This window comes from Diadema antillarum, unplaced genomic scaffold (assembly GCF_040938485.1).
Source record: "Diadema antillarum isolate AM-2024a unplaced genomic scaffold, OU_Dant_1.0 seq00000626_RagTag, whole genome shotgun sequence".
In the NCBI taxonomy this organism is placed as follows: Eukaryota; Metazoa; Echinodermata; class Echinoidea; order Diadematoida; family Diadematidae; genus Diadema; species Diadema antillarum.
Genome location: NW_027271547.1, coordinates 57,332 through 129,420, shown reverse-complemented (window position 1 = coordinate 129,420; position 72,089 = coordinate 57,332). Strand labels below are relative to the sequence as shown.

Sequence of the window (72,089 nt, the reverse complement as noted above, 5' to 3'; positions counted from 1 at the left end):
ATGAAAAAAAAGAATAGATAAGATGATAGATGAGAGAGAAAAAAAAAATCATGAAAAGACCGATTGATCTTTGAAGCCACGTTATGATACGCTCATCGGACTTTCTTTTAGCGATTTCAAATCGAAAATAATCCTTACGCCTGTGTCATCACAGTTCCAGCTGTTGCCGAAGGGAAGGTTGTGGCCGACAAAGTCGAAGCCGTGGTTATATGGGAGATGGGCTCCGTCGCTGGAAGTGTTGGCGTTGATACCTGCAAGTAAAGAAAAGAAAAACAAAGCAAAAAAAAAAAGATGTAGGTTTTCAATTTCTAAAAGTGTATGTATTTAAATCCACGTATGAAAATCCATACATGTACTTGCTTGTTCAACATATTTATATGTACGCAACTTAAAACCAATTTCATCATCAGTTGTCAATTATTTCGTTTACATAGGCGTTGGTGTGAAGACGATAAAAAATAAAATAATGATTTAAAGAAACTAAGTGGGGTCTTACCAAGATGCCACTTCCCGACCATGCCGGTGGCATAGCCAGCCTCCTTGAGAACCTCTGCGATTGTGACCTCATACTCCGGCAGTCCAGACCTGGTCCACGGCAGGAACACACGGGTCTCTTCTCCGTACACACCAATTCGGACTGGAAGTCTCCCTGAAGTCATTAAAAAAAATGGAAACCCAGTGAAGATAGTGAACATGAAAACATTTTCATTTCAGCAAAATTCAGATTATACATTTGGTAATCTGTCGTACATTTTGTTTACTATCATCATTATCATGGGGGAGGGGGGCTGCGATATAGTGGATAAGACTCTTGACTTTGTTTCGGAGGTGCCGAGTTCGAATCCTATCAAATGCCTGCGTCTATGGACAGCCACGATGCCCGGCCCTCCTGACACAGGTGTGTAATTGGGTATACCCTGAGAGTGCTAGGGTAAATGATGATGACGACAGGGCCCTCTGTTAGAGCAGTGCCAACAACGAAAAGGCTACCCTAGATAAATAAGACCAGAATGTTTCATATACTTTGTTTGCATGTTCTATATCATTATTGGAATTATGTATGTTTCCAGATAAGTATCAAAGAACACATAAACTGTACTGAAAACAACAAAACCGAATGATATGCGCCCACCATCAATCACGCAATACACATTTGTATTTCAGAGCACATAGTCTTACGGTCTCAACAAAGAGCATGCTATAACTCAGATGTTGTTTTGTGAGACTACCACTGTTAGTTCCATCGAAATCGACAGACAAATTTCAGGGATGGGTTCGGGATGAGGACTATAATTTTCAAATAAAACTTCTTGTTCTTCTGAAGTCTTACTATTTTATAAAAAAAAAAACAACAACAGAGAAACTGAAACAGACACATTGTCTGTAATGGAATTTGGAATCTGCTCATTAACATTCCTCATTGGCTGAAATTAAAGGAGTGACAAGACGACATAAGGCAAATGTAGACGTGCACTCTTTTAAATCGAGAAGAAAATGAGCAATACACCAGTGAATACAAGAAGAACTGCCATCATTACAATGGAAATGGAAATCCCGAACGATAATAAAAACGCCCGTACTTTCTAAAAGATTCAAAGTAACAATATTAGATAGTGAAAGACAACGCCGTCAATGGCCGATTAAAACAAATAAACATACAAACAAAGAGCTCAGAATCTGTAACTGCCTCCCCCAGCCTCATTTAGAATATCGCAAACCCTATGAAAGGAATCCATAGGCTCAATAGAGTGGGATATTACGTAAAGCAGACCCAATAAAACAATCTTATTGTAAGTGTGCACACGTTTTTGGCGCCTGTGATCCTCATTGAATTAAAGTGCGCCATCTAGGCTCTTGGATTTTAATTTTGCAGTCATGTCGCCTCCAGTGCTAAAGAAGGAGTGGAGGAGAAGAAGATTAAGAAGAAGATTAAGAAGAAAACGAAGAAAAAGAAAGAAAAAGCAGAAGAAAGTTATTTCCACGGTAGAATGGCTGCTAGTCGCCCTTTGAATGAGCCAATCCACACATGATCCCACTGAAATAAGCCAGCAGATTATATCAGACATTCAAGCGTTAAATCTCATGGAGGACGCGCTCCCAGACGACTAAAGGTAAAGCCATCTTTGATATCGAACCATAAAAGATTGAGCGCAGTGAATCGTAGCCGAACCCACCGGGATCATCTTGGAGGGTTGGGGGATAGGCAATGTTGAGCAAGATTTTACAATGGATTAATTGGAGGTATTAGACCAATAGAAACCGAGGACTTCGTTAGCGGCTTTTGGCGAGAATGGCCAGGCACCACAAGCCCATTACCTTACCTTTTTTGTTCGTAGAGTATTAATCCTCTTTTTAATAGGTTGCTTTATGGCTCTAAGCGTTAAGCGTTGCCCCTCCAACTCCACCCAGGAGAGGCCTATGGAGGTTTACTTTAGAGACAGGGTGCGAGCGATTCAAGAGCTGAATGTTAAAGATATTGAGCACCACATAAGGAGCTGGTGATTTTGGGAAATCAAGGAAGAAAACGACGTGAGTTTGCGTGAGACATGAGAAACATATCATCGTAAGTACTTCAGATGTGAAGTCAGGAATATATACACGTACATGTACATCCATATTTGCCACTTTGCCAAAGCATCAAAGGCACAGGTGTAAACTCACGCACCCACACACACACACGCACACACACACACACACGCAATCAATTTCCTATAGTTTTCCTATAGTAATATATGTATATATATATCATCAGTCATGGTGGCATATATAAGAATAATATGATGAATGCTCGCATAATGGGAAGGCGAAAATGAATACGGCCCTGGCACGGTTGAAAGAGTAGGCAAGCAATACTCAGTTGCGACCTTCTGTTTGAATAATATTGCTCTCAGGCAGAGTTTAATTTGACTGATGGTACGATGTTTTCCCCTCCAGATGAGCCTTGCAAGGTCGATAATGATCCTATTCTAATAATTGTCTGTGCAGAGGAGGAGGGAATGATACTGTCATCTGGCAATGCCGCGTGACACGATATCATTGACTTGGTCTCTAGTCTCCCTTGCTATTGTTAAAAGCCCCACCCAACGCGCAACTTCCCTCTCCCTCGCCCTAAAACTCACACCCCTTCATGTTCAGGACCAATCGCTTCGTAGCCAGGCACGTCCGAAACCCCTTATGTGTGCGTGTAAATGCAGAGTGGTACATCGGCTCTAAAACCGGGCAAAATATCAGACTACCATTCGGAGCAACTTCAGTCTTCTAAATTCAAGTTTAGATGGTTATATTATTGAATAAAGAGAGACATGAAGTAGAGAGCTCGCCCACCAACTTCTCAGCCCCAGCCCCTTTGTAGAACACTCTCTTTCGCCATAATTCCCAGCCCCTCCCCCTCCCCCCCCCCCCAAAAAAAAGAAAACTAACCCCCCAAAATATCACAAACCTACTAACACCAATTATTTTCCTCCTCAGCTTCTTTCCAAATTTAAACTATTTATTACATCAGTAGAAAACCTTCGCGATTAGAGGGAGAACGCCAGTCGATTTTGTCCTTTAGTGTCCCTTTGTGTCCTTTATGTCACAAAAGCTGGAAAAGGGATTGCCTATAATTGCAAAATGTGCACTAAAAGTCCGTCACTACTACATGAAATGCCACCAAACGTAAACATGTCGACCGGATGACACGAGACTAGTTAAAAAAGAAACAACGGAAAGCTATTCAAACAAAGTGACCTTAGGTACGTGCCACAATTTCTTTAACATTTTATTAGTCTGTCCTCAGCAATCTCATAAAGTTCAGAGAGAACTGATTTCTTATCGCTCCCGTGATATTATTCTAGACAATGATCAGAGTACCATGATAACTGGAGCCAAAAGACACTCAAAGTAACCAGGAAATTAAAAGAGTTACAACGAGGAAATAAAAGCATATTGTTTCAGTTGATTTTTATCAGATTCAACTCTCAAACTATCTCGAAGGGGGTTGATGCCTCCGTATTCTGGGCAGTGGGCAGGGTCCACGGAAAAAGCACGTGTTCTAGATAGAAAGATACGTTGATATTCATTCATGGAATATTGCTTTATTGTGTTTAAATTCTGCCGGGGATCAAGGACAAAAAAAAAAGAGGAATGAAAGAAAAAAGGAGAAGAGGGGCAAGAAAAAAACTATGAAAAGAGAGGAACAAGATGTAGGCCTGAAAGAGACCGGAAAAAAAAAAACCCTAAAAGGTGCAAGCGAGAGAGAAAGAGGGAAGGAAGAGAGAAGAGATAAAATAGATTGACAAAACAGAGGGAGAACCATTCATGTAACAATATTGGTAACTCCTTCTAATCTCGCCGCATAGACATCCAACGTCCAAAGTAAACAAATTTTAAATTAAAAACAAAGCAGAACTGCCCAGGGTTGCATAGCAGAAGCAGAATCGACAGTCCCAAAGACAGGTCAGCCTCTTCCTTATAATACTGGATACGTAACCTAAGTTCAAGGAAGATATGATACATTGATGAAAATAAAAACGTTCTTAAAAGTAGGAAAAAGATTAACCAAAAACAACCCCCCCCCCCCAAAAAAAAAAAAAAATCCTATACGGAAACTTAATACCGATCGGAAGCACTTCATGTGAACTCACTAAAGCAAAAATGTTATTGCACTGGCCGAGTTAATACGATTCAAGAACTTAGATGTCGGCGTGGTTATGAATTAATCAAGCATTATACTGATATGAAAAAAAAGGTATCGCTCAGGTAAAAAAAGAAATCAAACAGGTTTAGTCGGAGAAAGCTTTTGTTATCAAAAATGCAGTCGGGTTTACTGTGTGTTTGTACATTTGGATTCATTTAACACTGCCAGTGAGCAAGCAATATATTTTAAGATGCTGATAGTTATGGGCGAGCTACCAAAGGCTTTGGGCCTCCTCTAGAGGACCAGACAGCGAAGACATAAGAGTCCGATTCGTAAGACTCGATTGCTGTTGCAAGCTGATTCATGACAGAACTTACAAACAGATCTCCACCCAACCCTCTGTTCGTGTTTCAATCAAGTCTTGAATGGCCAAACTCTTGTATGGTTTCGGGAGCATGCGCAACGCCATCAGCCAGTCTTCAGAGAAAGCTCTTATCTGGTATGATGGCCAATGCAAAGCGCATGCGCGCAAGCTCGTTATCGATTGGTGGTGCGTTCTCCCAAGAGAACCGCATCCAAAGGACTTGAAGCGGAACAGAGGCTCGGTCTGATAAGCCGATAACTTTAAATGACAAGGGAAGAACCCTGACTAGGCAGATGACATCATTTCCGGAACCCTGTCCCCTTCCTTCCGATGTATATATATCATTGTAAATATAAAAATAAATGTAATTTGGTTTTTTGTAAATAATTTAAAGTATTTTAGGTTTTTATAATTAAATTTCAGGCATATCTGAATAATTATATTTTTGGAGCAAATTGCCCACCCGGCAGAGAGCTCCACAATCTAAAACAACAACAACAACAACAACTGACTAGTGAAGGATTACAGAGGCGAGCACGGTTTCTCTGGCGTCTTCCGGCAAGCTATAAAAAGTAATCAATGCCATATTCGCCATTATAATCTTACCCAGATATTGAAACGACTTTCATAATTTGTGTAACGACACAGACTCATGACGGATAGCCAAGGGGCAGTACGAGGAGAACCAGGATCGAGGTTACCTATAATACTTTACGAAGTATTGATTGTCAGATTTTACGAAAAAAACCCACACATTATCGTAACGTGGTTGCTTACTGCTTGTCAGACATCTTTAACTTTATTTACAAACATAAAAACTTTATTCAGGAGCTCACCATAAGCGTGTTCATTTCCAAATTGGCAGCTAAATAGAGCAATACTGGGTTGATGAGTTTTCTACAATTATTTTGACCTATATCAGCTAAAAGAAAGTCAAGAACAACTTGATAGTATGCGCACCTAAACGAATTTGGCGGGTAATGTTCAGACGACAAGAGAAATAAGCTAAGATTGTCGATCACCTTGGGGCAGGTGGCATGGAGTATCCCAAGTTAAGGGCAAATGGGAGATAGGGAAAGCAGTAAGATTTGATTAACAAAGATTATAACGTAGATAACTTGGTGAAAAGAAAGAGATTAAAAGTTTCCGAGAGAAGGAGAGAAATGTGAATTAATAGACAAGAAAAGTAGGTACACAAGGAGAGATTGAAACTTTGCCATACCTCTCCTGGAGAGAGAGATCTTTCATAAGTAGATAAATGGCTTAAAGATTAGAAAGAAAGAAAGAAAGTAAGTAAGTAAGTAAAAGAAAAGCAAATAGATAAAGAGAGAGAAAAAGAGAGATAGAGAGATAGAAAGCCGAAAGAGGGATTGGAGGGACGGTTGAAAGGGCGTCATGGACACTCTTTGTTGCTCATTACGCTTCACTGACAGTGACGAATTTAGTCGTTTTTAGTTCCGCATTCGGCACTTTCTTGCGTAAAATCTGAAAGCGCCGAAAACTTTTGCCGCCCCCCCCCCCCCACCCAAAAAAAAAATACTGCGCCCGATGTCACCTTATGTACGCGATTCATTGTCTAACTTATTATCCGTTGATTGCAGAAAGATGCTACAATGATAACATGTGTCTTGGTCTCATATCGGATTAAAATGTCTGTAACTTCGAAAAAAACCCTCAAACGAAGTTACTATTATTGCGCGAGTTTCTTTCCCTTCCTGTCATCGTAATCATCGTGATACTCGGGGTGGTTTTCGTAACCAAATTTTACGCATACCTTTCAAACAAAGGTTGTTATTAGGCGTTTTCACATCAGCCCGATGTTTCGAAATGTTTCGCTATTTTCTGACTTGGGAAGTTAAAAAATATCTCGAGCTTGGATTTTTATCTGGCTGATGTGAAAACGCCTAATGACACCCTGAAATCCTAGTTCGAGGCTTGACCGACATAGCAACGAGTAATATATGAAGACTGGATCCCATCAATTGAATTTCATTGAAGAAGAGCAGGTTAATGGAATAGCCTTGCTCGTCACTTTGTTCCCTGGAATGAAGCACATTACGTTTGTCCCATATACCTGTCCGATAAACTTGAATACATTACGAAAACGGTTTATTCATTAGCTTTCTGATATCTTAGTGTATCTTACTGTATCTGTCGAAGTATAAACCCTCCTGTCTATCTTATAATCTACTGATATCTTCATTTGTGTTTCCATCTTTATCTATTAACCCTCTGTCTATAAGTTTGTCTACTTAACTCTCTGCCGTTCTTTATCCACCAATTATTCTATGATTTTTTTCCTGTATTCTCCTGATCTTGTAATAAAGCATTTTTTTTTCTTCCTACCTGTCATGAAAGCAGATCGGCTTGGTGTGCAAACGGAGTCCCCGACATATGCGTTGGTAAACCTCATGCTCTCCCCTGCAAACTGGTCGATGTAGCCGGGCTCCTGAGTCGGATGACCGTAAACCGACAGGTCGCCGACGCCCATGTCGTCGGCGACGAGCAGAACAATGTTGGGCTTTTCGCGAGTGTCACGGTAGCGGCCATTTTGGAGCAGGAGCGCCAGGAGCTCGGGGTTGTCCTGGTGATTGGCGAGCGCCTCGATGATGCTGGGCGGCAGGTCGCCCGAGTTGTCCTGGGCCGAGACCAGGGACGACAAAAAGAGGATACTGGCTAGGAGGGCATACATTCTGTTTGAGTGCGGAGGAGCGCTCAAGGACAATAAGAGGACCGAGAGGGGGTTGCTTGTATTTATACCACCACACCCATGGCTCTCGACTTACTCTTGGATTTTGGTAAACACCAGCCCCTTTCATTCTGCAGCTCAGGAGGATGAAGCCCCCCGAGACCCGAATCACAGAACACCCTCCTTTGTGTGCCCGAGAGTTTTGTCTGCGGTAAATTCCTAGTTAAGAAGATTCGTTAAGAGGTATAATAGGTCCTTGAAGTCATTGAATTTGACTGTCATAAAAGTTTTTTTTTTTTTTTTTTTTTGTAAGGAGGCGAAGATTACAGCGATTAGGACGCTTCTGAATTGTAGCATATACTGTTAACGAGGGAACCAAATCGTGTCACTAAATCTGCTATTAGTCCCAAAGATTACAGAGTAGTAGTCACTTTTCCGTACACCACCCAAAAGCAGAATTATAAAGGGATGAGTTATAGAAAATAATCATATTAGTCTCGGTGCCATGAATGAACCTTGATTTCCGTCCGTCCAATGTTTTTGTTTTTGTTTTGCTTTGCTTTGTTTTGTTTTAATAGGCAACCCTCTTCCTAGGGTGCTGTATCTGAATCTGGATTGTGCATTTTCTTTTTTTTTCTTTTTTTTACTTTTTGAGGATTTTTAGACATTGAACATGGCCGGAAGAATAGGAAATTCCCATGCATTTCCTTATAATATTGAGAATTGGAAAAAAAATGATGGTTTTAGCTTATTTCGAAGGTGATCACTCCGAGTTTGTGTGAGGCAACTCTTTCATCCTTGAGAGTAAATTGAATATAATATTATATAGATTAAAAATGAATTAATAATTCTTTTTTTTTCGAGGTTGCTGAATCCGAACATGGATGATGCTACTCTTGCATCTATTTATTTTTTAATTTGTTCATTCCCTTTTATTTTCACAGGGTAGCCCTTTCAGTTTAAAACCTGACTTACAAAGTGGCACAACAGTAAATTAAACAAAGATACATGCGGCTAACGATTTGAATAGAAAATCAAGATAAGAAAAAATAAATAGATAACAGATCTCCGCCAAAATGACCACCAAAAATCTTGAAAATCTCAAAACCCTCAAGGACGTAAATTTTGCATCAACCACTTTCAGATTCAGCTCCCTCGAAGTATGGTGAGACTTCCTATGAAGTTTCCTAAAGGAAATGGTTTTGCTGTTGTTTTTCAACACCATACCCTTTCAACCCTCAAGTTGAAAAAAAAATAACTACATGTATATTATATGTATATGCACTCAGAAAAAAGTAAATACTTTTTTCGAGTTCATATTTTCTAAAAAAAAAATGGGTGAAATTCAATGCAGTCAGTCCGCAGCGTGTGCGATAATGAGGCACGAACGACAATTTTATTCAGAATCACGTTTACGCAGTTTGTGTCCTTGAGACTGACGAGATTTCGCGATACTTTGCGAGAGTTTTTGCAGAGGTCGCAATAACAACTTTCATAGCTTTCACAGTGCATTGTTTGACAGTCAGTCCGCAGCGTGTGCGATAATGAGGCACGAACGACAATTTTATTCAGAATCACGTTTACGCAGTTTGTGCCCTTGAGACTGACGAGATTTCGCGATACTTTGCGAGAGTTTTTGCAGAGGTCGCAACAACAGCTTTCATAGCTTTCGCAGTGCATTGTTTGATCCAGAATGGTTAGGTAAGTTATAGAGCTGATTATGCACATTAATTTGATACCTAATTTCCCTATTTTTGATGTCAATATAGTAGTCCATTTTAGCATCAAAGTAAACGATTATTTTGCCAATGTTCAAGAAGCTTTTAGATCATAGTTCGATGTTTTGCTAGTTCCTGACTGGTATTGAAAATAGATCTCCGTAATTTCTTCGATTTCACAATCGTGAAACTTGAGCGAGTATGATCAATTAAAAAACGAAGAGGGGCACCATTTTTAAGGTTATGAATTTTCCTGTTGAAAACAAGGCAAATTACGTTTTCTTACTGGAAGTGGGGTAGTGAATGAACACTCGTGGAATGTGTTGTTGATACCCAGACAATGGTCGTGGACAATGGCCAGGATTGGAGTGTTTCATGAGGAATTCCACTATCGCAGCTAGTCTTTGTTCATTCTGAAATGTGGTGTGTGCAAGCACATGGAAACATGTGCTTACTTCTTTCATGTGCATGCATTTCACCCTGTGTCAAGAATTCAGACTAGCAGTGCTCGGGGCAATCCACATGAATAATTGATTAAGCATTCATGTGCCTTGCAGCAGAGCTCGGGACAGGTGGCAGCCAGGTCCATTGTTCAGGGTCATTGTAAGTGCACACTCACATACACATCAATGGTTCCTGTGTAAAGTTCAAGTTTTGTATAGAGAGTGAAAATTCGATCACAATCTGGAACCTAACATTTAAAACTCACAGCATTGAGTCAACAGCCAATGGATACTACGCAATGCGACACGCCGCGTCTTGCGACAGATTTCGACCAATCACAGACCCGGAATTCTGGTGCGAATGCGAGGATAATCTTTTTAAACTCAACGCCAGACATGTCTCTGAATTTTGCTAGTTCCTGACCCGTATTGAAATGAAGATGGGAAAACGTGCCCTTATTGTGATACTATATACTTTAGCGGACATAGTCTTCACCATATTTTAGAGGGGCATGAACGATTTCAGGTTATTTTTTTGGCGTCAAACGTGCAGGAATATTTTTGAATACAATACCGAACTTCGAGAGGGATTTTGACATTCTATATTCTTCTTTTCTGTTTATTTTGATCATGAGCATATTTGCTTATGTTTTCTTTTTCAGTCGATACTAAAAGTGTCGAAAACTGACGAGAAATACTCGTTCTACACGGATTTATTCATGACCATGTATCTGCTCATTACGTATGCAAGCACCGCTCAGCCGTGCATACGACTTGAATAAATACGTGCGTTTTCGCTCGCGCTGCGGACTGACTGCTTACCCAACCATCCTGGGTCAACAGTCAGTCCGCAGCGTGAGCGAAAACGCATGTATTTATTCAAGTCGTATGCACGGCTGAGCGGTGCTTGCATACGTAATGAGCAGATACATGATCATGAATAAATCCGTGTAGAACGAGTATTTCTCGTCAGTTTTCGACACTTTTAGTATCGACTGAAAGAGAAAACATAAGCAAATATGCTCATGATCAAAATAAACGGAAAAGAAGAATAAAGAATATCAAAATCCCTCTCGAAGTTCGGTATTGTATTCAAAAAATATTCCTTCACGTTTGACGCCAAAAAATTAACCTGAAATTTTTCATGCCCCTCTAAAATATGGTGAAGACTATGTCCGCTAAGGTATATAGTATCACAATAAGGGCACGTTTTCCCATCTTCATTTCAATACGGGTCAGGAACTAGCAAAATTCAGAGACATGTCTGGCGTTGAGTTTAAAAAGATTATCCTCGCATTCGCACCAGAATTCCGGGTCTGTGATTGGTCGAAATCTGTCGCAAGACGCGGCGTGTCGCATTGCGTAGTATCCATTGGCTGTTGACTCAATGCTGTGAGTTTTAAATGTTAGGTTCCAGATTGTGATCGAATTTTCACTCTCTATACAAAACTTGAACTTTACACAGGAACCATTGATGTGTATGTGAGTGTGCACTTACAATGACCCTGAACAATGGACCTGGCTGCCACCTGTCCCGAGCTCTGCTGCAAGGCACATGAATGCTTAATCAATTATTCATGTGGATTGCCCCGAGCACTGCTAGTCTGAATTCTTGACACAGGGTGAAATGCATGCACATGAAAGAAGTAAGCACATGTTTCCATGTGCTTGCACACACCACATTTCAGAATGAACAAAGACTAGCTGCGATAGTGGAATTCCTCATGAAACACTCCAATCCTGGCCATTGTCCACGACCATTGTCTGGGTATCAACAACACATTCCACGAGTGTTCATTCACTACCCCACTTCCAGTAAGAAAACGTAATTTGCCTTGTTTTCAACAGGAAAATTCATAACCTTAAAAATGGTGCCCCTCTTCGTTTTTTAATTGATCATACTCGCTCAAGTTTCACGATTGTGAAATCGAAGAAATTACGGAGATCTATTTTCAATACCAGTCAGGAACTAGCAAAACATCGAACTATGATCTAAAAGCTTCTTGAACATTGGCAAAATAATCGTTTACTTTGATGCTAAAATGGACTACTATATTGACATCAAAAATAGGGAAATTAGGTATCAAATTAATGTGCATAATCAGCTCTATAACTTACCTAACCATTCTGGATCAAACAATGCACTGCGAAAGCTATGAAAGCTGTTGTTGCGACCTCTGCAAAAACTCTCGCAAAGTATCGCGAAATCTCGTCAGTCTCAAGGGCACAAACTGCGTAAACGTGATTCTGAATAAAATTGTCGTTCGTGCCTCATTATCGCACACGCTGCGGACTGACTGTAAGTTATAGAGCTGATTATGCTCATTAATTTGATACCTAATTTCCCTATTTTTGATGTCAATATAGTAGTCCATTTTAGCATCAAAGTAAACGATTATTTTGCCAATGTTCAAGAAGCTTTTAGATCATAGTTTGATGTTTTGCTAGTTCCTGACTGGTATTGAAAATAGATCTCCGTAATTTCTTCGATTTCACAATCGTGAAACTTGAGCGAGTATGATCAATTAAAAAACGAAGAGGGGCACCATTTTTAAGGTTGTGAATTTTCCTGTTGAAAACAAGGCAAATTATGTTTTCTTACTGGAAGTGGGGTAGTGAATGAACACGCGTGGAATGTGTTGTTGATACCCAGACAATGGTCGTGGACAATGGCCAGGATTGGAATGTTTCATGAGGAATTCCACTATCGCAGCTAGTCTTTGTTCATTCTGAAATGTGGTGTGTGCAAGCACATGGAAACATGTGCTTACTTCTTTCATGTGCATGCATTTCACCCTGTGTCAAGAATTCAGACTAGCAGTGCTCGGGGCAATCCACATGAATAATTGATTAAGCATTCATGTGCCTTGCAGCAGAGCTCGGGACAGGTGGCAGCCAGGTCCATTGTTCAGGGTCATTGTAAGTGCACACTCACATACACATCATTGGTTCCTGTGTAAAGTTCAAGTTTTGTACAGAGAGTGAAAATTCGATCACAATTTGGAACCTAACATTTAAAACTCACAGCATTGAGTCAGCAGCCAATGGATACTACGCAATGCGACACGCCGCGTCTTGCGACAGATTTCGACCAATCACAGACCCGGAATTCCGGTGCGAATGCGAGGATAATCTTTTTAAACTCGACGCTAGACATGTCTCTGAATTTTGCTAGTTCCTGACCCGTATTGAAATGAAGATGGGAAAACGTGCCCTTATTGTGATACTATATACCTTAGCGGACATAGTCTTCACCATATTTTAGAGGGGCATGAAAAATTTCAGGTTAATTTTTTGGCGTCAAACGTGAAGGAATATTTTTTGAATACAATACCGAACTTCGAGAGGGATTTTGATATTCTTTATTCTTCTTTTCCGTTTATTTTGATCATGAGCATATTTGCTTATGTTTTCTCTTTCAGTCGATACTAAAAGTGTCGAAAACTGACGAGAAATACTCGTTCTACACGGATTTATTCATGATCATGTATCTGCTCATTACGTATGCAAGCACCGCTCAGCCGTGCATACGACTTGAATAAATACATGCGTTTTCGCTCACGCTGCGGACTGACTGAATGCGTTATGTACCATATTAAAGTTAATGTTGGCTATCAAGCTAGGAACATAATACAAGGGGAAAGTTACGTATGAGAGAACACATCGGTTTTTTGCCCTCCAAGGCACAAAATTAAAAATTTGCAAATGTCCTTCAAGATAATAGTGACAGACAACAAAAGACCAGTTTAACACAATGAGAGACATGAATAAAATAGGAAATATATGTTTTACGTTCTCTTTATCTCTTCATAACCTCAAACAAAAGCAAAGTTGGAAACTAAAAGGGGAAATGAGAATTTTCTGTCAACTCAAACTTCAATGACATAGGACAATGTAGGTCATGTTTGGAGCAATGGCACAAAGATTACTCAATTAACAGAATTTCTTTATCTTATTTTTTGAACTTAGTAATTTTAGAATTAATTAGACAAATTCAACAACCAAATATCATTCACAATTTTCCTAATTAAAAAAAAAAGTGAAATCTTGAAATATCCAAGATTTGTTTTTGTTTTCTCCAAAATTGTTGTTGCTTTGCATTCCGGTTTTTACCTATATTTTTCAATGATTTTTTTGTTGTTTTTGTCATGAGGGGCCCACACTCTACAAGCATTGTCCTTTCAGTGCGTTTCTCCGTTTTTTGCACAGTGCATATTGATATTTCACTTTATTTCATACTACTTTAGTCTCATTACAATGTATGTTTGCTGTAAGTATACAATCATTGTTATTTACTCTGTTCAATCCATATTATTTTGTTTCCATGATTTTTGTAACTAAAGAAAGTGAGATGTACAAATCTTATGCTATTGTGGAAAAACGGAAATAAATTTGAATTGAATTCAAGTGAACTGAATTGTAACGCAATTATTCCCTATTTTGAAATCCTATAGTACAAATCTGACTGATCTTTATCTTTAAGTTATTCTTGTGGGAGATGCCTACTGAGTATTATTTCAATGATTGATAAGTGTATCACTTGTCTGACTTGATTCAATAATTCACTGTGCCCTTGTTCCAGTTCTTTGTTCCTATAGTAAGAAACATTTTCTCCCTAGTTTGAACCTCCCCTCCTGGTTGAGCTGCATAAAGTAGTCTTTGGCATAGACCGAGTTCTTTAGGATGTCAGAATGGGTCTCGGTTCAACTTTTCAGCGGTCATCGAATCCACTTGCCCCCACATCTTGACTTTTAGTGCATGGGATGCAGCTCATTATACCCACGGTGGAACAGGAAGACATCTATTCCAAATTTTAGCATTCTAAACTTTTTTATTTCACGTTGAATCTACTTAGACCGATATGGTTGAAAAAAAAATTGCACATTTGTTCCTTAATATGCATACGTAAATTCTGGTCTATGTACTACCATTGGCCATATATGATTAAATCTTAAATAGTGATTACCTGTGTCTATCTTACTATTTGTTTTTGTTGCTGTTGTTGAACATGTGCAAGTTTGGACTAACTTCACGCTATTACTATAGGGAATTTGAAGATATTTGTACAATTTAGCTACCACGGATATAGTTGCTTCATTTCCCATTCGAAGGAAGAGAAAATTCTATTCAATGTTATATCAGTTATGTAATTTGTAGTATTAAGTTTGGGGGCAGTGGATCTTCAAAGAGTTGCTTATTTTACATCCCTCTCCTTTTCAAGCATTGTCACATGTTCATAAAATAATTTCACCTTCCTTACTCAATGTATACTTGTATATTCTATATACTATGCACTTCAATGTTGATAAATGCACTCTTTCCGTAAAATTTTATATTTGTTTGTTTCTGTCAGAGATAGAAAAAAAATGAATGAATGAGTGAGTGAATGAATGAATAAGTAAATGAATGAAATAGGGATTAAATGCCTCGCCTGAGAACACAACAACTGCCGCCAGAGATCTCGAACCCGGGATCTGAAGACCAAGTGTCTGCGGAATTCTTCACTGAGTCACTTCCTACGATGGTATAGAGAGAAAAATATTACGTCAGTAGGCCCCTGTATCCAACTTTCCTTTTGTTGTGCACTGTACATTAAAGGCTCATGACCTTTGCGTCTCGCTTTTACTGTGTATCTATTTCTACAATTTCGTCATTCATTTTCATTCATTCATTTATTTATTTATTTTGTTAATTTCCAACAGAAACATATAAATATATTACAGGAATTGAATACACAGATTTCATCATAATACAAAATAAAAGATAAGTTTACAAAAAATGTAAGTATACGGAAATGTTGGAAGTGGGGACTAATGCTAAAAAGCTGGGTTTGTAGGGTGCATTCCCCCCACACGTAATACAAGAAATTGTTTGATTGATTGACAGATATACATAAAAAGTGGATGAAACAAAGAAACTAAGACAAAAAGACCTATAACTAACCTAACTAATCCGAAACAAAAAACCTGAACAAATCCCTACACTAAGTCGCTGTCATGCCGGAAGAGAGAGGAAAGAAAGAGAGAGAGAGAGGGGGGGGGGGGGGGGGGGGAGAGAGAGAGAGAGAGAGAGAGTGTGTGTGTGTGTGTGTGTGTGTGTGTGTGTGTGTGTGTGTGTGTGTGTGTGTTAGAGAGAGAGAGAGAGAGAGAGAGAAACTTATTACGTGGAGTGAAGATAAAAAACCAAAAAAAAAGATAGAAGAAGACTATAACAAGACGAGAGGTAGTGGATGGATGGAGCCGCACAGCCGTGATTTCAACAGAATATAAAGTTGGATTTTCAAACTTTATTTTTCATTATGATATGATAAAACATATCAGCTCTCTGTTAGTTGTATTCGGTTTGTCAGTGGTATTATGTCATTGTTTGTTTTAATTCGACATTGACCTCTGGACCTCTGCAGGCAATTACCGCGACTCACGTGGAAAAAGTTTTGGTCATGCTCAAAACTTGAATGCGGGTAAATCGGACTTGCGTGCGCACTTCCGGGGAACTACGGGCGAGATACGTGCTAGGTATTGTCAGATGCGGGCCAACTGCGGGTAATTCTGACGCGTTGTGACATTTGCGGGTAATTCTGGGATCAAACTTCATATAAACACAAAGTTTCATCCCAATAAACAGACAGACAGACGGACAAACAAACAAACAAACGTTGATCAACTTAATTAAAATCTGATTCGCTATTTTTTCATTATTATAATGCAAGCAATGAGTTTTGACATTTGTGGTTGACGCGTTATGACATTTGCAGTAAAAATGGAAATTTTGACATTTGTGGTCGACATGTTATGACATTTGTGGTAATTTTGCCATTATGTGGTTGACGTGTTATGAAATTTGTGGTAATTTTGACATTTGTGCGGGGCTCTACACGGGCTTTTCAAACTCCAAAAGTGCAATGGCCCTTGCATGCTAAAATATTGTGTATATGCCTTTCCAGTAATGCTTTCTAAGCTGGGCACTGGAAAATTGCATTCTGTGCCACATTTTCTTTCGAAAAATATCACAATTAGCGTAATTCGAAGTACATGTGTAATTCAACCTCTTCTTCAGTAGCAATGAATGCACTTATGACTTGTGTTTTAGCTGTGACTCGTCGTCTGCTGCTGTCTGCTGCGATTGGTCCACTTTATGACGTCTGTAAAACCTTCGACGAAATTTCCTCGAATTCATTCGAAGTGCTTGCATTACCCAAAACATCGTATGAATTCTCTCTTTGCTCTTGTTGCCTTACATTTTGCCCTTTTCAAGATTCTAGCATAAACACAGTATATAAATTTGTGCCGAATGGTGATTTTTTTGAATGGTCGGGGGTTGCAATGACTTGTATTATTTGTATTTGTATAAACCTGGAACTTTAATCATTGTAACAATAAACAACCATGTAACATTATGCGTGGACTAATGTCTTTACAAGACTTTCCTTTAGTCTCCTATTTCTCTATATCGTATTTTTCACATGGATAATAGTGATTGACCCATGTTCCTTTTATATGATTGTTTTATGAAGTGAACAGACTGAACTGTACGGAACTTAACTGTCAGAGAGATGGCGCCAGTAGAGGCCAATGCGAGCAAGAGACAGGCATCATTAATTTGTCATCTTTGAAATATGATCTTGTCTGCATAGTGCGTGATGGTGCTTGGTGGGGATTTCAGGAGCTGTTAATGCTATTAACGCTTCTTCTTTTCATTTCTGTTACCTGCCGCCCCTCACATAAATGTGATAATTTGCATCACCTCACGCCTCGTGAGTTGCAGTGCTAACTCACAATGCGTGGTTTGTGTATGGAGATGGAAAGCTCACTATCACAATAGTGTCACGTGACAGACACCTGATAGAGGCGCAGTGAGCTAAATCCTTGTAGGTCGTAGGTTTTTTGCTATGGGTGCTTTTTCACCATGTTGTGTGTTTACCAGGGCAGATGATTATATTCTTTGAAATGAAAGCGCACTTTCTTGAAGCCAGACTCAACGCACTAATCCCGTCGTCTGAGACCTATGGCAAGGTTTTAAGCCTCTCCCGTCTACAGACAATGAAAGAAGCAAAGTAAAAGCATTCAGAAGCGACCAATCTGCGCTGGGCACTTTATAACGCACAGACATGCCCAATCACGTCAGAACGCCAGCGGATTGTTACACTTCATTGTACTCATTCCCCGAAAGCCCGCCCCCAGAACATTTATTGTATAAAGTGGAAAATCAATAATCTTATACGCTCTAGTGAGATGTCATGCTTTTCAAAATGTCGACAGAATCTTGCGCGAAGCCGTCTATGTTACTTGTATCTTTCCCTAGACTATACCTCTTTTTCCCCGTCTACATTATCTTTTTTTTTTGTTTTATGTGGCGTTTAGGAGTTGAATGCAGGATATGATATATTGTTACTGCTGTAACTATAGGTCTGAATTCAAAGCAAAACTCAACGAATGTAGTAAATCCCCATGACACTTTTGTGAAATCCATAATATGATACTGTTGTCGATCGCAGCAACCAGTTCTCCTTTTGGTGGAATAGATACAACACGAAACTTGAACGTCCACACAAGCTTAAAAGTCCAATTGAATTGACATAATAATTAGAACATTCAAATGAGCATATATTTATATAGTCCAAACTTATTCACGGAAATATCAGGTTTAAAGCAGGAGGAAGTGAGGATAAAGACAAACACCAACCATTAACTAGTCGGGTCTACTATGTATTTTACGCTGCTAAGCACCGTCTCGGAAAAAAAAAGCTGCATTGTGGGCGTGACTTAAAACGTATGGCAATGTCACCTAGAAAGAACATTCAGTTTTGAGCAATACAGCTTTGTAGGACATCACTAGTCCAAAAAATTCGGATGACACCTCACGACTATAAGAACTCACACTGATACACAACGACAATTAATGATCAATTGAAGATTGATAATGAATGACTGATGTCAGTTCGAATGACTTCGATTTCTCTTTTTCACATCTTGCCAGAGCAGGGTTTAAGTAAGACTTTCAAAATTGTCAAGAGGATTTCCTTTAAGTAGTAGTTTTGTCAAGTTTCTTTTGATGTACGCGATGCCTTCCATGGCATCTGCTGAAAACCTCAAAACGCCTGATTGAAAGTACACGGTGTCATTTCATCTCCATGCAGTTGACAGATTCGTACTCGCTGTGTGTGATTCCTTCCTTTTATTCTTTTTTCCCCATTTCCAACAACAAAAAAATAATATGCAATCTTAAAAACAGTGTAATTGCATAGTTACAGAACATTTCAAACTAAGATTCTTTTGTTCGTTCGTTCTTTGATCAGTTTAGCAGACTGGATGTCTTTATCTTTCTCTGTAAAATACCGGCGCGCTGTGTTGTTGCTGGCTGAAGCAAAAACTAACAAAGACCTTGTACTTTTTCATGGTGCTTCCTTTTAGATGAACGTACATGTATGTGAACGGCTTGCATGGACATCCAGAGACAAGCTTGTTTGTGCTGTTTGAAGCAGTCCGGAGCTCGTCTGAAGGAGCCCAAATGACGTGATTCATACCGGCTCTGTATTGCTCTCATCTGACCACAAAGAAATAAAGGTTTCATTGTGGATTTAGTACGCGGAATTCAGAGAAAAAATGCCCATCAGATGTTGTTTCCTTCATCATTACACGATATCTTCTACGCAAACTTTTTTTGTTATACCTACTCGGGTTTATACTGACAGCACTTTAAGTTTTACATCCTTTTAAGACCAAATTGGCAATACTATACCCAAAACAAACTCAAAGTCCGCTTGACCATGTTTAAGCTCTCACGCTATAAACGTCAACATAAACAAAATATATCAAATCGAGACATTTCAAGAATTAGTTTTCCTTATTTTTTTTTCTACGATAAACGAAATCGATTTCTGTCGGCAATCCTTCTTTCCGAGTCACAGAGACAGAACCAGCATCTTTTTCGTCTTAGGCAGCTGCATCAGCTTTTGGCTCAAAATAATGTGGCGGGATGTCCCATTCTCTTGATGGTGATTCCTTTTATGTCTGACCCTCTCTGTCTGACAGTTCTCCAATGTCAGAATCCGTGTAAAAGTCACCCCTTCTATCGTTACTGTGTTGCTAGATAGACAACTGTTCATACTATCGCAACCCCCCCCCCCCGAAAACCACGAATTTTGAAGTCAGTCGACAAGCAAGCGAACAATTAGGCCTATGTACAGTGCACGCCATGGAAGCGTGACACTTGTTTATTGTCTTAAAACTCTTTCCCGAGATAACGTCACGGGATACTACGTAGTGGTTCGCCGATTTTAAGAATATTTCCAGAGTTGTTACCACTATCCTAACTCTCTTTCCTATTATCTCATTCTCGTTCAAAGTCTTTTTCTTAGAACTCTACATCTGTAAGACCTTATCGTTTGTTTCATTTTTGTGACTCATTTCAGGGTCACGTGTAATTCATCTTTATCTTTTAAAATATTACTTAGAATTTAACTTTAAGGGACCCTTGTACTATAACGTTTTCCTTGTCTCATTTCATCGTTACCGTATACGTCTATGTGATATTTTTGTTGTTTGAAACTTTTTCCTTCTATATAGTAACAAAAAAGCACAGCAGTTTGAAATGATTAATACATTTATAATGAAGGAAAATACGAGCTTATGAATACAACGTTCTTTGTGGCTCATTGCTTCGTTTGCTATTTTACAAAAATGCAAGTGAATGACGAGGAGAGTCATTCACCAAATCCATGGGCAGCTATCAAGTCATATTATAAGAGTAGTAAGTAGAAGAAACGTTTCTGTTGATTTTGGCAGCAAAATGTCTGGACTGTGCGTGCTAAATATAAGTACACAGTAAGCGACGCTGATTGACTTCGGTTTCATGCCCGCTCATAGTCCTTTTTCGCGCGTATGCATGCGTGAGTCTACGCAATGTGTGTGTGTGCTCGTGGCAGTCGGTAGCAGGCGAGAGATACACAGCTGTGTGTAGTGAGTGTATTTTGATAAAAAGCTGCATTTTTTCTTCAATCCCTCACCATTTCCATTCTTTTCATTAAGTCTGATTGCCTCTGTGCTCATGATCACGAATAGTAATTCCTTACCTCAGGTATTCTTTAAGATGACTGTCACATTTCAAATTTAAATTTGTTTTCGTATTTCGTAATTATAAATGTATAATATGTAAACACCAAAAAAAAAAAATGATGTTCAGCTTGGACTTACCGTAAGATATCACTTACATAGAACAAGATGGTAAATTTAGCAAAGTTTGAATCTAAGTAAAATGCCAGAGAAATATGTTTGAGCCTACAAAAAAGCAAGCTTGTTAAGCGTGAAGAATGCAGTGCGACTATTGTTTTCCATTCCCTTTATCATCTAACCAAATCTGATTGTAATGCCTTGAATAATTCTGAACTGGATAAGAAACATAGAATTTAGATTGTCAGCCAGTATAACTTGCATCTACAACTTCAAATTATATTCCATCTGCTACGTAACTCTACGATTACCACTTCGTAAGAAACTTGTAAACGCAAGCATGAACAATATAGCCTGGTGCGTTTGTAAATGATTTTAGTTGTTATTATTGAACACACATATACATGCCTACGAGATCTATACCTGAATATATCAATATCTTCACGCAATTCCGTCCTATCTTATAATCACAAAAGAAAACAAAACAGAACACTAAAATATAACTGGTGTATAGGGGGAAAGGGGGCTACTTATGCAGAGTGAATACACACGATTTCGAGATATCTTTGCCGCTGGTATAAAACGGACTACTAATTTTATCCAGGGCGTGACAGGCATGAAACACGCATTGATGCAGCTAGGAGTCGACCTGCCTATTAAACTTCCCATGTGATGATGTGGGCGTTGCATTAACATATATCGATGGCCAATGACGTAGAAGAATGGACAAGTTCTTTCCTTGTGACGTCTCGTTAATTGAACATACAACAGCCACCTTGTGGGCTTGATTGAACCCTGCGGTTGGTCGATACACAGCGAACCATGTTATAATCGCCTTAAACTCCGAGACATATCCGGTAATAAAGCGCACCGCAGGCCGTCAAAGTCGTGCAGCCAAAACTGGCGTCTTGATCACGAGATTCGTGTACAATGCAGGATTAGGTACTTGGCAAAATCAATATTATCTCGGATGAGAGAAAAGAAAGTTCTAGATCTGCCATCTTTTCAATAAACTTGACAAAAAAGTGCAGGAAGTATTTTATAGGGGGATATTTCAAGGCCTCTTGACAATAGATCAAAGGAGCAACATGTAAGAATTTGACTGACATTTTCTCAATGTTAGTGTCAAGCCAGAACTTTGTATATGCCAATGCTTAGAAATTCTGACATTGTGCATCATACGTAAGAGAATATAATTATTTAATGAGTATCAAACACAATAATATGAACTCAGATGTATCCCAGAATGTTTAAAGGCTGTTGGTTACAAAGATAAAGTTGACACCATGCATTTCATTCCTGAACAAGACTTTTTTTCAACTTTTGGTTGTTTATTCATATCTCCAGGTCAATGCCATATTCATCATTAACCCCGGGGTACTGATGTGCTCAAATTTTTGAAAGGTTTCTACGCAAGATAACATGGAAATGTCAATTGTTAGGAGCAGATCATGTGGTAGTTCAAACCGCCAGATGCGATGCAGGGATGTAATTTGTTCCATTATCATCCATCTGAGTACATGTTTACAAGAAATGAATACATTTTGTCTTTGAATGGCCTCCGCAGATATCAATGGCCTCTCACAATTGCTTGCCTCCCTTAAACATGCAGGCAAATGCATTTAATACGCCTATTTTCTGTTTCTCGAATTTAAAACTATCGTATAGTTTTGGTTGAGACCCAGCTTTAGGTTTTTAACAATTTCTGATGAGTCCTCTTATGAAACATGGATAATGAAAACATGTTTTTATTATGAAACATATTTAATGACAATTGGTTTGGAAATGGCTGAGATATAAAAAAAAACAAGCGCAATCCCAATAAAATTTAGGACCCACCTTTTAATAGCAGCACTTTGTTTTACTTTGTTTTTGGATATCTCGGCCATTCCAAAAACGATTTTCATTTAATAAAGTTTGAATTCCTCTTAGAATTTCATGTTCCATATCATTTCACAAGTGGTGTCTTGGTTTCTCGCAAAAAAAAAAAAAAATTAGGAGCCCAATCCTCATTTCCACCAACACTATAGCATCCCTTTAAGTTCTTCCAGTTAGAGCCAAACCACCTCATAACGCCCCTCCTTTAAGCATATGATGCTAGTAACACGTGATGGACTAGATAATCAAGTTGTTGCATCTAAAACGATCGGATAGAGAAGTAAAAACATAAAAAGAAACGCTTCGTGCTTTCGTAGATGCGTGACATCTCTTCTGAGATTCAATGACGACGATCTGTTTTAAAGTGAACAAAGAGACTTTTTCACACGGCCCATTCGTTTGGTACGCCTCCATGTCAAGTGGCAGTAATATTGAAGAGATTACATGATTATTGTTAAGAGGTAAAAAGAAGACGAATAACCATTGCATTCTTGGGTATCTGGGATAAAATTTGAATAAAAATAGAAAAGGGTATTGTTTTACGAGAAACGCAGATGAACGGAATCCTATATAATCTGCAGGAAATATTTGGGTAGGGCATCTTTCATCGTGCTTCTGGTGAAAGGAACTAAGGATGAAGTCTCTCGTCTGCTTTTGCTTGACGCTGCTCTTCGGGCTTATCAATGCCCAGGGCTCCCCGACTGCCCAGAGCCTCCCGCAGAGCGTCATCGACGCTGTCCATGAGCAGATCGGCGATGACTATCCGAACTGGCTGCAAATTCTCATGGGGACCGGCGGGGCGTCGGGCGCAGATCGGGATCCTTTGGACAAGCCCAACATCGTCCTCCTGATTGCCGACGACATGGGCTACGGAGACCTGACGTCATACGGTCATCCCACTCAGGAGGCCGGCTTCATCGACGAGCTGGCCGTAGCTGGTTTGAGGTTCACCAACGGATACGTCGGCGACTCCGTCTGCACCCCCAGTAGGTCAGCCATCATGACAGGTAAGTAAACGATACCGACTTAGTGTTTTCTTGCTCATTAAGGCTGGATGACACGGGTTTTTTTTTTCAGATGTAACCACTACAATGATAACATCTCGACTGTTGAGGTCTGTTTAGAACTGTTCATATTCTGATCAATAATAGAGAAATATGTCGATGTATCTGTACATCAATCTTTATCTTTTTTATACATCTATATCTTCAAATATCTATATGTTTGCTCTATTATAATGCACAATTTTTCTTTTGAATTTGATAAAAACGTGTACAAAATCAAATCTCTACCTATTAGTGCAGTGGGCGCCATGAAAGCCAATGATTCAAAGTTCAAAAAGTTCAAAGTTAAAAAAGTTCAAAGTTCAAATTAATTTCATTTCCACTATTCCATTCCACATGTTAAGATGGTGCAGTGTATCAATTATATCAAGCCTGATCAACCACTCTGTCTCTTCTCCTGAATTCTTACAACAGGCCGTCTCCCGATCAGGACTGGTGTGTACGGTAACACCCGTGTCTTCTTGCCATGGACCAAGACTGGTTTGCCGAAGAGCGAAGTCACCATCGCCGAGGCCGTCAAGGCAAGCGGCTACACCACCGGCATGATCGGCAAATGGCATCTCGGTGAGTTCACCGAAGCAGCATCATGTGGTCAAGTCCAGTCACCGAGTTTTGAAAACAGTTTGTCTCTTGTAAAGTTTAAGCAACGGTTTGAAAATCTCCATTGCCATTTGAAGTTTGATTCCAATGAGCCGATGAGCAGGTTGTGGGCATTGTCTACATTTGTTCCTAAGGACTTCAATAATGCCGCTAATGTGACCTACCTCTTTCTTAACTTCTAATCTCTATTTTCGACGATCAGTGATATTTTCTATTTTAATCATATTACAGGTCTATCTGAATGTATACAATACAAAATCAATTAAGTTTCTTGTCAAACCTGGCAGGTCCCTATTCATTATTTGCCGATAGCATGATTAGCATACAAAAACATGGCACCATTTCAAAAGCACCTAAGCTTTATTTCAGCTCACTGACCTGCATATTATTGTGATAGGTACATCAATGCGCGCCATTAACGGTGGTCCGGTGGCCCGGGACCACTAAAAATCAATGTCGGGCTGCCAAATTCCCAAAAAAGGCTATCTTCTTCTGGCTATCGATCGACCACTCAAAATTCAAAAATTGAATGTTATGTTTCTGTTTATTTCCGTACATAGGCCTATATTTCGGGCCATCGATTTTTTTTTTTTTTTCATTTTTGCACATTTTATTTGGCCGAACGGACCATCAGTGAAAAAAAGTTGATGTCGCGCCCTGGGCAAATGAACACACATACATTTTACGATGTGTCTGTCGTTCGTTGTCAAGCTTCAAAGAGCTTTCAATGAAATCGGAAATGATCGACGGTGACCCATTTACCTTTATAAGTACACATTTTGCTAAAGCTCCTTTCAATCAATTAGAAATCTTGGGCCTAAATCTTGCAGTGTGTTATCATTGTTGATAAAAACGGTCACTCGATTCAGACAAGATTGTGCTAATTTACTCAACAACAGAATACATGCGAAGAAAGGAAAATAATCAAAGGAAACAAAATAAACAGGACAAAACGTAAGATTTCTAGAACATGCAATGACAATCCCTGAACAGCACGTTGTTGTCTTTGAGAGCATGGATTGCTCACGGATAGACATTAGATTTGTTTATTATTTTTATTTTGATGACCACTCTGCAGCATTGTGTACTCAAAGAAGACACAAAAATCTAAAGCAAACGAATTCATCTCACTTTCTCTCTATATATTTTAGTTGTTATTATTGAACACACATATACATGCCTACGAGATCTATACCTGAATATATCAATATCTTCACGCAATTCCGTCCTATCTTATAATCACAAAAGAAAACAAAACAGAACACTAAAATATAACTGGTGTATAGGGGGAAAGGAGGCTACTTATGCAGAGTGAATACACACGATTTCGAGATATCTTTGCCGCTGGTATAAAACGGACTACTAATTTTATCCAGGGCGTGACAGGCATGAAACACGCATTGATGCAGCTAGGAGTCGACCTGCCTATTAAACTTCCCATGTGATGATGTGGGCGTTGCATTAACATATATCGATGGCCAATGACGTAGAAGAATGGACAAGTTCTTTCCTTGTGACGTCTCGTTAATTGAACATACAACAGCCACCTTGTGGGCTTGATTGAACCCTGCGGTTGGTCGATACACAGCGAACCATGTTATAATCGCCTTAAACTCCGAGACATATCCGGTAATAAAGCGCACCGCAGGCCGTCAAAGTCGTGCAGCCAAAACTGGCGTCTTGATCACGAGATTCGTGTACAATGCAGGATTAGGTACTTGGCAAAATCAATATTATCTCGGATGAGAGAAAAGAAAGTTCTAGATCTGCCATCTTTTCAATAAACTTGACAAAAAAGTGCAGGAAGTATTTTATAGGGGGATATTTCAAGGCCTCTTGACAATAGATCAAAGGAGCAACATGTAAGAATTTGACTGACATTTTCTCAATGTTAGTGTCAAGCCAGAACTTTGTATATGCCAATGCTTAGAAATTCTGACATTGTGCATCATACGTAAGAGAATATAATTATTTAATGAGTATCAAACACAATAATATGAACTCAGATGTATCCCAGAATGTTTAAAGGCTGTTGGTTACAAAGATAAAGTTGACACCATGCATTTCATTCCTGAACAAGACTTTTTTTCAACTTTTGGTTGTTTATTCATATCTCCAGGTCAATGCCATATTCATCATTAACCCCGGGGTACTGATGTGCTCAAATTTTTGAAAGGTTTCTACGCAAGATAACATGGAAATGTCAATTGTTAGGAGCAGATCATGTGGTAGTTCAAACCGCCAGATGCGATGCAGGGATGTAATTTGTTCCATTATCATCCATCTGAGTACATGTTTACAAGAAATGAATACATTTTGTCTTTGAATGGCCTCCGCAGATATCAATGGCCTCTCACAATTGCTTGCCTCCCTTAAACATGCAGGCAAATGCATTTAATACGCCTATTTTCTGTTTCTCGAATTTAAAACTATCGTATAGTTTTGGTTGAGACCCAGCTTTAGGTTTTTAACAATTTCTGATGAGTCCTCTTATGAAACATGGATAATGAAAACATGTTTTTATTATGAAACATATTTAATGACAATTGGTTTGGAAATGGCTGAGATATAAAAAAAAACAAGCGCAATCCCAATAAAATTTAGGACCCACCTTTTAATAGCAGCACTTTGTTTTACTTTGTTTTTGGATATCTCGGCCATTCCAAAAACGATTTTCATTTAATAAAGTTTGAATTCCTCTTAGAATTTCATGTTCCATATCATTTCACAAGTGGTGTCTTGGTTTCTCGCAAAAAAAAAAAAAATTAGGAGCCCAATCCTCATTTCCACCAACACTATAGCATCCCTTTAAGTTCTTCCAGTTAGAGCCAAACCACCTCATAACGCCCCTCCTTTAAGCATATGATGCTAGTAACACGTGATGGACTAGATAATCAAGTTGTTGCATCTAAAACGATCGGATAGAGAAGTAAAAACATAAAAAGAAACGCTTCGTGCTTTCGTAGATGCGTGACATCTCTTCTGAGATTCAATGACGACGATCTGTTTTAAAGTGAACAAAGAGACTTTTTCACACGGCCCATTCGTTTGGTACGCCTCCATGTCAAGTGGCAGTAATATTGAAGAGATTACATGATTATTGTTAAGAGGTAAAAAGAAGACGAATAACCATTGCATTCTTGGGTATCTGGGATAAAATTTGAATAAAAATAGAAAAGGGTATTGTTTTACGAGAAACGCAGATGAACGGAATCCTATATAATCTGCAGGAAATATTTGGGTAGGGCATCTTTCATCGTGCTTCTGGTGAAAGGAACTAAGGATGAAGTCTCTCGTCTGCTTTTGCTTGACGCTGCTCTTCGGGCTTATCAATGCCCAGGGCTCCCCGACTGCCCAGAGCCTCCCGCAGAGCGTCATCGACGCTGTCCATGAGCAGATCGGCGATGACTATCCGAACTGGCTGCAAATTCTCATGGGGACCGGCGGGGCGTCGGGCGCAGATCGGGATCCTTTGGACAAGCCCAACATCGTCCTCCTGATTGCCGACGACATGGGCTACGGAGACCTGACGTCATACGGTCATCCCACTCAGGAGGCCGGCTTCATCGACGAGCTGGCCGTAGCTGGTTTGAGGTTCACCAACGGATACGTCGGCGACTCCGTCTGCACCCCCAGTAGGTCAGCCATCATGACAGGTAAGTAAACGATACCGACTTAGTGTTTTCTTGCTCATTAAGGCTGGATGACACGGGTTTTTTTTTTCAGATGTAACCACTACAATGATAACATCTCGACTGTTGAGGTCTGTTTAGAACTGTTCATATTCTGATCAATAATAGAGAAATATGTCGATGTATCTGTACATCAATCTTTATCTTTTTTATACATCTATATCTTCAAATATCTATATGTTTGCTCTATTATAATGCACAATTTTTCTTTTGAATTTGATAAAAACGTGTACAAAATCAAATCTCTACCTATTAGTGCAGTGGGCGCCATGAAAGCCAATGATTCAAAGTTCAAAAAGTTCAAAGTTAAAAAAGTTCAAAGTTCAAATTAATTTCATTTCCACTATTCCATTCCACATGTTAAGATGGTGCAGTGTATCAATTATATCAAGCCTGATCAACCACTCTGTCTCTTCTCCTGAATTCTTACAACAGGCCGTCTCCCGATCAGGACTGGTGTGTACGGTAACACCCGTGTCTTCTTGCCATGGACCAAGACTGGTTTGCCGAAGAGCGAAGTCACCATCGCCGAGGCCGTCAAGGCAAGCGGCTACACCACCGGCATGATCGGCAAATGGCATCTCGGTGAGTTCACCGAAGCAGCATCATGTGGTCAAGTCCAGTCACCGAGTTTTGAAAACAGTTTGTCTCTTGTAAAGTTTAAGCAACGGTTTGAAAATCTCCATTGCCATTTGAAGTTTGATTCCAATGAGCCGATGAGCAGGTTGTGGGCATTGTCTACATTTGTTCCTAAGGACTTCAATAATGCCGCTAATGTGACCTACCTCTTTCTTAACTTCTAATCTCTATTTTCGACGATCAGTGATATTTTCTATTTTAATCATATTACAGGTCTATCTGAATGTATACAATACAAAATCAATTAAGTTTCTTGTCAAACCTGGCAGGTCCCTATTCATTATTTGCCGATAGCATGATTAGCATACAAAAACATGGCACCATTTCAAAAGCACCTAAGCTTTATTTCAGCTCACTGACCTGCATATTATTGTGATAGGTACATCAATGCGCGCCATTAACGGTGGTCCGGTGGCCCGGGACCACTAAAAATCAATGTCGGGCTGCCAAATTCCCAAAAAAGGCTATCTTCTTCTGGCTATCGATCGACCACTCAAAATTCAAAAATTGAATGTTATGTTTCTGTTTATTTCCGTACATAGGCCTATATTTCGGGCCATCGATTTTTTTTTTTTTTTCATTTTTGCACATTTTATTTGGCCGAACGGACCATCAGTGAAAAAAAGTTGATGTCGCGCCCTGGGCAAATGAACACACATACATTTTACGATGTGTCTGTCGTTCGTTGTCAAGCTTCAAAGAGCTTTCAATGAAATCGGAAATGATCGACGGTGACCCATTTACCTTTATAAGTACACATTTTGCTAAAGCTCCTTTCAATCAATTAGAAATCTTGGGCCTAAATCTTGCAGTGTGTTATCATTGTTGATAAAAACGGTCACTCGATTCAGACAAGATTGTGCTAATTTACTCAACAACAGAATACATGCGAAGAAAGGAAAATAATCAAAGGAAACAAAATAAACAGGACAAAACGTAAGATTTCTAGAACATGCAATGACAATCCCTGAACAGCACGTTGTTGTCTTTGAGAGCATGGATTGCTCACGGATAGACATTAGATTTGTTTATTATTTTTATTTTGATGACCACTCTGCAGCATTGTGTACTCAAAGAAGACACAAAAATCTAAAGCAAACGAATTCATCTCACTTTCTCTCTATATATCTCTTCCATCATGGCCAGGGATCAACGAAAACACTTCAAGTGACGGAGCTCATCTCCCCTACAACCACGGCTTTGACTTCGTCGGCCACAACCTTCCCTTCGGCAACAGCTGGGCATGTGACGACACTGGGGTAAATACGCCTTTTTCTGATGTGGACATGGGATTCTTTAAGAACTCTGTTCTGGTCACCAGAAAAATAAAAACAACAAGAAAAAAACTAGCAAGACCTTATCCCCAATGCATTTCCTGCTGTTTGACTTATACCTCCAATACCATCAAATTCTGGAATAATTTTTCCGCAGAAAGTCATATTTTCCCTAATTAGATTGATATTCCCGTAACTTTGTGTGGGTCCTTTATCAAAATTAAAGATTAGATTGAAATTGTCATGCTAATATCATAATCTGTACAAAATCAGGAAAAAAATACAAAATATTTTCCAACTTTAGAGGTAAACACGAACTTCAATCTTTGATAATGTGTTGCCTATTCAAGAGCTACTTATAAAATCTTTCCAACTGAAAGGCTTTCGGAAAATGGAGAAACTGAAATAAACAAAACCCCACAATGAATGTTGCTAACAGTTTACATGGCAAGAAATCAGAAGCCACGAAATTTATATATAAAGTTACTGGGCAGTTTAGGCAGACACTGAGCGAGGCTGACCAAATACTATCCACCTTCCGATTTAGCTCCATATGGACTTCCCCCGTACCGACGTCTGTTACCTCTACTACAACGCAACCCTCGTGTCCCAGCCGTTCGAGCACCGTGGACTCACCCAACTTTTCACTCAGGATGCTGTCGGCTTTATCGAGGACAACGTCCAGAACCCGTTCTTCCTCTACATGGCCTTCGCTCACATGCACACCAGTCTCTTCTCATCGGACGACTTCTCCTGCTCATCACGCCGCGGTAAGACCTAAAAATAGTACTCATGTCTAATGATATCGACTCCATATAGCAACGTGAAAAGGATGTCAAATAGTAGTGACCCCCCCCCCCCCTCCAGAAAAAAGAGAACAACAATATATATATATATATATATATATAATGTAATATACAAAATACGTGGAGTCATTTTTTTCTCCATGCAACTATTCACTCATATCACGAACTGCTTCAACCATCTTACAATCAAGATTACATCGAATACAAACAAAAGGATGTAGCGAAATTTGTACCGGACCTCAAACATAACTCTTCAGCCATGGCGTTGATCTCTCGAGTGCAGTAACTGTTATACTTAACCAATGCTCAGCGTAAGTAATAATGATAAGATCAAGATAGGGTATTGATATGTCCTTTGCCGCCCTGTTTGAGTGCTCAAAGGGCACCCAAAAAAATGGAAGAAAAGTCAGGGACATAAGTTCTCATATCGCAACATCAGGTTTATGTTATTTCTACTGTTTCTCTCTTCTTATTCTCAGGTCGCTATGGAGACAACCTGAACGAGTTGCACAGTGGCGTCGAGACCATCGTGCAGACCCTGATAGATAACGGACTCGAGGACAACACCATTGTCTTCTTCATCTCCGATCACGGTCCACATCGAGAGTACTGCGAGGAGGGCGGCAGCGCCAACGTTTTCCAAGGTTTGTGCAAAAGAGTTAAAAGTGAATTGAATTCGGTTTGAATAAATATGTTCTTCTTTGAATAAGAACTTCTTTATACCTGCCTTTGCGAGCGCTACGTCTTATTTCAATCATTCAAATTTAAATCCACCTGTTCATTTTTTTAACCAGTATTGCATCATGACAAGTCCCTGCTACAAGCTCTGGATAAGACGAAACAAAGAAAGCAGAGATCACTTCAATGCTAGACTAGGTTATGAACGTGTCTCTGCCTCATGAGTTAAACATGAACTTCTTTACAACGTGAGTTGATGTAACAAACCATACATCAACTAAGATTATCTGTAAAGAAAAGAAAGAGCAGGTGATGAAGTGGACATTATTTGTTTTGTCAACCGTAACAGGTGGGAAGTCCCTCTCGTGGGAAGGTGGTCATCGTATTCCTTACATCGTCTACTGGCCCGGTATGGTCACACCCGGTGTCTCCCACGAGCTGGTCACCTCCATGGACATCATCGTCACGGCAGCCGACTTGGCAGGCTCCTCTCTTCCTACTGACCGTGTCTACGATGGCAAGAACATCAAGGACGTCATCCTGAACGGCGCCACATCCCCCCACGACAACTTCTTCTACTATTGCAAAGACAACCTGATGGCCGTTCGCGTCGGAAAATACAAGGCTCACTTCCGCACCCAGGCCGTCCTTTCACAGACCGAGTACGGGAAGAAATGCGATGGCGGCTTCCCCATCGACGACTACTTCCTCTGCAACGAGTGCGAAGGTGACTGCGTGACCTTGCACGACCCACCCCTTCTGTTCGACATCGAGAAAGACCCCGACGAAGCCTACCCACTCGGCACATGCGGCTACGAAGACGTGCTTGAACAGGTCAAAGCTGCTATCGAAGCTCACGAGGCTGTCCTGGTCAAGGGTACTTCTATCTTGGACATCCAGGATAAGACCAAATCCATCGTGCCCTGCTGTGACAAGTCAACCAACTGTGTCTGCAACTTCGATTACAAGCCAGGTGTTCCCGAGTGTTACGACTATCTTCTTGATGTTGTCACCAGGCACAGCCTCGGCGTGAAGCTGCCTTAAATGAGACGAAATACCAAATGATGTATCGGTTGAATATCTTTTTGAATGACCAGAATCCTCCTTTTGAAATGACAACAGATTTTTAGAAATTGATCTTTTTTTAGTTCTTTTGTAGGGTATGCATTCTTTGTAATAAAGAAAAAAGGTCGAATATTGCATGGAATTGGTTCCGGGCCGTATTCTTTACGGTGCAAAATTGGTATATCAATAACCTCGCATCGAAAGTGAACGAGCTGAGCATGCATAACTAAATTTTTATTATGGACTCGGCAATAATGAAATGTTTATGAAAAACAAATGAAAAATAAATGTGGTATGTTCACAATCAATGCTTTATATTTTGTCTCATTGTCTTCTTGCACGTGAAAAGAGATGGTATGAATGAACTTAACATTGCAAAATTGACTAACGAGAAGACGAGGAAAGACACAGAGATATAAGAAAGAATATGAAAGAAAGATATTATTCAGCGGGATGAAGGTTCAGGTGCGAATTTCTTCACTTTGTCTCCCTCGACAAATTAAATTGGTTAAGATCGCGACTGCTGATCTGTAAATTAACAACATGTCGGAAGAAAGGAACCAGTGGGACTCGAATCTGTCATCTACTGCTTTCCAGGCAGCGACACTACCACCAGGCTGTCCCTGGTTGCCGGTAGTGAGACGATGACCAAGGAACAAATAACCAAGCTCCGAAATTCCGACATTGTTATGTTAAGTAGTCCAAGGCGGACAAGGCAAATTAAATGAAAGAAAGATATTATTCAGAGGGGTGAAGGATCAGATGCGAGTTTTTTTACTTTGTCTCCCTCTACAAACTATTAAAAGTAGATGACAGGTTCAAGTCCCACTGGTTCCTTTTTCCGACATGTTTGTTAATTTACAGAGCAGCAGTTGCGATCTTAACAAATTCAATTTGTAGAGGGAGACAAAGTAAAGAAACTCGCATCGGAATAGAAAATGTTTGTATGTTTTCTTTCTGTGTGTCCACGAAAGTTTTGAGGTGTTTGTCTGTCACATAGGAGGTTGTGTAATGCAGTCAACATCGGAAGTTTGTGGAGGTGCGCATGCTGCACAATTATGACTGTGTGTGTCACAGTACTCACTAAATTCGCAGTCTTAAAGACAGTTTCTTCAACGATTCATTCATTCATTCATTTTCCATTTCCAACAGAAACATGTAAATATTCTACAGAAATGTAATACATAAATTACATCAAGATATATAACAAAAGAAAAGTTTACAGAATATTTCAAGTGTCCGGAAATGCTGGAAATGGGGAGGAATGCTAACAAGCAGTGCTCGTAGGGTGCATTCCCCTACATGTAACACAAAAAATTATTTGATTGATATACTGTTCTACATTAAAATCGAAATAACAAGAGAAACTTAGATATGGAAACCTAAATAACCCAAAACAAATATCCTGGACAAATCCCTACACTAAGTCGCTATAATATGCAGAAAGAGAGGGGAAAGAGAGAGAGAGAGAGAGAGAGAGAGAGAGATAAACTGATCACGTGGTGGGGAGTTAAAAAAAGATAGAAAACTGCAACAAGACGAGTGTTAATGTATGGTTGGAGTCGCTCAGCAGTGATTGCTTGATTTGAACATGAAATAAAGTTGGATTTCCAGTTTCTTGCAACAATTAAAGGATCAGCATAATTCTACAGCTTCATGATATTAATATTATAACAAAGATATGGTTTTTCGAAATGAAACTCTGATAAATTCTTGAAAACAATCGCAAATTTTTTCTTCAAATTCTTAAAAGAACTTAAACTTAACCATTTTACTGAGTTTGTACATAAATTGGCCAAGATAATAATAGCAAAGATCAGTCAACTTTAAAATTTTGTTTTCGGAAAACAAAACATCGGTGTGAGATCACCAAGATAAGGATATTGAAATTAAAAATGAACTTAAAACTTTTTCTAGTGTCAGGCAGCTGTTGACACTTTATGGATCTTAGTATAGACTTTAATTCCTCAAATTATCATTCGGTCATGCTAAAGGAAAAATACAAACCAACCAACCAGCAAACAAACAAGCAAACATTCATTTTTGTCACACCAGAAAGTGTTTTACCCTATTCTACACGGATCATCCACAGATCAAGCTACGCTTATGCTGTAGCCCCTCTGTATTATCCATTGTATGTTTTGTTGGACTTTTGCTGTACATTGTACATGTGCATTGTACACAGGCAATGAACAAGAAAATACTTATATATATATATATATATATATATATGTTATCAGATTTATGTCTGTACGTGAATGTGAGTATCTACAATGATGACACAGAAACCAATAAATCAAATCAAATCAAATCAAAATCAAGTCTTTAAATTGTCTTACAGAAAGCTATAAGGCACAGAAACCGACGAGTCCTACAGTCCACGAGCCATACAGCCCATGAGTCATGTAGCCCGTGAGTTCGACACTGAGCAAACACGGCCAACGAGACGGACAAATTAAACCTCGGGTTGGAATGTCAAACTCGTTGGCTGTTTTTACCTATAGTGTCGACTTCACGGGCCTGTCTGCCTAGCGTCGAACTCGTGGGCTGTACGGCTCGTGAGCGTTGGTCTCGTGGGATGATCCCAAAGATTTGCCCTTTTACTACACTCCGATATGCTCTTAATGTGAGCACCAAATTTGAGAATACATCATCTCTATAGAAGAGTACATGACTTATGTACTGGTGATTTTCGTGAAAGCAAGGGGAGAATAGAAAACAGATAGAAAGAGATAGGCCTATAGAAAGAGATAGTGTGTGTGGATATGGGTTTGGTGAATGTGTGTGTCCGTGGGTGTTGAATGTATCTTCATTGTGGGATTTCTAAAAAATAACAACAAAACGAAAAAAAAGTATTAATATCATACATAAAGTCAAGAGTGTTGGACAATTTGGATTTATATCAAGTGAATTGATACAATACCGTATATATTGGAATATAAGTGAAATCTGAGGGAAATCAGATAATCCGTTCAAAAGTCGTGAATTGTTTCGGTGCCAACCTCTCTGGATGAGTAGATTCCAACAATTCAAAAACATCACCGCAAGACAACAATCATATATATATATATATATATATATATATATATACATATACTTAACCTCTACATTGACAATTTGTTGTACGTTTCTTTAGGCAAATACCATTTGAATTTTTAGCATTTAATCTGTGGGAACTTGATTTGCTGAAAATGATTGAAAGGTTTCTGCCAGTGGTTAGAGGCTAATCTCGCGGGGTATTGATCCCTATTCATTGGGGGGGGGGGGGGGGGGTAAAACTTGGGTGATATGTGAGAGAAAACGGAGCGCAGTGGAGAAGGTGAGGAGGAGTAGCACCACCCCTCCCCCTTCCCTGACATCTATGAGAGGGATGACTGGAAGGGGACATCCCCTCAAATATTATCTGAGGGAACTTAGTCAATTTTTAATCTAAACGAGAAATCTAGCGCACGCTTATGATGAAATATGTGGGAATTTTTCTAACAATATGCAGAAAGGGACCGAGCGAGGGATGATGTGTCTCCCTCCCCCATGGGGGAGAAATCGCTCTATCAGAAATGAAATTCATCTGCTGAACAAGGTGGGTAAAATATTTGGAGAATTAGATGTACACAATGTTAATGTGCCTACCATTCAATTTCCTTCCCATTACCTTCATCATCACCACCATCACTTTCATCTTCATTATCACATTCTTTTTTTCCTCATCATCACCCTGTTGTCATCATAATCATAATTCACTGTATTTCTATTATTATTGATACACTATAGAATATAAAAGATGCATTTGTATGTTCAGTAGTATTTCTTCATTCTGCTAAATCAAATATGTATATTATGAAATTGGGTTTCCTGGTATGCAACGTGTTCAAGTATTTGCTTCTAGTAGCAGTCCTTCTGTATAATTTCTCCTCAGGTGATCATTTGGAAATTTGATGATATGATAATTTTTTGTTTGTTTATGGAGTTAATTTACGCATTCATTTTCTTTCTTAGAACCATGTATACTGTAATCTGGATACTGATATTCTATGTGATATTACTTAAAAGAATCTTGATTTATGCAAGAAATTATGTTGGAAGAAAATAAATCAAATAAATCAAAGGAACAATTTTCGATCAAAATAAAAAGGTAAAAAGATGATTCAACACCTCCGAAATTATATGTTTGTCCCACAACATTTTCATAGGTGTGTGTGTGTGTGGGGGGGGGGGATGGTAACTGTTCCTAGCCCCTCCCCTCTCCGAACTGCAATTTCAGTATAGCCAAATCGCCCAATACAATCTGTCGGTTCACGTAAAGTGTAAGGGATGTGATTTTGTTCCTTGTCGTACATCTTAGCACCTGTATACAAGAAAAATAAAACTGCATTGATCTGCACTGCCTGTTGCACAGCGTGTTTCGGAGTTATCCAGTGCTGCTTTTGATTGCTTGACTCGATAAAAAAAGGCAAAATCTCCATCCCTATTCTTCTCTTTCTCTGATTTGTGTCTTCCACTTGGAGCCAAGCTACATCATAACTCCCCCTTTTTAAAGCATAGGATGCGCAGAACACGTGATGGACTAGATACTTAAGCTGTTGCACCCAAAACGATCGGATAGACACGAAAGAGCAGTAAAATCATTAAAAAAGAAACGCTTCATGCTTTCGTAGATGCATGTCATGTGTTTTCGGATTTGAAGACGGCAATCTGTTTTTCCGGTGAACAAAGGGAGTATTTTACACAGGCCATTCGTTTGTTACGCGTCAGTACTAGGCTTGTGGTCATATTGAAGGGATTACATGATTAGATTTAAGACGGAAAAAACAAAAAAACCTGTGATACCTCTAGGTCTCTGACATTACATTAAAATAACAATAGAACAAGCACTGGATAAGGGAAAAAAATCATGACCAAGAATCCTATATAATCTACAGGAAATATTTGGGTAGATCATCTTTCGTCTTGCTCCTGGTGAAAGGAACTCAGGATGAAGTTTTTTGTACTTAGTCTGACGCTGCTCGTTGGGCTTGTCAATGGCCAGCAGAGCTTGAACGTGACCGGCATCGCCGACCTCCCACAGACCATCATCGACGCTATCCATAACGAGATCGGCGATGACTATCCGGACTGGCTGCAAATTCTCACAGGCCTGCTAGGGGGTGGGCCGTCAGGGGCTGATCGAGACCCGATGGACAAGCCCAACATCGTCCTCCTGATTGCCGACGACATGGGCTACGGAGACCTGACGTCGTATGGTCATCCCACCCAGGAGCCCGGCTTCATCGACGAGTTGGCCGTAGCTGGTCTGAGGTTCACCAACGGGTACGTTGGCGACTCCGTCTGCACACCTAGTAGATCTGCCATCATGACGGGTAAGCATTGTAGACAATAATGACTTATTTTTCTCGTTAATGAAGGCTGGGTTAAACCCTGCTGAGACATGCATCAGCTCGTAATAATTATAAAATTTGGACTATTTGGTCCAACTTTCTGTGATTTGGAATTGCTGTAGTGAATCTTTAAATAATTCTATGACGTTCGATTTGATGGTAAATTTGTATTTCTTATCTCTGTTTGTGATGAAGTCTCATAACAAGGGCTCCTTTTTTTCAGTAAAATTAAAACAGTAAATGAATTAAGTGAGAAACCTTTCAGCCGCATGAACAAGATGATGTTTCATTTGGCACGTGAGGACATTAATTCATTGATAGATTGTATCCAACTTTCCTGACTAGTATAATAGAACATACTTACTCATGACAATGCATTCTTTTTCTTTTCTTTCTTGTTTCTTAATAAAAGGCTTTACTAATAACCGAATAAAGTTTACATTTCTTTATGTTCTCAGTATGTTTTGTGCGAATAGAGTAGCGGCTCCAGTGTGGGTTGTATGTGTGTGTGTGTGTGTGTGTGTGAGTGTGTGCATATGTGTGTGTGTTTTTTAAGCAATATTCAATTTCGTATTCTTCAACTTTCGCAGAAGGGTGACAGCAATATCAATAGGTTTCAAGCACATTTTCCGGAGTACCTCATGTTACCTTCCTATTTCATTCGTACACAACAAAACTGCCGTTGTGTGCCAGTTGTAGACCTGCTATTTCTTCTTTGTCGATTTTTATTTTTCACAACCACAATGCAGAATGTGTGTTTCATAGAAACTTCATAATTTCCCATTAAAGATATTTTTTGTTAAACATTTTGGACTGCTGGTGTTTCTCCTAAAGTTAATCTGTTTTTACTTCTCTTTGCCTTTCTTTCTCTATAATATTACATAGTGGATATGGCGAGTATTTAAATCGTTTCCAGGAAAGCATTTACCCTGTAACAGGAAATCCAGAGTTTGAATTAAACCGGATGCGAGCGTTTTCATCACACAAGATATTTTGCGAAAGAAGTCCCTTTTGATTTCCTCGAAAGAAGAAATTGAATGGGTTCCTGGATTAGCTCGTTTATGAGTATATGGCCCCTCTTCCTGATCAATGAACGAATACTTGTATTGAAGATGCCCCATCGAATGAAGAGAACACTAGGACAACCTTTAAACCAGTGCAATAAATATAATATATACAACGGACGTCCATGCATATGATTATTGTATTTCACATGATTAAAATATTACATAAATCAATAATGGCGATGATAAAATGTAGATATGTGTCCAGGGCAGTCTCTTTAGTATTAGCACTGTTATGTACAGTCGAGGGACCTGTCATTATCATTACTCTTGCGTTGCTACTCATTAACACCGTTTATACATGCTCGTCGTGAGGGACATTGTTGGTAAAAACGTTTTATCAACGGACGTAAACACGGAACAGGACTTGAACCTGGGTTCGTCCTGCGAACGAGGGTCGAGAATCTTATTATGTAATTAGACTACAGTACCTCAACATGTAGACTTATGTAGACTTTAATAACTATCTACACTGATCAAGATTCTGTCTCTCCCTTTTTACAACAGGCCGTCTCCCGATCAGGACTGGTGTGTACGGTAACACCCGTGTCTTCTTGCCATGGACCAAGACTGGTTTGCCGAAGAGCGAAGTCACCATAGCCGAGGCCGTCAAGGCAAGCGGCTACACCACCGGCATGATTGGCAAATGGCATCTCGGTGAGTTCACCGAAGCAGTATGATGTGCAACAGCCTGATGATGTGGTCAAGTCCAGTCACCGAGTTTTGCAAACAATTTGCGTCATGTTGTAAAGTTTAAGCATCGATGGTTGGAAAATCGAAAGCTAGCATTGTCATTCGAGGTGTGATTCCAGTGGTGAGGTCGATAAAGAGGGTTGTTGGCATGATCACGATTATGTCCACATTTGTTTCAAAGGACTACAGTACGCCATCGCGTAAGATAGTCTTTCGTAAATTCTGATTTCGGTTTACAGGGATAAATTAGAGGATGTTTTCTATTTCAACCACATTACAGATCTGTGTGCATGCAAGTTATTAAAAAAAACTAAATAAAGTTTCTTGACAAACTGATATGTCCCTATCTATCAATCGCCATTCATGCCACTAGCAAACAAAAGCAAATAGCTAAACTATTTCCGACTCGACCCAGACAAAATCGAGCTAATTTTGTCCCAAAAATACAAAGAAGAGACAAGAAAAGGAGGAAACATTTTTAGTCAAATGAATTAAACAGAATGGGGAAAAATGAATTAAAGAAATTTCTAGAACTTTCAACGACAAGTTATACATAGCTCGTGGTTGTCTTTTAGTTCATGAGTTGCTCTTAAATAGGCTTTACATGCTTATCACTATATATGACCGCCTTGCAGAGTTATATACACAAAGAAGACACGAAAACCTAAAACAAACGAATCCCTCACCCTGTCTTTCTCTTTCTTACATCTTGCCAGGTATCAACGAAAACAGTTCAACAGACGGAGCTCATCTCCCTTACAACCACGGCTTCGATTTCGTCGGCCACAATCTTCCCTTCGGCAACAGCTGGGCATGTGACGACACTGGGGTAAATACGCTTTTTTTTTCATGTTCATGTCGGTCACATGCGAATCTTTAAAGAACTTCTATTCCTCCATTTTATTCTTTAAAAAAAAAATATATATATATATATTTATATATATATATATATATATATATATAGAACCACTAGAAAAGTTAGTAAAACTTTTCCACAGCTTATTTCCTGCTGCTTGGCTTGTGTCTCTTAGTCCTTAAGGTGATTTTCCCCTTATTGGATGGATAAGTTTGAATCTTTGTGTGGGTTCGTTATCAAAATTAAGGATTAAATTTAATTTCTTTTTACTATGTAATCTGCACAAACATGCGTCAGGAAGAAATCTTCAAAAAGTACGGCAACTTCAGAGATAAACTTAAACTTGAATCTTCAATAAGCCAATTTAAGAACTACTTATACATTTTTTGGTAACTAAGAGGTTTTTGCAAAGCGCTGCAATTGAAATAAGCAATGGTAATTATGGTAAGAATTGATAAGAGGAAAAAAATGTTAGAGAACTTTTGACTATTCCTTTTGAAACTCCAGCAACGAAAACAAAAATACCAATACACTTGGAATAAGATACATGGCAACAACTACATATTGAACCCCACAATGAATGTTGCTTACAGTTTACATTGAAAGAAACGAGGAGCAGCAACATTTAGTTCCAGCGCACTTTGGGCAAAAACTGAGCGAGGCTGACCAAATACTATCTACCTTCCGATTTAGCTCCATATGGACTTCCCCCGTACCGACGTATGTTACCTCTACAACAACGCAACCCTCGTGTCCCAGCCGTTCGAGCACCGTGGACTCACCCAGCTATTCACCCAGGATGCTGTCGGCTTTATTGAGAACAACGTCGACAACCCGTTTTTCCTCTACATGGCCTTCGCTCACATGCACACCAGTCTCTTCTCATCGGACGACTTCTCCTGCTCATCTCGTCGCGGTAAGACGCAAAGATTGCTCTCATGACTAGTAATGATGACGATTTTTTTCAATACGATAGGAAGGTTATCAAATTACAATGATCCCCTCAAAAAACAAACAAACAAAATATTTTGATATAGATATCGTGCTGGCACAGCAGAGGTGATGACGCGCCTCGGACCCACAGATCCTTTGCCAAAGCTAAGTCGAAGCACTAATACATACCTATCGGGGATTCGTTATGGCATTTACCACTCTATTTAAGTGTTTAAAGGGCATGTAAAAACGGTAAAAGTAACAACAATAAGTTCTCATATCACAACATCCAGTTTATTCTTATTTCGCTGCGTCTTTCTCCCTTCTTTCAGGTCGCTATGGAGACAACCTAAACGAGTTGCACAGCGGTGTCGAGACCATCGTGCAGACCCTTAGAGACAACGAACTCGAGGATAACACCATCGTCTTTTTCATCTCCGATCACGGTCCACATCGAGAGTACTGTGAGGAGGGCGGCAGCGCCAACGTTTTCCAAGGTTTGTGCAAAAGAGTTAAAATTAAATTGAATTTGGTTTGAAGAAGCCTGTCCTTCTATAAATAAGTAAGTGATAAGTTGTTCTCTGCCTTTAATTTCAAGGTTGCATCTTATTCAAGGCTAAAAAAAATATATTAAATTTTCGTAAGCAACGTTAAGTGCTTGCTTGTAATCACTAAATGCACACGAAAACTATAATATGCTATTACTTTGTAATAACAGGACACAAAGAAAACAGAAGTAATGAGTGTGGTTCTGCCCTAAGATATTCTTTTTTTTTTATTATAACGCGATTCGGGGTATAATCCATAAATCTAGATAAAGAATGTTGCCTGACACCAAAACAGGACATATACACCGAGGAAGATAATTAGATGAAGAATGGGCTTTTATTTGTTTTATCAACCAAAATAGGTGGGAAGTCGCTCTCGTGGGAGGGTGGTCATCGTATTCCTTACATCGTCTACTGGCCCGGTATGGTCACACCCGGTGTCTCCCACGAGCTGGTCACCTCCATGGACATCATCGTTACGGCAGCCGACTTGGCAGGCTCCTCTCTCCCTACTGACCGTGTCTACGATGGCAAAAACATCAAGGACGTCATCCTAAACGGGGCCACATCCCCCCACGACAACTTCTTCTACTATTGCAAAGACAAGCTGATGGCAGTTCGCGTCGGAAAATACAAGGCCCACTTCCGCACCCAGGCCGTCCTTTCACAGCCCGAGTACGGGAAGAGATGCGATGGCGGCTTCCCCATTGAAGACTACTTCCTCTGCAACGAGTGCGAAGGTGACTGCGTAACCTTGCACGACCCACCCCTTCTGTTCGACATCGAGAAAGACCCCGACGAAGCCTACCCACTCGGCACATGCGGTTACGAAGACGTGCTTGACCAGGTCAAAGCTGCTATCGAAGCTCACGAGGCTGTCCTGGTCAAGGGTACTTCTATCTTGGATATCCAGGATAAGACCAAGTCCATCGTACCCTGCTGTAACAAGGAAACCAACTGTGTCTGCAACTTCGATTACAAGCCAGGCGTTCCCGAGTGTTACGACTATCTTCTTGATGTCGTCACAAGGCACAGCCTCCATGTAAAGATGCCATGAATGAGACGAAACACAAAATGACGTGCCGTTTCATTTTTTCCCTGAATGACCAAAATCCTTCCAAATCATTGAAATGATTGTTTTTTTCTTATAAATTGATTTGTTTTCATTTCTACTACAGAGTACGTGTTTTCCGAAATACAAAAACAAGGTGGAAGGATGAATGAAAATGGTGACAGAGCGCAACATGCAGAACATGTATTTTACAAACTCAGCAAAATGAGAAATGTTTAGGAAGAGCAAAGGAAAATGAATCAACAGGCTATGTTCACAATCAATACCGTGTTGGTCACATTGTCCTCTTGCTCGTGATACGATGTGCTATGAGTAGAATGTCAAAGAAACTAGAGAAAAAAAAAAGAAAAAAAGAGAGATGGAAAAGGTTTGTGCATTATATCTGCGTCCACGAACAGTTTTAGATATGTGTTTGTGTCACATAAAAGAATGCTTCATGCAGTGAATACGCAAGTGTGCATGCTACATATGGTGCATGTTTCTATGTTTCAGAGTATTTTCTAATGTTTAACTTTGCTATCTTTATTCAGTTTCAGTTTCAGTTTATTTCATTCTTCTCATGTGATGTTGCATCAAATCTATCAAGTGGAAGAAATTATATAGAATGCACATGGTAATTTCAATGATAACAAGCAAAATTACAATTTGGGTTGTACAAAAGGAAGTGTGGCTGAACCTTCATAAAAGCAAACTTGTTTGTCTGTGTAAAGTCCCGAATAATTAGTGTTTTGTGAATAACAACCATACAGGGGATGAGAAGTTGAGACCAGATAATTAATAACACTTAGTAAAGGAAGTGAATAACGCCTATATGACAAAAAAGTCACTAAAGTGTGAATTCTAATTGTGACAGAATTTTGTCTGTTTCAGAATAAAACATGAGTTGTATATGACATACTTTGGTATGGTCAAGATTATTGTTATATTGGCACTGTAACTCTGACAAATATTCTGCGAATGTGACAATTAATGACGGTTTATTCAACGAAAAGAAAATGAAAATTAGACATGCAAAAAGGACTTCTTTTTAGAAAACCAAAACACATCAGTCAATGACTGACCCTTTCCTGAGCATAGACTTTAATGCAACATATTGGATCATGCTAAAAGGAAATATGAAAACAAACGAACGAGTAAACACCATGCATCCATGTCAGAAAATCATCACAGAGTAATTGTCTGAGAGAAAGATATACCTTCCTGCCCAAACACTGATTTATTTCAAATGCGAGCATCTTCTTTAGTAGATACTGCCTTGAAGAGCTCATAACTGATGATAATGATATACATGTATGTATATAGAAAGATATGTATATGTACATTATGTATATATATATATAATGTATATAATATATATATATATACATAAATATATATACAGTATATATGTGCTTATATACATTATACATATATATATATATATATATATATACATATATAAGCACATGTATACTATATATATACATATATATATATGTATACTGTATATATATATATATATATATATATATATATATACATATATATATATATATATGTATCAAATCAACACAAATCAAAATATTTCGAAGGCACAATTTAGGTGAACAGAACTTGAATGACAGAAAAAACGGTTCCCTGCTACTTATCATATGTCATATATTAAAATCCCATTTCCCCATCAGTATAAATTCGAAGAGAGAAAGAGAGCCAGTGAGAGAAAGGGGGAGGCAGACAGGAGTGAGTGTGAGTGTTGGTATACGGGTTTGGTGAATGTGTGTCCGTGAGTATTAAATTGGTCTTCATTCTAAGATTTCTAAGAATTCGATATATAATATATATATATATATATATATATATATATATATATATATATATATATTGAAACAAGAAAGGGAAAACTGACCAGAAACAAATAATGAATATATAGTGAAAACTTTGAGCAAAGAAAATGGGTTTTCATCGGGATTCGAACCCGAGACCTCCGGATTACTAGACCGGTGCTCTACCGACTGAGCTATTGAAAGCCCTAGATCGGTGTTCGTCCCAAACCCTTAACTCTCTTTGCTCGTGTGGTCAGAAGCTATAGTGTGTGTGTACGTGTTCCACACACGTACACACACACACACACACTATATATATATATATATATATATATATATATATATATACATATGAATCAAACAGAAACTCGAGAATATTCTCAGAAGAGGATATAGTTCGACGAAAGAAAAACAAATGATATACAGCAAAACCAAAAAGTATAGTCTATAAAGAATGGCGACACCAAAAATGGAGATTGCAAGGAGATAATGACATGCATTATACAAAATTATAAGTTCTGTTGATTTACCATCATTTTGCTCTGTCTAGCTCACACCAAGGGATGATTGGAGAACAGACCAAAGTAGAAATCGAAATGCTTAAAGATTCCTACTTTCTGAGGAATTTGAATACCGTGGTTTTCACATGCGTGTGACTTTAATAGCTTGTGTGTGAATTGTTTGCGTGCAAAGTCTATTTCTGTCAATGAAGAGTCATGTAAGTGAAGAATATATCATATACAATGGCAGGCAAGATTTTATATAAACCAAAATGTATAACGTCAATTGCCCATTTTCGTGACATGTCTTTGAGGTGATATTACATATATATTTGTGGAGATATATGAAGGGATATTAAACAACATTATGAAGTACGAAATAAAAGAGAGGATCAGGGTATATCATTGTACACTACATTTTTACACATGACCTGAAGTTGATGAATTGTTTAGATAATTACGATGATACTTCTGAAGATTTTTAACTATTTTGTTGCATCTTACAGCCTTTTTGCACTCTAGAAATACGCCCTGGATACAGTAATTTTGACTTTCCAGAGAAGGCGATAGCAGATATGTGGTAGAACTAATATCATTTCACATAAATCACGAAAATTATAGGATAGACTATTCAATGGTGCAATGTAGTATACAAAATCCAATGCAATTCAAAGGATTTATTTTCACTTCTTTCAATATTGTCCATCTTTTAGGCAGAGGGAATTTAATGAGAATGAAAGCATACGAAAAATTGGGGAAAGTCTATACTGCTTGGAATGACAAAATCTACACTGTTTCTACTTTTGCGCTTCTTTTTCCACCGATAAACCCTGGGTTTCAGAAAGGCTGGGCTTACTTTGTTCCATCGGGTGATGATCGCGTTCACGTTGGGTGGTCTCGTTACACGATCTTTCGTAGGTGATAGGTCCTAATATATGAAGGGTCGGGTGAAGCGTTCGAGAAATGGTGTAAGTTTGTCTAAATATGATTGCAGATTATTAAAGCTTTCAACACTGTTGCTTTATTCAGAAAAAAATTGAGAATCACATGAATTTTCAAGCAGGGAAGATCTATCAAATCTTATTCAGTAACAAGGATTATTTGTGTAAAGGAAAATATTTGATTTTTGTACAATTTCGCACAAGAAAAATATTTTTTTAGTGAAGCAAATATCAGGGAAGGTTGTATAAGAGCGGCAACATATTTTCAGAATTAGATAATGAAAAACATAGTTAGAATTTTGAAAATAGGGGTTGCAGCTGTATATATATAGAAGTCGGAAATTTGAGGGAATTATACGCATAATTTCTATGCTGATAAAATAAGTTTTTTGACAAAAGCATATTCATTACTATTCATGCAGTTCTTCATTTTAATGCAACTGACCACAGTTCTCATTCAATTAGTATTTCTTTAGACTTTTCTATGTTCTCGAAGGCCTAGTCGACACAATTAATAATACTTTTTACTCTACACGTTACCGCACCTTGAAATACAATGGGAACGCCTTGGAGTGGTTCAAGACTTATTTAGCTAAAAGAAGACAATTTGTTACATTAAAAAATAGTAATTCATTTATCAGGGAAGTTAAATGAGGGATTCCCCAGGGAAGTCTTTCAGGGCCGTCCCTATATCATTCATTATTTATATCAATGATTTTTGAATTGGGAAAAGTGACTAGCTTGGTCAGAGTTAATCAATTATCACTGAATTTTAAACAAAACAAAAAGTAAATTATTCATTTTTAGATCAAAAATAGTTACGATTTTACTTTGAAAAGTGCATCATATTTCAAATTTCTTGGTATTATTGTCTGATTGTAGATGATAAACTCTCTTGGAAAATACGTATCCAGTCAGTTAATTTTCTTTCTGCATTCCGTTTCCATACAAACTGTACGTATATATATATATATATATATATATATATATATATATAATATAATATATATAAAAAATGGCAATATGTCATAATCATGCGAATTGTTCCAACACATTCATACACATTGTGGGATATGATTGTATAAAGAAAACAAATTGATCATATTTGCAAAATCATTTCCCGTAAAACGTTATATATGAACATGTTAAAATTTCATATTTATCAAAAAATGTTAATTGCGTTATCCCCCTCTTTGATATTGCCTTAGATTTATTAATTATGAAATTTGAGCTTCTGGCAATGCTCATTAAACGCTTCTGAACAGAGTTCTATTTGGGCAAAAGAAAGCTCTCCGTATCATAAATATGCTATTCTTACACACGTTTTCATACAAATGAATTTTTCGTCTCTATTAAAGTATTTAAAATCAATGAATTGTTGTCATTTTACTACAAGGTCAATTCGTGTACATGTAAAAGAACAGTTTATTCTCGCTTATTCTTTTTTCAATCTTATATTCCTCAAAAATCAGTGCTCCACTCGACGCTCCAATAATTTTCAATAACCACTTCTTCGAACGATTTTAGCTAAACTGGTCCAAATTACTGGAATTCACTGAATCATGACGTAAAGTCTGCTCTTTCTACATACTTGTTAAAAAGGAGATTTACGCTTTTTTATAATCTTATGACGAATCCCCAGAATCGGATAAGTGAACAGATTTATTTTGTCAACTTTACTATTGCTATACCATAGCCTGATCAGCTGAGGTTAAACATGATAAGAGTTTCTTTATTAAAGCTACCGGGTTCGCTGTGGAAGGTTTTGTTTCCAAAACGTATGCAATCGATTCTGGATGTGACGATTTGTTCTTGCTTCTTTTGTTTTGTTTTGTTTTTTGTCAATCAACCTCCGAGGAACATTATGTTTCTTATACATTCCTGTCTATTTTGTTATCTCTTTGTTATGTTAGCTGTTTCCTATCGTGTTGTCAGGTCAGTCTCTCCCCTAAGAGCAATCTTCTTGCCGACTGAGTCTCCTTCATGTTTGTTCGTTTGTTGTTTGTGCTTGTATCTGTTTGTCTGTGTGTCTCTTTAATAGTGGGGTGCCAAACTTTATTGTCGCTGTTTTTTCAATCCATTTTTGATTGACCTTTTTCTTTTCCTTTTTCTTTTTTTAAAGAGGGACCCACAATCTACCAGCATTGTATCTTGCTTGACAGACTTGGGCTTGGGCTTGGAGCGGTACTTGTGGGTGTTTTCTACTTTTAGTGTATACGGCCTATTTGTGTTTTTTTTTAATGTAATTTTAAATGTGTTAATGTAGGTAAGTAAATTGGCATGGAAGGGCTTCGAATGAAGGCGGTATCAGCGTGGGTGAGAGGGTTGGGGAGTAAATCTGCGCTTTGGGTTTAGGGAAAATCGCGGTGGATTGATGGAACTGGGATTTCATTTGAAGTGGAGGATAGATATGAATTATTTAGTATGATTGATTATTTAGAATAATGAAACGTGAAGTTTTGTTTTGGTTGGTTGGTGGGGGATTGGTTGGCTTACATGAACGATTATTCTTGATTTATCCAAGGTATTTATACATGGATATTTTCATCTAAGTGGAATATGATTTGTATGATCCAACGTATTCAAGGGGAATTTGATTGTTTACCTTAATCTTTTTCTTCTTATTATTAACCAGCGTGATTGATTTATGACTGATATACTGTTATCGATGTTGAAGAGTTAGTTCATTGCAGTATACATGGTATATATTTTAACACTGTCTTATTTCATGTTACATCATGATGATTTAATATAATGATGGTTAGAATGAAATAAAGATCAAGGGAAGCAAAAAAAAAATCAAAAGTGTGCATGGGGGAGGATGGAAAGGATTAAAGGGAATAAAGCCCACATTGATCTTCATTTAGGCTTATATTATGTGGGCTAAATAAATGCAAAAATGTGCGTACAATAGTGATGTGTGGGAAATCAGATAATTGCGTCAAAAGATATGAATTGTTAAAGTTTTCGTGCCACCATCTCTGGATGAGAAGACAACAACAGTAGGCAATTCGATATACATATATATATGTAGTTATATATACATATATATATATATATATATATATATATATATATATATAGAATAGGACAATATAAAACTGTCGAATTGTTGTATATGTATATGTATGACCTCTCTGTAGTCCTTGGACTGTTTGTTTCTTTAGGTCAATATCATTTTCTATTTTCATCATTTAACCACTGGGGCTTTGATCTGCTGAAAATGATTGAAAGGTTTCTGAGCAAGATTTCAGGGGATTGTCAGTAGACAGTGGTCAATCTCGTTGTAGTTCAAACTCTGTTGGCTCACCTTTGGTGAGCGTGTCATCTTGTTCCATTATCATACATCTGATGAACTGTTTGCAAGAAAAAAAGACACAATTTGCCTTTAAATAGCACTGCCTCGAGGCCTGGCTGTATGCGAGAAGATAAGTTCTTTCGCAGCATACCCAAGGCCGCTTACAATTGCTTGCCTCCATGAAGCAGGAAAGTATTTCGCGCCTTTTTTATTCTTACTTTCTATAATTTAGCTCTTTCAGCTCTTAGGGGCAAAAAACCTCATAATTCCCCCTCCTGATTTAGCCAAAGTATAAGATACACAAAAACCCTCGATGGACTCGATGTTTAAGCTGATGCACCCAAAAGGATCGGAGAGAGCCGAAAAAAGGGTAACACATTCAGTATAAAACGTTTCATGCCTTTGTAGAGGTTTTGCATCATCTCTTTACGGATTTGAATACGGTTATCTGTTTTCAACCAAACAATGGGGGTATTTCACAAAGTTCATTTGTTTGTTACGCCTCAGTGCTAGCTTCCAAAAATATTGAAGAGGTTCCATGATTATTTTGTCGAGGAAAAAAAAAACACCAAATAACCCTTGATATCCTTGAGTGTCTGGAATAGCATTTAAATAACAACAGAACAGGCATTGGTTTATTGAAAACGTCATTGAAAGGAACCCTATATAATCTGCAGAAAATATTTTGGTAGGGCATCTTTCGTCTTGCTCCTGGTGAAAGGAACTCAGGATGAAGTCTTTCGTCTGCTTTGGTTTGACGCTGCTCGTTGGGCTTGTCAATGCCCAGCCCTTTGGCGGCCTTCCGCAGAGCGTTCTCGACGCTATTCATGATGAAGTCGGTGGTGAGTATCCAGACTGGCTGGAAATTCTCACGGGGTCTTCGACGTCGGGCGCAAATCGGGACCCCATGGACAAGCCCAACATCGTCCTCCTGATTGCCGACGACATGGGCGTCGGAGACCTGACGTCGTATGGTCATCCCACACAGGAGCCCGGCTTCATCGACGTGCTGGCCGGAGCGGGTCTGAGGTTCACCAACGGATACGTTGGCGACTCCGTCTGCACGCCCAGCAGGTCGGCTATCATGACAGGTAAGCAGAAGATACTGATTTAGATTTGTTGCTAAGGAAGACTGGATTAAATATATTTGCGATGTATTCGTAATTGTAATAGATTTTGAACTACTCAACCCTTCTTCATCAGATTTCGAATAGTGTTAAAAATTCTGGTCTGTATTGTAATATAACTTGTCTAAAATCTTGTTATCCTTCAATATGTAGCGATATACAGATTGACGGTATCATGATTTACCATTTTTCGTTTGAATATAATAAAATATGTGAAAAAGAATGACTATCGTCATCTGAATTTTATAACTATCATTTTAATATCTTGGCAAGCAAAAACGTGATTTATATTCTACCTTTCAAGACTTGATAAATCATCACGGAAAAAAAAATACATGTCCCAGATATCTTTATTGAGTAAACTTACCACAATATTTTGCCGAGCGTATACGATATTTTCATGGAAGCCTAAAAAGTAGGGCCACTGTTTCTTCAGTAGAACTCAATCAGGGAAAGAATGGAATACGAAATCTTACATCCCTGTGAAGTTTGATGTGGCGCATGCAGAGATTTATTCATGAATACACTATTTTAAATGCATTTAAACTGAGGATTCTTTTTTATCATCACAATTGTACCACAGCTTACCGTATGCTGTTCACAATTAAGTGAAGAAATAGCCATTTTCGGATAACAATTCACAAGAATTTCAGTTATTTTTTACAATGATTTTGGGGAAAACAGTAAGGCAATGGACTTTTCCCTCTAACCGCAGAATCAAAAATTGTGTTCCTATGCTTTCTCCTCCCTTTCTCTTGTTCTACTAAGATCCCTCAAAGAGGAATTGTCTTATTCTGAGGTTTATCAATTTTGTCTCCCTATATAGTCACACTGATGATATTCTGGTAGCACATGGAATCTTTCTTCTAGCTATTTCTATAGCTTTCTTTCTTCCTTCATTTTTAATGGACTCTTACTTAAGTCTTATGGCATTGTTCTCGGTATATTATCACAATAATAGCATGCATGTCTCTCTTTATCCTGCAGACAGAACTGTTTTTAATTATAATTTGTGTCATTTTTTCGCACTCAACCGCCCTCATCTCATTTCCAATAGTGTTTATCCGATGTACAGATGAAACTGACAGCGAGATAAAGCCTTTAAAATCTATTTGTAAATTCATTTAAAATAAACCCTTAGTCTTCGAAACTCAAAACAAAGAAAGAGGAGTCGTTACAAATCCATGACGTATATTATCACCAGACAATAGATTTCTTTGGCATTTAAAGAAAACGTGGAGTTCTTTTCATGATTTTGTTGACATGTTTGGCGATCGCCAGCATGAAATCTCTCTGGACATTTGTACAGGTAGAAAATATTTGCAAATCTTCGTTACAGACAGTAGATGTTTTTGAAAAAGTCCAACGTTTTTAACGAGTAATCGAAAATCTTCACTCGTGAAATGACATTCTTTTTGTCTTGTCTTTCTTTTTTGTCGAAAATCGCCGTCCTGTTGAAATCACCCGAGTAAATTTACATTTGTTTTGTTCTTTATTTTTGGTACGGAAAAATATCAATTCGCGATGTGTTTAGTTGTGTGTGTGTGCGTGTGTGTGTGTGTGTGTGTGCGTGTGTGCAATTTCATTCCTGTATTGTTCAAGTAGAGCAGTTCGGTGTAAGCAAAATCGAAAGTTTTCAAGTAGACCTACATTTTTAAGTTTCCGTTGTATCTCATTTGTCTTGTGTCCTTCCTGCAATGTACGACACTGATAAACAACAAATCATTAGCTTGCTGGTCTGTGCTTGCGGTGGTTTTAGCCCCTTTATTTCTTCTCTGAGTATTTTTCACAGTCATATGCTAAATATGTGATTCCTGGAGACTTACCCATTTCTCATTCAAGATATAATTTTGTCAAACAATTTGGACTGCTGACGTCTTTCCTTCCTAAAGTTTATTTCAGGTTTTTTCTTATCTTTGCCTTTCGTCCTCTATATCACATAGGAAGAGAATGCAAATATTTTATTTGTTTCAAATTTGGTGGATTTAAAACAGTAGAAAATACATTTCACCTGGATTAAGAAATCCCGTGTTTGAATTTTACCCGATGTGAGGGTTTTCATCAAACAAAAGATTTTACCTAAAAAGTCTTTATTTCTAGAAAATAAAGATAGCTGCCTGGCTTAGCTCAGTTATTGGTAATGCTACTTTTTATGAATGATAAGTAAGCGAATTGTATTGAAGATAAGCGTACATCGGTTGAACAAAACCGTGGAAAAACCTAAACCGATGCTGTAAAATGTGTTCATTAATGCAGCTGACTTCAATGCCAGGGAACATTGCATTCAGCAAGATAAGATGGTGAGGTTCAATAACCATATCTAGACTGATGAAAACTCTGTGTCTCCCCCCCCCCCCCCCCCCCCCCCCCCCCCCCCCCCCCCCCCCCCCCACCCCCTCTTCTTAACAACAGGTCGTCTCCCGATCAGGACTGGTGTATACGGTAACACCCGTGTCTTCCTCCCATGGACCAAGACTGGTTTGCCGAAGAGCGAAGTCACCATAGCCGAGGCCGTCAAGCCAAGCGGCTACACCACCGGCATGATCGGCAAATGGCATCTCGGTGAGTTCACCGAAGCAGCATCATGTGGTCAAATCCAGTCACCGCGTTTTGAAAACATTTGCCTCAAATAAATTTGTTAATGTAATTGCTAATTTGGAAAATCAAAAGCTATTACTGTTATTAGAGATGTGATTCCAATGGGTCGACAAACGGGTTGTGGCTACACGAAAATTGTGTCCATATCAAAGTTTCGCAGTAACCTAGCTCTTTTTTAGCTTCTGATCTTAGTGATCGATCAGATTCAATTACATTACAGATTTGTCTTCATCCATGTTATACAAAACGATTACGTGTCTTGACAAATATATAAATCACCATTCATCCAATCATCAAACCAAAGCATAGCATCGTGTTTAGCGAAGCTAAACATTATTTACGACTTGACTTAGACAAAATTGAGCTGAATTGCTTTGCAAACATACATGCAAAGACAAGAAACTAGTCAAAGGTTTCCAACAGAAAATAAAGTGAATGAAACAACGAATTTCGCTGACCTTGCAAGAACACTTCATGAACTGCCTGTGATTGTGAAACAAACGAATCTCTCACCCTGTCTGTCTCTTTCTTATATTCTGCCAGGAATCAACGAAAACACTTCAACAGACGGAGCTCATCTCCCATACAACCACGGCTTCGATTTTGTCGGCCACAATCTTCCCTTCGGCAACAGCTGGGCATGTGACGACACTGGGGTAATTATGCCTTTTCTGATGTACATGTCGCTGACATGCTAGTCTTTAGGGACTTATACGTTCTTATCGCCAGAAGAAAAAAAAACACTCTAGGAAAAAAAAGTAAAACTTTTTCCACAAAACATTTGATGCTGTTTAGCATGTTTGTAATTCCTTAAGTTCATTAATAATTTTCTCCATGAATTCACATTTTGTCAACATATACACAATGCACTATCGATGAAAGATTTGCTAGAAATAGTTATATCATCATAATATGTACAAAAACAGGAAGAAATCTCAAAAAGCTTGTCAACTGTAGACATAAAAAGGTTTAAGATAAAAAGTATTTTTTGTTCACAATTTCATTGAAAGAAACCAGTTGCATTTACATTGAGTTACCGTGCAGTTTGGGCAGACACTGAACGAGGCTGACCAAATACTATCTACCTTCCGATTTAGCTCCATATGGACTTCCCCCGTACCGACGTCTGTTACCTCTACTACAACGCAACCATAGTAGCTCAGCCGTTCGAGCACCGTGGACTCACCCAGCTATTCACCCAGGATGCTGTCGGCTTTATCGAGGACAACGTCCACAACCCGTTTTTCCTCTACATGGCCTTCGCTCACATGCACACCAGTCTCTTCTCATCGGATAATTTCACCTGTTCATCTCGCCGTGGTAAGCCTCAAAGGCGGTACTCGTGATTATTAATGACTAGTCCGAAGGATATCAGATTGCATTGACAACAAAAAAGAAAAGAACATCATGGGTATTCCTATTTCTCTGGCAGCTATTCGCTCATATCACGTGCTGCCTGAAACAATCTTGCAATCAAAATTGCATAATAAACAACAACAACACGATTGTACATCGGAATTTGCATTGGACTATACAAACTCACACGGGATGCACGAATTCCGTAGGCAGACCGTCCTCGGGTGCACAAATACTGAGCCAAAGATATAACTCAAAGTGCTTATACTAATATAGGATATTTTAATGCCCTTTACCACTCTATTTGAATTCTAAAATGTCAAAAGAAAGAGAGAAAAAGTAATGGACTTAAAGTCTCAAATCACACCATGCAATAACATTTTTCAATTTATGGTTTCTTGATCCTTCCTCTCAGGTCGCTATGGAGATAACCTGAACGAGTTGCACAATGGTGTCGAGACCATCGTGCAGACCCTGATTGACAACAAAATCGAAGACAACACCATTGTCTTCTTCATCTCCGATCACGGTCCTCATCGTGAGTACTGCGAGGAGGGCGGCAGCGCCAGCATTTTCCAAGGTATGTGCAAAACAGTCTAAAAGTAAATTGAAATGAGGTTAAAGAAGCGTGCTAGGTCCCCGAGTACCATCTTCTCTTCCTATCTTCGCAAGCATTGCATTTATGTCAATTATTCAAAGAAGAAACCAGTTATCTCATGCAATGAATATTCTATAGCAATACTGAAATTACACTTTGTTGAATCAACACATTAATGCTATAGTTGGTAATAAGAGCAAACAAGGAACTTAAATATTTTTTCCTGCAAATTGGGCTATATGAGTTTGCTTCTGCCTTATATCTAAAATGATAAAATAATAGTAATAAAGTTATTAGCCTACCAAAGATATATAAATATTTCACACTCTGATAGTAAGTTAAAAACGGACTACGATTACCTTATACAGATGTGAGTTTTATCTATTTGCATTGATCTGTATTTATTTATTTATTTTCAAACACATCATTCGTCACAGGTGGGAAGTCACTCTCGTGGGAGGGTGGTCATCGTATTCCTTACATCGTCTACTGGCCCAGTATTGTAACACCCGGCGTCTCCCACGAGCTGGTCACCTCCATGGACATCATCGTCACGGCAGCCGACTTGGCAGGCTCCTCTCTCCCTACTGACCGTGTCTACGATGGCAAGAACATCAAGGACGTCATCCTGAACGGCGCCACATCCCCCCACGACAACTTCTTCTACTATTGCAAGGACAACCTGATGGCCGTTCGCGTCGGAAAATACAAGGCCCACTTCCGCACCCAGGCTGTCCTGCCACAGCCAGAGTATGGGAAGAGATGCGATGGCGGCTTCCCCATCGACGATTACTTCCTCTGCAACGAGTGTGAAGGTGACTGCGTAACCTTGCACGACCCACCCCTTCTGTTCGACATCGAGAGAGACCCCGATGAAGCCTACCCACTCGGCACATGCGGCTACGAAGACGTGCTTGAACAGGTCAAAGCTGCTATCGAAGCTCACGAGGCTGTCCTGGTCAAGGGTACTTCTCTCTTGGACATCCAGGATAAGACCAAGTCCATCGTACCCTGCTGTAACAAGGACACCAACTGCATCTGCAACTTCGATTACAAGCCAGGCGTTCCCGAATGTTATGACTATCTTCTTGATGTCGTCACAAGGCACAGCCTCCACGTGAAGATGCCATAAATGAGACGAAATAACAAATAATGTGTCGGTTGAATGTCTTCCTGAATGACCCAAATCCTTCTAAATCAATTGAAATGAAATTTCAGTTGCAATTGGTCTATCTTTTGCAATTGGTCTATCTTTTCATTCTTTTCTATGCTCTGTATCATTTGTAATAAAAAGCAAGAAGAAAGACGAAAACGGTGTAGGGCTGTATTCGTTGAAAACGAAGAGCATTTTTTTTTTATCATTAACTCTGGAAAATGTGAAATGTTTACGAAACACAAAGGAGAAATAAACTTACATGCAATACTCATAATCAATGATTTACGTGACATGAAGAGTCATGAGTGAATATGTCAAGTAACATGGCAAAACTAACGAATGGAGATGCTGATAGGAGGGGAGAAAGAGAAACTGGAGAGAGAAGGACATGATCGTGCGATTTCTCTCTGTGCGGCCACGAACGTTTTGAGATAATTACGTTTGTCTGTGACATGAGTGGTTGTGTCATGCAGTCAATATGAGGGAAGTCTGAGAGGGTGTGCGTTTCTGTATGTCAGGGTAATCCTTTAATACAGTTTTCCACGACCAGGAATTGAAAATCGAAAAAGCATTAAAGAATTCTTCCTGTGGAGAAAATATCCATGTCAGTCAACTGTTGATCCTGTCCTGAGCGTAGACTCAGTCATTCATTTATGGCAGAAAATCACCAGAGAGTAAATGACTTCTTCTTTCATAGTTTATCATGCTCTTTAAAACTGTCATCGCGAAAATCTTTACTTCAAAACCGGGAAAGCACCAGATGACAGGTTCAATTCCCGCTGGTTCCTTGTCCCGACATGTTTGTCAATAATGTAGCTCAGCAGTTGAGATATGTAGAATTTTATTTGAAGAGGGGGAGACAAATTGAAGAAAACTCATATCCCACAACATATACTTTCCTGTCTACCCTCTGGTTTCTTTTTGATAGAAAAATGTGTATATCAACTTTAGAATACATGAATACATGCAACCCTCAAAGAATACATGTCTGATGCACTAATAATTCAAAGTGGGAATGAAATCAAACACTGACATGTCATGTATAGAAAAAAAAAGTTACAGCTCGTTATTCCGAAGGTTCGTTAATCCGAAAATGTGACAAGGTATGTTATTCCGAAGGTTCATTAATCCGAAAATGTAATAATGTTCGTTACGAACCCTGTATAATTTCGGATTAACGAACCTTCGAAATAACGCTACAAATGTTCTGGTTTTTCATTTTCGGATTAACGAACCTCAAGGTATAGGGAATTTGTATGTTTCGGAATAACGAACCTTCGGAATAACGAACCTTCGGAATAACGAACAGCACCCGAAAAAAAAAAAAATATGTATCAAGTAAAAAAGAAAAAAAATCGAAAATATTTCAAATTATTCCGGTTAGAAGAACTCTGGTGTACCAAGATCGTTTTTATATCACTATTTAAATCATATTTCTGAAAAGTAAAAATCACGGGGATGTAAGACATATATATATATATATATATATATATAGAGAGAGAGAGAGAGAGAGAGAGAGAGATGGAGAGAGATATATCTCTCTGAACTGAACTATAGTTCAGTTCAGTTCAGTTCAAATTTATTTCATAATTCCATTTTCTCAATGATGACATTACAGAATTATTGACAACAAGAGTACAAAATATATACAAACATGTCTTTTGATTGTAGAAGAAAAAGAAAAAGAAAATATACTTGACACAAATGTACATGGTCACATCGTATGACAATGTCACTAGTAACTATAAGAAATATGATGGGGCCTACATAAAAGCTTTAAAGCTTGTACAACTGTAGGTTCCCGAGTTCATAGGCATATAATTTACACGGAGAACGGATATGTTTGTCTTGACCAACTAAAATTACACCAGTACAAAAAATCGATGAGTACTAAACTAATGAACCACATAGATATCGCACAAACCAGACTGCATACAAATCTCGCAGTGTTTGAGTAACAAAAATGCTATATTATTAAAAGATGTATCGGTACCATGAAATCACTTGAATAACTTGGTGCTGCGAACAAGGACAAAAGACTGGGAGCATAAAAAGGTTGCTAAAGGCTTGGTAGTGTGTATCCACTAAGTATCCACTAAGCTAAAGGCTTGGTAGTGTGTATCCACTAAGTATCCACTAAGCTAAAGGCTTGGTAGTGTGTATCCACTAAGTATCCACTAAGTTAGATAGATAGATAGATAGGCCAACATAAAACTCTAATTCTTGCAAATATATATATATATAGGTAATCATGTAGAAATGCACACCATGCACACCTACCATTTCCTTCCTTAATTTATCAATAAAAACCATCAGAAATGTCAAGATGAACCATATCTGATGGTTTCATGAAATTTCATGGCCAATTACAGAAGAAAAGTAGCTAATTTTGACTCAAAAGTACGCCGATCGACGGCTGTATCAGGGTAGCATGATTGATGATCGATTATGTGGAAAAGCGATATAATGATGATGATCGATCGTTGTAGTCTGTGATACAGCCGCTTGTTTGGTGTTTAACCACAATTACGTCGGCTTAACAGTAAAAAGTTGAAGTGATCTCGATGCGTCTGGTTTTTTTTTTTTTGTTGTTGTTTTAGTTAAATTTCTCCTGCGTGCTGCGTTTGACTGTATATAAACATTGTATCTGTCAACATATTTTGCTGACTGAATGATGGGAGGATAGTAATGTGTACAAAGCAATAAAAGATAATAAAATGAACCTTACTACGAAAAAGCAAATATTGGGGTTGCAGTTCTTGTATACATAATTAATAAAATGAAATGGAAAAATGAATAGCGTTATACTATCATAAAAACAATAATTTATACTATAAATTGAACTTATCAATTGAAAACATAAATTTAATACCATTTACCATCACCAGAAACAAACAACAAATCCCCTTCGAATTCAACTTCCTCCTCATCTTCTTTTCTCTCTCTTTCTCTCTCTCCCTCCTTCTAATACTGTTTAGTAATAGCCTTACTCTTTTCTTCCACTTTTCCTTCAACCTCATTCTTTTCCCTTCAACACTATTCAAATTAAATCATCAACTTTTGTCATGATAAAATCAATACTTGCCACAATTTCTAAAGAAAGGACGTCTAAATCCTGGTATGAATAATCTGTATCAATAATTTAAATAGTGATAATCATGATAGTGGCGATGAAAAGAATGAGAAAAAATACGAAAATGAAAGTAGATCTAGGGCCCACACGTATTGCACAAGTCGTGTTAATATTGTTAGTAAGCGGCTAATTAGAGACTACCAGAATCGATTATAATCGTTGACATCGTTCTCTGTGAAATCGATGCACTACTTACTACGTCGGAACTATGATCGCGACCGACGTACTTTTCAACTCCGATTTCTCATTTTTCTTCCCTTTTCGGCTTTCTAATTCTATGAAAACTCTCTGATATGGTTCAATTTAGCATCTCCAAGAGCTGCACAAAATTTGATAGACAAACGGCGAAGCGAACGGTAACAGTTAGGTGTGCATGTCTACATGATTACCTATATATATATATACATATATTTACCTATATATTTGTCCTCTCTGTGGTCCTTGGACTGTTTGTTTCTTAAGGTCAATATCAGTTTCTATTTTCATTACTTAACCACTGGGGCTTTGATCTGCTGAAAATGATTGAAAGGTTTCTGAGCACGATTTCAGGGGATTGTCAGTAGACAGTGGTCAATCTCGTTGTAGTTCAAACTCTGTTGGCTCACCTTTGGTGAGCGTGTCATCTTGTTCCATTATCATACATCTGAGTAACTGTTTGCAAGAAAAAAAAAGAGACAATTTGCCTTTTAATAGCACTGCCTCGAGGCCTAGCTGTATGCGAGGAGAAGAAAAGTTCTTTCGCAGTATACCCAAGGCCGCTTACAATTGCTTGCCTCCATGAAGCAGGCAAATACTTCGCGCCTTTTTTATTCTCACTTTCTCCAATTTAGCTCTTCAAACCCCTAGAGCGAAAAGATCTCATAATACCCCCTCCTGATTTAACCAAAGTATAAGATACACAAAAACCCTCGATGCACTCGATGTTTCAGCTGATGCACCCAAAAGGATCGGAGAGATCCGAAAAAAAGGGTAACACATTCAGTATAAAACGTTTCGTGCCTTTGTAGAGGCTCGGCATCATCTCTTTACGGATTTAATGGCGGCGATCTGTTTTCAACCAAACAAAGGGGGGCATTTCACACAGTTCATTTGTTTGTTACGCCTCAGTGCTAGCTTCCAATAATATTGAAGAGGTTGCATTATTATATTTTGGAGAAAAAAACAACTCTAATAACCCTTGATTATCCTTGAGTGTCTGGAATAACATTTAAATAACAACAGCACAAGTATTGGACTATACGGAAAACGTCATTGAAAGGAACCTATATAATCTGCAGAAATTATTTGGGTAAAGCATCTTTCGTCTTGCTCCTGGTGAAAGGAACTCAGGATGAAGTCTTTCGTCTGCTTTGGTTTGACGCTGCTCGTTGGGCTTGTCAATGCCCAGCGCTTTGGCGGCCTTCCGCAGAGCGTTCTCGATGCTATTCATGATGAAGTCGGTGGTCAGTATCCAGACTGGCTGGAAATTCTCACGGGGTCTTCGACGTCGGGTGCAAATCGGGACCCCATGGACAAGCCCAACATCGTCCTCCTGATTGCCGACGACATGGGCGTCGGAGACCTGACGTCGTATGGTCATCCCACACAGGAGCCCGGCTTCATCGACGTGCTGGCCGGAGCGGGTCTGAGGTTCACCAACGGATACGTTGGCGATTCCGTCTGCACGCCCAGTAGGTCGGCTATCATGACAGGTAAGCAGAAGATACTGATTTAGATTTGTTGCTAAGGAAGACTGGATTAAATATATTTGCGATGTATTCGTAATTGTAACAGCACTCAGCCCTTCTTCATTAGATTTCGAATCGTGGTAGAAATTCTGGTCTGTATTATAATATAACTTTTCTACAAAAAATCTTTTTATCCTCAAAATGTGCCAATAAACAGATTGACGGTGACATGATTTACAATTTTTCATTTGAATATAATAAAATATGTCAAAAAAATATCGTCATCCGAATATTATGATTTTCATTTTTATCGTTATTAATATCTTTGTAAGCAGAATCGTGTTTGATATTCTGCCTGTCAAGACTTAATAATCAAGAAAAACAAAAATAAATGTCCAAGATATCTTCATTGAGTAAACTTACCACAATATTTTGCCGAGAGTATACAATATTTTAATTGAAGCCTAAAAAGTAGGACCACTGTTTCTTCAGTAGAACTCAATCAGGGAAAGAATGGAATAAGAAATCTTACATCCCCATGAAGTTTGATGTGGCGTATGCAGACATTTATTCATGAATACACTATTTTAAGTGCATTTAAACTGAAGTTTCTGTTTTTGATATCACGATTGTACCACATCTTACCGCATGCTGTTCACAATTAAGTGAAGAAATAGCCATTTTCGGATAACATTTCACAAGATTTTCAGTTATTTTTTACAATGACTTTTGGGAAAACAGTAAGGCAATGGACTTTTCCCTCTAACCGCAGAATCAAAAATTGTGTTCCTATGCTTTCTCCTCCCTTTCTCTCGATCCCTCAAAGAGGAATTGTCTTCCTCTGAGGTTTATCAATTTTCTCTCCCTATAGTCACACTGATGATATTCTGGAAGCACATGGAATTTTTCTTCTATAGCTATTTCTATAGCTTTCTTTCTTCCTTCATTTTTAATGGACTCTTACTTAAGTCTTTGGCATTGTTCTCGGTATATTATCACAATAATAGCATGCATGTCTCTCTTTATCCTGCAGACAGAAGTGTTTTTAGTTATAATTTGTGTCATTTTTTCGCACTCAACCGCCCTCATCTCATTTCCATTAATGTTTATCCGATGTAGAGATGAAACTGACAGCGTGATAAAGTCTTTAAAATCTATTGGCAAATTCATATAAAATAAACCCTTACTCTTCGAAACTCTAAACAAAGAAAGAGGAGACGTTACAAATCCATGACGTATATTATCACCAGACAATAGATTTCTTTGGCATTTAAAGAAAACGTGGAGTTCTTTTCATGATATTGTTGACATGTTTGGCGATCGCCAGCATGAAATCTCTCTGGACATTTGTAGAGGTAAAAAATATTTGCAAATCTTCGTTACAGACAGTAGATGTCCTTGAAAAAGTCCAACGTTTTTAGCGAGTAATTGAAAATCCTCACTCGTGAAATGGCATTCTTTTTGTCTTGTCTTTTTTTTTGTCGAAAATCGCCGTCCTGTTGAAATCACCCGAGTAAATTTACATTTGTTTTGTTCTTTTATTTTTGGTACGGAAAAATATCAATTCGCGATGTGTTTAGTTGTGTGTGTGCGTGTGTGTGTGTGTGTGCAATTTCCTTCCTGTATTGTTCAAGTAGCGCAGTTCGGTGTAAGCAAAATCGAAAGTTTTCAAGTAGACCTACATTTTTAAGTTTCCGTAGTATCTCATGTGTCTTGTGTCCTGTCTATTACACTGATAAACAACAAACCATTGGCTTGCTGGTTTGTGCTGTGGTTTTAGCCCCTCTGATTCTTCTTCTTTGAGTATTTTTCACAGTCATATGCTAAATATGTGATTCCTGGAGACTTACCCATTTCTCATTCAAGATATGATTTTGTCAAACAATTTGGACTGCTGACGTCTTTCCTTCCTAAAGTTTATCTCAGGTTTTTTCTTATCTTTGCCTTTCGTCCTCTATATCACATAGGAAGAGAATGCAAATGTTTTATTTGTTTCAATTTTGGTGGATTTAAAACAGTAGAAAATGCATTTAGCCCTGAATTACGAAATACTGTGTTTGAATTTTACCCGATGTAAGCGTTTTCATCAAACAAAATATTTTACCCAAAAAAGTCTTTATTTCTAGAAAATAAGAATAGCTTCCTGGCTTAGCTCAGTTATTGGTAATGGTACTGTTTATGCCAGATCAGTGAGCGAATACTCGAAGATACTTGAAGATACTCGTACATCGGTTGAACAAAACCAGGGAAAAACCTAAACCGATGCCGTAAAGAGTGTTCGTTGAAGCAGCTGACGTCAATGTCAAAGAATATTGCATTCAGCACGATAAGATGGTGAGGTTCATTAACCATATCTAGACTGATGAAAACTCTGTGTCCCCCCCCCCCCCCCCCCCCCCCCACCTTGTCCCCCTCTTCTTACAACAGGCCGTCTCCCGATCAGGACTGGTGTGTACGGTCACACCCGTGTCTTCCTGCCATGGACCAAGACTGGCTTGCCAAAGAGTGAAGTCACCATCGCCGAGGCCGTCAAGCCAAGCGGCTACACCACCGGCATGATCGGCAAATGGCATCTCGGTGAGTTCACTGTAGCGGCATGATGTGGTCAAATCCAGTCACCGAGTTTTGAAAACTGTTTGCCTCATGTAAATTTGTTAATGTAATAGCTAATTTGGAAAATCAAAAGCTAATACTAGTACTGTTATTTTGATGTGTGATTCTGATGGGTCGACAAACGGGTTGTGGGTATACGAAAATTGTGTCCATATCAAAGTTTCGCAGAAAACCTAGCTCTTTTTTTACTTCTGACCTCAGTGATCGATCGGATGCAATCACATTACAGATCTGTCTTCATCTATGTTATATAAAACGATTACGTGTCTTGACAAATTGGCAGCTCCTTCTGTATCAATTACCATTCATCCGATCATCAGACCAAAGCATAGCATCGTTTTTAACGAAGCTAAACATTATTTCCGACTTGACTTAGACAAAATTGAGCTGAATTGCTTCGCAAAAATACGTGCAAAGACAAAAAACTAGTCAAAGGAATCCAACAGAAAATAAAGTGAATGAAACAACGAATTTCGCTGAACTTGCAAGAACACTTCATGAACAGCATGTGATTGTGAAACAAACCAATCTCTCACCCTGTCCGTCTCTTTCTTACATCTTGCCAGGTATCAACGAAAACAGTTCAACAGACGGAGCTCATCTCCCATACCACCATGGCTTCGATTTCGTCGGCCACAATCTTCCCTTCGGCAACAGCTGGGCATGTGACGACACTGGGGTAATTAGGCCTTTTCTGATGTACATGTCGCTGATATGCTTGTGTTTAAGGACTATTATCATAATTCTACTTATACTCCATTTATACTAATACACAATTCCACTATCGATGAAAGATTTGCCAGAAATTGTTATATCATTATAATATGTACAAAAGCAGGAAGAAATCTCAAAAAGTTTGCCAACTGAAGACTAATAAGATTCAAAATAAAAATGATTTTTGTTCACAATTTCATTGAAAGAAACCAGTAGCATTTACACTGAGTTACCGTGCAGTTTGAACAGACACTGAACGAGGCTGACCAGATACTATCTACCTTCCGATTTAGCTCCATATGGACTTCCCCCGTACCGACGTCTGTTACCTCTACTACAACGCAACCATAGTAGCCCAGCCGTTCGAGCACCGTGGACTCACCCAGCTATTCACCCAGGATGCTGTCGGCTTTATCGAGGACAACGTCCACAACCCGTTTTTCCTCTACATGGCCTTCGCTCACATGCACACCAGTCTCTTCTCATCGGATAATTTCACCTGTTCATCTCGCCGCGGTAAGCCTCAAAGGCGGTACTCGTGACTATTAATGACTAGTCCGAAGGATATCAGATTGCATTGACAACAAAACAAAAGAATATCATGGGTATTCCTATTTCTCAGGCAGCTATTCGCCCATATCACGTGCTGCCTGAAACAATCTTACAATCAAAATTGCATAATAAACAACAACAACACGATTGTACATCGGAATTTGCATTGGACTATACAAACTCACACGGGATGCACGAATTCCGTAGGCAGACCGTCCTCGGGTGCACAAATACTGAGCCAAAGATATAACCCAAAGTGCTTATATTAATATAGGATATTTTAATGCCCTTTACCACTCTATTTGAATTCTAAAATGTCAAAAGAAAGAGAGAAAAAGTAATGGACTTAAAGTCTCAAATCACACCATGCAATAACATTTTTCAATTTATGGTTTCTTGATCCTTCCTCTAAGGTCGCTATGGAGATAACCTGAACGAGATGCACAATGGTGTCGAGACCATCGTGCAGACCCTGATTGACAACAAAATCGAAGACAACACCATTGTCTTCTTCATCTCCGATCACGGTCCTCATCGTGAGTACTGCGAGGAGGGCGGCAGCGCCAGCATTTTCTAAGGTATGTGCAAAGCAGTCTAAAAGTAAATTGAAATGAGGTTAAAGAAGCCTGTTCGGTTCCTGAGTACCATCTTCTCTTCCTGTCTTCGCAAGCATTGCATTTATGTCCATTATTCAAAGAAGAAACTAGTTATCTTATCCGATGAATATTCTATAGCAATATTGAAATTACACTTTGTTGAAATCACCACATTAATGCTATAGTACTGTTGGTAATAAGAGCAAACAAGGAACTTCAAGATTTGGTCATGCGAATTGGGCTATATGAGTTTGTTTCTGCCTTATATCTAAAATAATAAAATGATAGTAATAAAGTTATTAGCCTCCCAAAGATATAAAAACATTTCACGCTCTGATAGTAAGTTAAAAACGGACGACGATTACCTTATACAGATGCGAGTTTTATCTATTTGCATTGATCTGTATTTGCATATTTGTTTATTTTCAAGCACATTATATTCATTATTCATCACAGGTGGGAAGTCGCTCTCGTGGGAGGGTGGTCATCGTATTCCTTACATCGTCTACTGGCCCGGTATGGTCACACCTGGTGTCTCCCACGAGCTGGTCACCTCCATGGACATCATCGTCACGGCAGCCGACTTGGCAGGCTCCTCTCTCCCTACTGACCGTGTCTACGATGGCAAGAACATCAAGGACGTCATCCTGAACGGCGCCACATCCCCCCACGACAACTTCTTCTACTATTGCAAGGACAACCTGATGGCCGTTCGCGTTGGAAAATACAAGGCCCACTTCCGCACCCAGGCTGTCCTGCCACAGCCAGAGTATGGGAAGAGATGCGATGGCGGCTTCCCCATTGACGATTACTTCCTCTGCAACGAGTGCGAAGGTGACTGCGTAACCTTGCACGATCCACCCCTTCTGTTCGACATCGAGAAAGACCCCGACGAAGCCTACCCACTCGGCACATGCGGTTACGAAGACGTGCTTGAACAGGTCAAAGCTGCTATCGAAGCTCACGAGGCTGTCCTGGTCAAGGGTACTTCTATCTTGGACATCCAGGATAAGACCAAGTCCATCGTACCCTGCTGTAACAAGGAAACCAACTGCATCTGCAACTTCGATTACAAGCCAGGCGTTCCCGAGTGTTATGACTATCTTCTTGATGTCGTCACGAGGCACAGCCTCCATGTGAAGATGCCATAAATGAGACGAAACACCAAAATATGATTTTTCGGTTGAATGTCTTCCTAAATGAAGACACCTTTTTTCATAGATCCAAAATTCCCTCCAAATCAATTGAAGTGATAATTGAATCTTTCTAATTGGTCTCTTTTTTTAATTCTTTTATACGCTATCTATTATTCGAAATATAAAGCAATGTTAAATAATGGAACACGGCTGTATTCTATGCAAACGCAGAGCATTTTTCTTATCATGAACTCTGCAAAATGTGAAATGTTTACGTAACACAAAGGAGAAATAAACTTACATGCAATACTCACAATCAATGCTTTAAGTGACATTAGGAGTCATGAGTGAATTGATGTCAAGGAAACATGGCAAAACTGACGAATGGAGATAGGCACTGATTGGAAGAGAGAAAGAGAAATCTGTGAACGTTTTGAGATATGTTTGTCTGTAACATGAGTGGTTGTGTTATGCAGTCAATTTGAGCAATGTTTGTGAGGAAGTGTGTCTCTATATGCCAGGGTAATCCTTAGGTTTCAATGACCAGGAAATGAAAAAAAAAAGATAAGGAATTCTTCCTATGGAAAACAAAAAACAAAAACAAAAAACAAAACATGTCAGTCAGCTATTGATCCTTTCCTGAGTGAAGACTCAAATTCATAATGTTTGATCATGGCAAAGGAAATATAAATACATGAAAGACATAAGCAAACGATTAAATACACAGACATTCATTTATGGCATGAAATCACCAGAGAGTAATGGACTTCTTCTTTTTTTCATAGATCAAAGATTTACCTTTAAAACCCGGAAAACACTAGATAACAGGTTCGATTTCCCCTGGTTCCTTCTCCCGACATGCTTGTCAATAACGCAGATCAGCATTTGCGATATGTAAATTTCATTTGTAGGGGAGGGGAGACAAATTGAGGACAACTCATTATTTACAACTTATACTTTCTCGTCTACCCTCTGTTTTTTTTTTAATAAAAATGTGTATTTAAAATTTAGACTACATAAATACACCTCTCAAAGAGTACATGTCTGATGAACTAATGATTTAAAGTGGGAATGAGATCAAAGAGAGACATGCCATATAAAGAAAAATATGAATGAAATGAACAATCGAAAAGAAAAATCACATTATTCTGGTGAGAAGAACTTAGGTGATACCAAGATGGTTTTATATCACTATTCAAACCATATTTCTTATAAGTAAAATCACATATCCTCATCAGTACAAACGAAGATCGGAAAAGCGCAAGTTATAGAGAAAGGGGAAAGAGGAGAGAGAGAGAGAGTATGTGTGCGTGGATGTGGGACATATGTTTGGATGGGTGTGTGTGTCTGTGTGTGTTTAATTGATCTTTATTCTGGGATCCCTTAAAAATCATTTAGTGAGTCGAAAATATTCTCACATGATAGAGGTAACTGAAAGTAAAGACCATTGCAGAAAAAAAACACATCTCTATACAATCTCCTGAAAGAGTTTTGATAAGATAAAAGATGAAAGAGGCTCAGGAGTAACCACTTTGATATTTGAAAATCTCTGAAGAAAACAAAAGAAGCTCATGAAAAGTGAAAGAAGGGATTAAAATGATCGAGTGGGTTCGATGTTTGTTTATTAAACAACGGCTAGCAATTTGGGAGATCGTTGCTTCGAGATCACATAATAACATACAAAGCCAATTATTCATTTGAATACAACAATGAGATTATGTAAGATATTAAGTGAAATATTTAGTTGGTTTACCGTCATTTTGTCCTACCACACCTTCCAAAGTGTGCAACGACGACCCAAGGAGAAATCTGAATGCCTTAAAGATTCCCTATGTACGGGTAAGGATTGAATCTGTCAGGAGACTATTATGATGATGGAATGACTAACAAAAATAGAAAGTTCGAGTAGGGGTTAAGTGGGCCGAAAACGGAGAATAAGAAGTAAAATCCCATAATCTACTTTAAATTCTTTTCTGGAGAGTATTTACTTGTATGTTTAGGTTTAATAGGTGTTTTTAAAGCTTTAAAAAGCTTGAAGTCTGCAGGTAGATAATGGATAGTATTTAATCTAATCTGATCCAACAAGACAAAAAATGTCGTGTAAATACGGGCTGCGACAAAAGAAAAAAGAGAATCAAAGACATACAGAAAGAAAAACTTAAAAATAAAGAGAAAGTGAAAAGGAATGGATGAAGGGATACTTTGGATTACAGTACATTTAAGAAGATCATGATAAACGAGATTAACCCAAGTAAGGCGATACAAGGTAATTCATTTTCACCTGTACAACCCGTTTCATGAACACGTTATTAGAATGCATCACATGGTATCATGCATATATTATCTTTATCTCTCTGTTTTATAACACCCAACTGAATATTTATTCTAAATAGATTTTATTATCTTACTTTGTTTCTATAGACTACTGTGGAAATGCAGGTTGTTTGTGAGAGTGTAGGAACACAACACTTTTTAAAACCTGTGGTGTATTTTCTAATTATCTAGTGCTGAAGGAAAAAGAAAATGTTGCTGGAAAATCCGATTGGGCTTGTTTTTGTAAACATGGATGCAAATAATTGTTATTTAATTCCTACCTTGTGCACCAAAATACATGACCACTGCATATTCCTGACTAAAGTAATGATGTTTGGAAAGAACACATCAGTGACCTTTAAAATCCTGTGCGGAAGCCTTTTAAATCCACATTTGTGTATGTTTTCGGATAGATTATTCGTTTATTCTCAAAAACTTTATTTCTTCATCATCCGGTAGCTGATAAAAATCGATTGTCATTCACTTTACGAACTGCACCCGCACTCAATCCCCGAACTTTGTCGAACTCTAGCCGAACACCGCGTGCTCATAGTGACTTCGTTCTAGAGAGAGTTTTTGTACTTCTGCATTTTGGGATAAACAAACTACTGCTCGAAACCTGAGAAACTTCAGTAAAATGGCAGAACATGACCTTGTAATGGAGTTTGAAGTCGAAGAGGATCATCCTGAGGATGGAGACAGCTCTTCTTCGGACGACTTGGAATTTTCTGATGAGGATCAAGGGGAATAAGGAGTGGGATTTGAAGAAGACGAAGAGAAAGACGTTGAAAAAGAAGAGCTGTAGCAGACGCTGGCTTATCAACATGAACCACTACCGCGAGACCGGAACAGCGCTGGCGGAGATGACGATGACGAACTTGCGCCGAATATGCCTTCAATACAGTGCAGTCTAGTTAATCTAGGCCAGATGTGAAGTTCGCTCAATTCAATATGCAGTGTGGTAGACTACAACCATTGTCAACACAAAATCTATTCCGACGAAGCCTGACTGCCAAACCTCGAATGACGTTTTTAAAAAGGTTTCTTAAAGAAATTACATCAAAATACGGGAGAAATTGAACTTCAAACTGATGACATTGATAATACACACAATATCTAAGTTGAAATTGATACTTTCCCTTCGAAATAAGAACAAAATTTGACCGACATTTGGTGAGAAAATAATCGTCGACAAATCACATGCCGGTAAACAATATCGCGTTGCACTGCTCGCAGCGCACCTAGCTACAACAACCTCCAACAACTTTGGAGTGTCACGTGACATTTCTCCTTAGAATGACGTCACTAGTTAATATGGAGTTTCTCACTTCCGAAGAATCTGAGAAATTTCCGAAATCGGACCAATAAATGTTTTAAACATATTTTCACTTCAGTATGGTTGGCTTTGGCGTAGAGACAGTATCACGATTGTGTTCACAATGAAATCACCTTTCAAATGAGGTGGAAATATGCCAAACATAAGATTTTCTTCCGTATTACGATTTAAAGGAAACCAAATATTTATAAAAGTGTTGATTGGGTGAAAGCAGCAAAATGTCATGTATAGTCATGTAGAACACATCAATGTTAGTTTGACGAAAATATGACAATCGATTCAATAGTTCTTAATATTCGAAGTTTCGGTGACGTCATTGGGTAAAGAGATTACTACACTACATGACGTCATTATTGACAACAATATAGATACATGTAGAATATAAACGAAATTCAACATATTTTCGCTGTTCTTGCATAACGTAAGACCACTCGATTTCTTCTTTTTTTTCAGAAAGGAGGGTTAACAACATTATCCTTAATATGGTATGTCAGTATCAATGGAATGTGTACTTTTAAAGAAATAATGAAATTCTGTGTCTTCTTAAACTTTCTTCATATTGCATATTGTTGTTTTAAAAAAGGACGTCATGACTGTAGCAGTTTATTCCCATCCAGCGATGATGGCACCAAAACTATAAGAATTCATAACTTTTGAATCGATTGTCTGATTTTCCTCAAACTTCAACTTATGCGTTATCCTATTATTGGTGCTTTCACTCATTTAGCATTTATGTTGGGGCTGTGGTTTTCTTTGATTTTGACAGTTCAAAACTGCAATGTTAAGGAAAAAATACAACACACAAACAAACGAACAAAAAATGTTTATCTTCTGGTGATCGTTATGCAAAAACAAATTGATAGTGAACATTTACACATGAAGTAAAAGCGGAAAGTACTATTTTTTTTTCCAAATTGCAGTGACCACTCGGTACCCTGAGGAATTTTGCCCAAAGTCTATACTTTATTCAACTACACCTCAGGTATAGCTTACATTGACTTATTACCAAGAAAATCTATACAACGATTTCATCGCTACTTGATCATAATGATCACAATGACGCGATCTTTGAAGGACATTAAGCGTCCTTCACCCTTTCAGGTGGAGGTATAATAGTGTCTAAACGAGAAAAACAAATCTGTGTACAGCGCCAAACCATCCCATTCCATAGGTCGAGACAAGAATCTTTTCATCTGCTTTTCCCTTTTTCGTTCTCATTTTCTTTCAGCAATCACACCCACAGACCCTGAACAGATTACGTCCCTGGGAACGCATGAAAAGAGATTACTAGAATAAGAAGTGTTTACGTCCATGAGTTCTTTTTTCGTCAAGGGTCACTTAATTGTCCGGTGTTCCCGCTTGATGGCTTCACTGAATAGGTGAAGGGGAACACATTGCTGCCGATCACCGATCCAA

At 38.6% G+C, this 72,089-nt stretch overlaps 4 protein-coding genes and 1 pseudogene across 4 annotated transcripts in view; 4 read left to right on the top strand and 1 right to left on the bottom strand.

The window, feature by feature from the left end:
- Nucleotides 1-7,674, bottom strand: part of LOC139736147 (arylsulfatase-like) — an 11,986-nt gene extending 4,312 nt beyond the window's left edge. The window contains exons 1-3 of the mRNA XM_071646876.1: nt 7,329-7,674; nt 497-649; nt 139-251 (exon numbers count right to left, since the gene is read on the bottom strand). Coding sequence (XP_071502977.1) covers nt 139-251; nt 497-649; nt 7,329-7,674 — 612 coding nt within the window. The remainder of the gene's footprint in view (nt 1-138; nt 252-496; nt 650-7,328) is intronic.
- Nucleotides 7,675-23,512: 15,838 nt separating this feature from the next.
- On the top strand, nt 23,513-32,675 carry LOC139736146 (arylsulfatase-like). Its single transcript, XM_071646875.1, has 6 exons — nt 23,513-23,885; nt 24,357-24,506; nt 30,020-30,132; nt 30,695-30,917; nt 31,433-31,597; nt 31,981-32,675. The coding sequence occupies exons 1-6, from the start codon at nt 23,513-23,515 to the stop codon at nt 32,673-32,675; spliced, it is 1,719 nt and encodes a 572-aa protein (XP_071502976.1).
- Nucleotides 32,676-37,668: 4,993 nt separating this feature from the next.
- Nucleotides 37,669-45,564, top strand: LOC139736145 (arylsulfatase-like). Its single transcript, XM_071646874.1, has 7 exons — nt 37,669-38,053; nt 39,643-39,792; nt 40,545-40,657; nt 41,378-41,600; nt 41,950-42,114; nt 42,528-43,186; nt 45,484-45,564. The coding sequence occupies exons 1-7, from the start codon at nt 37,669-37,671 to the stop codon at nt 45,562-45,564; spliced, it is 1,776 nt and encodes a 591-aa protein (XP_071502975.1).
- A 4,944-nt stretch (nt 45,565-50,508) lies between these two features.
- LOC139736143 (arylsulfatase-like) lies at nt 50,509-56,589 on the top strand. Its single transcript, XM_071646873.1, has 6 exons — nt 50,509-50,869; nt 53,318-53,467; nt 54,047-54,159; nt 54,601-54,823; nt 55,275-55,439; nt 55,895-56,589. The coding sequence occupies exons 1-6, from the start codon at nt 50,509-50,511 to the stop codon at nt 56,587-56,589; spliced, it is 1,707 nt and encodes a 568-aa protein (XP_071502974.1).
- Nucleotides 56,590-61,076: 4,487 nt separating this feature from the next.
- LOC139736142 (arylsulfatase-like) lies at nt 61,077-67,039 on the top strand (annotated as a pseudogene).
- Nucleotides 67,040-72,089: the final 5,050 nt, after the last annotated feature.

Bases quoted from the DNA above. Each gene is read 5' to 3' on its own strand.
- LOC139736146 (XM_071646875.1), top strand. From the start codon at position 23,513: ATGAAGTCTCTCGTCTGCTTTTGCTTGACGCTGCTCTTCGGGCTTATC. The intron at 30,918-31,432 runs GTAAGACCTAAA...TCTTATTCTCAG, and splicing joins CTCCTGCTCATCACGCCGCG to GTCGCTATGGAGACAACCTG. The intron at 31,598-31,980 runs GTTTGTGCAAAA...CAACCGTAACAG, and splicing joins CAGCGCCAACGTTTTCCAAG to GTGGGAAGTCCCTCTCGTGG.
- LOC139736145 (XM_071646874.1), top strand. From the start codon at position 37,669: ATGAAGTTTTTTGTACTTAGTCTGACGCTGCTCGTTGGGCTTGTCAAT. The intron at 38,054-39,642 runs GTAAGCATTGTA...TTTTTACAACAG, and splicing joins TAGATCTGCCATCATGACGG to GCCGTCTCCCGATCAGGACT. The intron at 39,793-40,544 runs GTGAGTTCACCG...ACATCTTGCCAG, and splicing joins GATTGGCAAATGGCATCTCG to GTATCAACGAAAACAGTTCA.
- LOC139736143 (XM_071646873.1), top strand. From the start codon at position 50,509: ATGAAGTCTTTCGTCTGCTTTGGTTTGACGCTGCTCGTTGGGCTTGTC. The intron at 54,824-55,274 runs GTAAGCCTCAAA...CCTTCCTCTCAG, and splicing joins CACCTGTTCATCTCGCCGTG to GTCGCTATGGAGATAACCTG. The intron at 55,440-55,894 runs GTATGTGCAAAA...CATTCGTCACAG, and splicing joins CAGCGCCAGCATTTTCCAAG to GTGGGAAGTCACTCTCGTGG.